This window comes from Protopterus annectens, chromosome 5.part1 (genome assembly GCF_019279795.1).
Source record: "Protopterus annectens isolate FY-2018-M chromosome 5.part1, PAN1.0, whole genome shotgun sequence".
NCBI lineage: Eukaryota > Metazoa > Chordata > Ceratodontiformes > Protopteridae > Protopterus > Protopterus annectens.
This window is the reverse complement of record NC_056736.1, coordinates 731,747,844-731,819,932: the sequence shown is the minus strand read 5'-3', so window position 1 is coordinate 731,819,932 and position 72,089 is coordinate 731,747,844.

The window sequence follows — 72,089 nt, the reverse complement described above, 5'->3', positions numbered from 1 at the left end:
AGGCCCTCCCTTCTAGAGCTGTGGAAAAAGGGAAAAGAAAAAGCAGTTATGAATACCAGTGTTTACCAGTCAGCTTAAGTATGTTCAGGTAATACATGCAAATCATACTTGCACATCACCAGGGTGATGTGTAAGGCATTCCATGATCCACGGATCAAGGGTATCACTCTTCTCCTACAGAGGTCATCATAGTGGTGACAACACTTTTCATCAGTGTGGGGGATACCAGTCACACTGGAAAGTACTCTTGCCAAACTATCCCAGGCTTCTGCTTTGTACTGGGTGCCAGTATAGCCTTCCTGCAGCAGGCATGGACCATGATTTCTAACCAAGAGCCCAATAAAAACCTTGTACTCCTGGACACCCCAATGCTGTGCTCTAAAGTGCACACCTTCACCTGCACCAGACATTGCTGCAGAAGTCAAACCTCAATGTTGAAAGTACAATTCCTAGTAATTCCCCTTTAAATACCATGTTTTCCTGCCAATTGCACCTAACAAGGGTGTATACTATCTGGATTTTGATGCACTTGAAAAGGTGTGTGCCACTTACTGTTGCACACACCAACATTTGCGCAATGATAAGCAGCGTGCACTTTTTTCAAATATATTGGCAAAAACAATCAACCAATACAATTCTATGGTATTTCCTTACCGTAACACTATTTGTATAAGCTGCAATGTCACACCATGGCAAGAAAAGCTTGCATTCCCTAGATTAGAACTCAGGACCATCTGTACACTAGTCCACCACTTAATGCAGGTTGCCACAAGGGAAGTGGCTTGATCAAAGTAGTTTTAGTAGTCATTGTTAATGTCATGGTATGAGCGAAGTGCAGGTACGCTTACTGGGTTTGCACAAAGTACAGCAATGTGCAGTAATATGAACTGAAAGCTTCCTGTTTCTATTTTTAGATGTCTTGGGTATATCTGATACATGGGTGGTCCCTCTGTACAAACGCCGTAAACAGTGGCACGCACCATGGTGCATTGCGCAAACGTGGGTTAAAACTTAAAAACAATTAAATAAATGGAGAAAAGATGGTATAAGATATGTGGGTTTCAGAGAGTCATTCAGCATGGATGGCTTTTTATGTAGGACTTAATACTCTTCTGCAGGTGCTTGATGGGGGGGACCATTGGTGCTTAGCTGGATTCATTATCAGTGTTCTTCTATGAAGTTACGTGGCCAATGCAACTGAGATGCACCACAAAGCCTCACTTAAGCATGATGCACATCATGAATATGTATTGCACCTTGCTGAACACAATTCATGGCCGTGTACACGGATATACTCTGTCTGAATATGCATTGCACCTTGCTGAACACAATTCACAGCCGTGTACACAGATATACTCTGTGTGAATGTGCATTGCACCTTGATGAACACAATTCACGGCCGTGTACACCAATATACTCTGTGTGAATGTGCATTGCACCTTGCTGAACACAATTCACGGCCGTGTACACGGATATACTCTGTGTGAATGTGCATTGCACCTTGCTGAACACAATTCACGGCCATGTACACGGATATACTCTGTGTGAATGTGCATTGCACCTTGCTGAACACAATTCACGGCCGTGTACACCGTTATACTCTGTGTGAATGTGCATTGCACCTTGCTGAACACAATTCACAGCCGTGTACACGGATATACTCTGTGTGAATGTGCATTGCACCTTGCTGAACACAATTCACAGCCGTGTACACGGATATACTCTGTGAATGTGCATTGCACCTTGCTGAACACATATCACGGCCATGTACACGGATATACTCTGTGTGAATGTGCATTGCACCTTGCTGAACACAATTCATGGCTGTGTACACGGATATACTCTGTGTGAATGTGTATTGCATCTTGCTGAACACAATTCACGGCAGTGTACACGGATATACTCTGTGTGAATGTGCATTGCACCTTGCTGAACACAATTCACAGCCGTGTACACGGATATACTCTGTGTGAATGTGCATTGCACCTTGCTGAACACAATTCACGGCCGTGTACACCGTTATACTCTGTGTGAATGTGCATTGCACCTTGCTGAACACAGTTCATGGCCGTGTACACGGATATACTCTGTGTGAATGTGCATTGCACCTTGCTGAACACAATTCACGGCCGTGTACATGGATATACTCTGTGTGAATGTGCATTACACCTGGCTGAACACAATTCACAGCCGTGTACACGGATATACTCTGTGTGAATGTGCATTGCACCTTGCTGAACACAATTTACGGCCGTGCACACGGATATAATCTGTGTGAATGTGCATTGCACCTTACTGAACACAATTCACGGCCGTGTACACAGATATACTCTGTGTGAATGTGCATTGCACCTTGCTGAACACAATTCACGGCTGTGTACACAGATATACTCTGTGTGAATGTGCATTGCACCTTGCTGAACACAATTCATGGCTGTGTACACGGATATACTCTGTGTAGGCTCTACTTGTTGCCTACACAGAGTTTATTGAATTATGGGGTAAATCTTTTTCCAGATAATCCATCATTTCAATTTCTATTTGTTTAACTTCTACCTTACTAGTCCCCTTTTGTACATTTTCCCTTTGTTTTCTTATTTCTTTATTGTGAAATTTCCATATCTGGGTGGCCTTTCATGTATTTATTTTCAAATATCTTTGTCGCTGCTTTTCATTGATTAATTTGGCTTTCTCCTTTGCATAAATGTTGCACCATAGAAGATGTATGGTAATCTCAGAGTTGGTATGTAGTTCAGGTGTGTGTATGGGGGTTGCCCCCCCCCCACATCATGAGTGATGGCTTACCCCCTGCAGAAAACTAGTTTAAAGGAGAAATGTGATGTTCAAGATTCAATCTTCTCCTTCAATTTCAACCTTTTTTTTAATATGTCCGAACTCTTTATAATATGGAGCCCATCATTTATATATTTATCTATTTCTTTCTTTATCTGTTAACTAGGGTGGGTGGTCTGGTCCAAGGGCCCTTTTCAGGTATGATTTATGCCATTTGGCAGAAGACACCCTCAAAACATAAATAAATTATATAATTCATTGTTCATTACACGGATGGATTAGAATGCAAGACCATTCATATAAAGTATGGATTTGTATAGATTTCATAGTTAGAGAACCTGTCTTTGACAGCTGAATACAGAAGGTAATGTATTTCCATACCAGCACTGGACATATTTATGAGAGAATTTGATCTGTAATTTGCATTGTTCATTCTTCTGGAAGCAGCTGCATTTGTAATCCTCTTGTAGGTGACTAACTGCAGGTGAAATTCAGAGTAAGAGACCAAATCCTAATATTTAAGGGTAAATGGTTCCTGCTAGTTTTAGTAATCTTTATGAAAGCTTTCTTGCTTATACAATTACTCCAAGGAATGGTCTTAGTAGCATGGGGTAGGGGAGGGGTTTTGCCTTCTCAAAGGGCAAGTATAATTGGAGTTTCTGTGATCAATAGGTTAGGAACAACAATTCACAGATAAGATTAGTAATAAAGGGGAGCTAGCAGTATTTGTAAGCCTGTTTCTTTTGAAAAGTGAGGTGCATTGGTACTCCCTGTTGTTGGTAAAATGGACAAACCTGCACATTTTATTGACTTTGATCTGTAGGAGTATGGTATTTTTTCAGTGGGTTTAGAGTGATTAAGGAAGGCGCTTTTTATGCTTGGCTGGGTAGTGACTCCTGTGGAACCGCTGACTTAATATGTATGAAGGTTGACAAGGTGGTAGAATTGTCTTAGCATAGTAAGCACAATGTTAATATACAGTTTTAGTGTGGTGATTGAAATCTAGTTTGTAATCTAACTAAATTCCCAGTTATCTTTATGAGATGACCTGAAGGATGGCTAGGACTTGGGGGTTCCTTATAGTGATGTTGCATACTTGTGCCAGTTTTTAATGGATGTCATGGAGCATTACTGCTACTTTGGTGCTGTTTTCTGCTTTTTTTTTACTGTATGCCCAGTTCCATTTTTTTAAACTTGTTAACGTCATTTTTCCATTTGGTTTATAGAAGTTGCTGAACACAGCTGCATAAGATCATCTATGTACTGGGTGGATTTTATACGTTCATAGGTTCATAGGAGGTTACTAGGCTAATGGCTCTAGGGCCTTTACAAGCCTGGCCATGTAAAAATCCCTGAGCACCTTAATTGTCCATAGTTAGATAGTCTTTGTTTGCAGTAATATTCTATGATCAGCACCGACTGCCCCTGTCCATGAGGGCCATAGGTGTCAGCCCTGGGGTGAATTTGTGGGTTACCCATCCAATTGTCAAGGTTGCACTTAAATGCAAACATTGGGTAGCTCTGCTTCACATGAAGTGGAAGCTTATTCCAGAGGAGCAGCAATCTCTGGGAGACATATCTGTCTCTCCCACATATGTTCTGTTAATGTCACAGGATAGGTTGAGATCCTTGGAGTGAGTGACGACTCTTGTCCCATTTGATTTGCGGATGTGCAGCATTTCCATTAAGGCAGGGTCAAAGACTGCTCTGTAGGCCAGGCACAGGTCATCTGTCTGCAGCCTGTATGATACAGAGTACAGTGGTAGGTCTTTCAGTCTTTCCATGTAGGTCATGTCTTGGAGGCCCTGAATTATCTTGGTTAGAAACCGCTGTGGTGTCTCCAGCTGTTGTAGGTGTCTGGTGAGGTACATACAGAAAGAAGGGAGAATTGCACTCAATCAGTGGTCTGATAAGGGTCACGTACAGAGGAGTTGTGACCTCCCTGGTCTTGGATGCAATGGCCTTATTTATGAGATGTGCTGAGTAGAAGGCTCTCCTTACCACTGTGGACATATGGTGATTGAAGTTTAGATTGCTATTAACCAGCATTCCCAAGACTCACACCACTGTGATTGAGCATAGAGGGGTGCTAGCTATATTGTAAATAGCAGGGGATACTTCTTTGCCAAAGAGGATAATGAGGTATTTCTTTTTGCATTTAGTTTCAGTCCAAGGCCTTGGCTCCAATCATTTGTCTGCCAGTCCCTAATTTGTTGACAGCATTTTGATTCTATGATTGTGCCCAGTTTACAGTCATCTGTAAACCTGGTAAGCCACAGACCATATACTTTTGCCCGAACTTCAGTAAAATAGAATCCAAACATATGTTTCAACTGTCCAGCTTTATACAGAATGTCCAGATTTTTGTCCCATATTTTTGGTCTGTTTCTCATAAAGTTGTAGTTTTCTGGCAAATCACTGGCAAATCATTGATGACTAAAGTCAGAAAATAATTGCAGAAATTTGATTTTCAGATTTCATATTCTTCAGAAAATGCATGCCAATACAAAACCAGTTATTCTATCAACTTTCTAAGTTTGCAAGAGATGTATTAAAAAGTGTCCCTATTTTTTGGCCTTTGTCCACCACATTATTTGTGTCTTTGTACATATTTCTTAGTCTAAGAGGTTGAGCAGTATGATTCCAAACAGTAGAGGGCACAGCATGGATCCTTGTGGTACACCCCTGGTAACTGGTCTATTGGTGGAGGTGGACTCCCCAACTTTGACAGTATACGTTCTATTGTTGAGCCAGTTTGCTACTCATCTGGTGACAAATGGGTTAATACCCAGCTGGAAGAGTTTCTCAATGATCCCTGAATGGGGAATTGTGTCAAATGAGTTGGCTAAATCAGGATAGGCAGTATGTACTGCTTCCCTTCATCCAAGGCTTTGGTGATTCTCAAAGAAGTCCACCAGGTTTAATAAGCAAGATCTACCATTGACAAAACCAAACTGGGTTGGGACAAGAGGGTGAAGGTTAGCTATATCCTGGTTGATGAGGTCCATGAGGCAGAGTCCCTCATTGACTCTCTTCAAGAGGAATCTTGATGAGTGGATGGGAGATCGTAGGTTTACCCCGGGTATCACTTCTGTGTCACTGTTAGACAGAGGCACAGTATATTAACCTTGAAAAAGGGCATAGCAAAATTAATTTAATATGGGTGGCGAAAGCCATACACACTCTGGCTAGGCTTATAAATGCCCTAGGGCAGATAACCTAGTATGAACCTATGGACCTATGATGATTCTTTCCATAGCCTGGCAGATAAGGCTGGCCAGGCTAATGGGTCTATAGTTCCAAGGGTCGGTTGATAGATCTCCTTTGTATAAAGGAATTACTGTTGCTGTTTTTCACTCTGCTGGCACAAAACCAGTGCTTGGGCTGTGGTTAAAGAAACAGCTTAGTGGTTCTGCTAGGTCTTATAGGTTTATAGGAGGTTACTAGGCTAGCAGCCATAGAGTCCCTTTGATGTTTCGGACATAGCTAAAGAATGCCTTATGATTGTCTTTAGCTAGGGATTCTAGTTTAGCCTCATAACTAGCTTTGAGGACTTTACAAGGTTTCTGATTTGCTTGTTTAAGCTGTATAGGGTAATCTTCCTTTGCTGAGTAAGCTCCTTCTTGCTCTTTGATATAAGTTTCTTTCTTTTGTTATGTAATTTATTTATACTTGCAGTCCACCAGGGTGGCTTGTTTAGAGGGCTTGGTTTTAGTCCTGTCAGCTACAGCCGAGCCAATATATTTACTTAAGTGACTATATAGGACATTTGTGTATTCTCTGCATAGAAATCATTGTTGCCTGTGTTAGCAGAGGCTTTCAAACTATTGATACCATTGCTTAGGAGGCGATAGTTTGCTTTGGAGAAATTTTTCATTTTTTTCACTTCTCTGGGGGTATCGGGTCTGATCCTTAATTCAAACAAGATAGATTTTTGGTCTGATTTAACTAGGGAGAGCAACAAATTGGGGGTAGTGCTGTAACCCCCCCCCCATGTTGGTGAGGGGTCTATATTAGATTTTCGAAAATTTTGTAGAGCGAATCAGTATAGGTTGACACTTAGGGATCAATCTATGAAATAATCAAAAATCTAAAAAAAAAAAAAAATAATAAAAACACAGAAACATAAAGTAAAGGGTGTAGGCAGGGAGGCAAGCCCCCCCTGCACCCCCCACACCCACCACTACTTAAATATACCAACTCTGAGATCATGCTACAGTGTCATCATCATCATCATCATCTTCTTTCGGCTGTTCCCGTTTAGGGGTCGCCACAGCAGATCACCTGTTTCCATTTCTTCCTGTCCTCTGCATCTTGCTCTGTCACACCAACCGCCTGCATGTTCTCTCTCACCACATCCATAAACCTTATCTTAGGCCTTCCTCTTTTCCTGCTATCTGGTAGCTTCATCCTTAACATCTTTTTCCCAATATACTCAGCATCCCTCCTCAGCACATGTCCAAACCAAAATAATCTTGCCTCTCTGGCTTTGTCTCCAAATCTTCCAACCTGGGCTGACCCTCTAACATACTTATTCCTAATCCTGTCCACCCCATCACACCCAGTGCAAATCTTAACATCTTTAACTCTGCCACATCCAACCTGCCTTTTTGTCAATGCCACTGTCTCCAACCCATATAACATAGCTGGTCTCACTACCCTCTTGTAGACCTTCCCTTTTACTCTTACTGGTACTCATCTGTCACAAATCACTCCTGACACTCTTCTCCACCCACTCCATCCTGCCTGTACTCTCTTCTTCACCTCTCTTCCACACTCACTGTTACTCTGAACTATTGATCCCAAGTATTTAAACTCATCCACATTCACCACCTCTGCTCCTTGCATCCTCACCATCCCTTTATCCTCCCTCTCATTCACACACATATATTCTGTCTTAGTCCTGCTGACCTTCATTCATGTTCTCTCTAGTGCATATCTCCATCTCTCCAGGGTCTCCTCCACCTGTTCCCTACTCTCACTACAGATCACAATGTCATCTGCAAACATCATAGTCCACGGGGACACCTGTCTGATCCCTTCTGTCAACCTGTCCATCACCATTGCAAATAAGAAAGGGCTCAGAGCTGATCCTTGATGTAATCTCACCTCCACCTTAAACGCATCCATCACTCCCACCACAGACCTCACCGCTGTCACACCACCCTCGTACATATCCTGTACCACTCTTACATACTTCTCTGACACTCCTGACTTCCTTATACAATACCATAACACCTCTCTAGGCACCCTGTCATATGCTTTCTGTAAGTCTACAAAAACACAGTGCAACTCCTTCTGACCTTCTCTGTACTTTTCCATCAACACTCTCACAGCAAACATCGCATCTGTAGTGCTGTTTCCCAGCATGAAACCATACTGCTGATCACTAATCATCATGTCCCTTCTTAACCTAGCTTCCACTACTCTTTCCCATAACTTCATGCTGTGACTGATCAATTCAATCCCTCTATAGTTACTGCAGCTCTGCACATCACCCTTATTCTTAAACATCGGTACCAAAACACTTTGTCTCCATTCCTCAGGCACCTCTCACTTTCCAAGATTTCATTAAAAAATCTAGTTAAAAACTCCACTGCCATTTCTCCTAAACACCTCCATGCTTCCACAGGTATGTCCTCTGGACCAACAGCCTTTCCATTCCTCATCCTCTTCATAACTATCCTTACTTCCTCCTTGCTAATCCACTGCACTTCATGATTCACTATCCGCACATCATCCAACCTTCTCTCCCTCTCATTCTCTTCATTCATCAGCCCCTCAAAGTACTCTTTCCATCTGCTCAACACACTCTCCTCACTTGTGACTACATTTCCCTCATTATCCTTTATCACCTTTACCTGCTGCACATCTTTCCTAGCGCGGTCCCTCTGTCTAGCCAGTTGGTACAGGTCCTTTTCTCCCTTCTTACTGTCCAACCTTTCATACAACTCTTCATATGCCTTATCCTTAGCCTTCACCACCTCTCTCTTTGCCATGCACCTCATCTCCTTATACTCTTGTCTACTTTCTTCATCTCTCTGACAATCCCACTTCTTCTTTGCCAACCGCTTTCTCTGTATACTCTCCTGTACTTCCTCATTCCACCACCATGTCTCCTTGTCATCCTTCCTCTGTCCAGATGTCATACCAAGCGCCTTTCTAGCCATCTCCCTTACTAGCTCTGCTGTAGTTACCCAGCTATTTGGTAACACTCGCTACAGTGTAGGAAATGAAAATCTTCCATTTCCGCACTGTATTGCACTGAAGTGCGATCTTGGAGTTGGTATATTTCAGTAGCAGGAGGGTGTGGGGAGTGCAGGGGAGGTTAGTAAGGGAGATGGCTAAAAAGGCGCTTGGTATGACATCTGGACAGAGAAAGGACGACAAGGAGACATGGTGGTGGAATGAGGAAGTACAGGAGAGTATACAGAGAAAGCGGTTGGTCTGTAGTGGATTTTTCTATGTCAGAAGTTTTGTTGTTTTGTCATACCCTAAAAAATTATCTATGGGGGACATAGATCATTTTTTAGGGTATGACAAAACAACAAAACGTCTGACATAGAAAAATCCACTACAGACCAACTCAGGGTTATGCTGCTTAATGCTAGGAGCCTAAACAGTAAACTGCACTCCCTGGAAGCACTCCTCACCTTAGAAGATGCTGACTTCTGTGCAGTCACTGTGATTTGGTTCAAGGCCACAGAGAGCATCCCAGCTGTGCAGAACTACAATGCCTTCCACATGTTCAGTCCCCAAAAGAAGCGTGAAAGAACCAAAGGTGGGGTGCATTCATTTTCATTAAATCTAAACACACCTCGTGACTAAAGAAACAGTACGACTTTCTTGAGCTACTAGAGGTCCAAACAGCTACAGGTAAAATACCCAACCACATCATAACTAGCTACAGGTCCCTTACCATGATCCAGGAGAAACATACCACCTACCTGGCCTTGTTAGAAATACTCACCATACAGCCAAACATCTTCGTCATGGGAGACTTCAGCTACCCATCCATTGACTGGGTGTCATACATGAGCACAAACACGATCACTCTGAGGTTCCTGGACTTTGGTAATTCAAATACGCTGGAACAGTTATTCTGAACCCCCCACCCCAAGCAGCTCAAATATCCTACACCTAGTACTCACCAACGGGTCTATATTAGATTTTTGAAAATTTCGTAGAGCGAATCACTATAGGTCGACACCTAGTGATCGATCTACGAAATAATCGAAAATCTAAAAAAAAAATAAAAACACAGAAACATAAAGTAAAGGCTTACAATATCTTAAAGCCTTGAGGAGACAGAAGGAGGTCATCTCTGACAAAGCATCGAGGTTTATCGACCATGTCTTCCAAGGCTGACAGATACTGGATCCCCTTGGAGCAACACTAGAAGCTAATCCAATTGTTGAAATCAATCATTTTTGTTTGTACTGTAGCACCATCCTAGGTGAAGACAGAATGCTGCTTAGGGCTAGGGGCATACCTTCCTGGCATATATAATCTGAGAGTTCTGTGATGGCAATGTTTGTGGGGAGTAAAATCATCAATCATACTGTTAAAATGCTTATCTCTCTTACCTCTGTATTCTTGACAGCTTTCCTCCTGTGCTGTTATCAGAACCTTTGTCAACTGAATAAATAAGAGTGGGGAGATCAGGCATCATGTATGGGTGCCCTTTATTTATTCATTTTACGCTTGTCCAAAGAAAACCTTTTCAGCCACAACATAGCTGGTTGGTTTTAGCAATGTTATGACATAAAACAGCATTTAAAACCAAAGTTGGGAATTGACTTACATAATTGAAGGAGCTACCTCCTCTCAACTTCTGAGTACCTTCTTGTAGGTTCCCTAACTTGTATACCCCTTCTCACATCTGTGCTGGTCAGTGCATATACATTTCTGGTAGAAATGTGTCATTATCTATCAGGACTCCTTCTGTCTGTCATGGATACACACACACACACACACACACACACACACACACACACACACACACACACACACACACACACACACACACACCTCTCTCCCCACCTGATTGTACTCACAGACAGACTCACACACATGCACAGACACACACACACACACACACACACACACACACACACACACACACACACACACACACACAAGCACACACTCACCATACCTCTCAACTGTACAGATTTTTGCAAAATGTCCAGATTTTTGCCTCAAATTTTAGTCTGTTCCTCATAAAAGTTGTGGTTTTCTGGCAAATCTCTAAGGATTGAAGTTACTAAATATTGACCTACGTTTGAGTTTCAGGGTTAATATCATTCAGAAAATACATGCTAACACAAAATCTGTTATTCTATCAACTTTCTAAGGTTATATGAGCAATATTTAAAATATGTCCCTATTTTTGGGCCTTTGGACCCCCCCCCCATTATTCTTGGCTTTGTCCAGATTTCTTGCAATAAGAGGCATGCAGTCCCTTACATGCATACACAGACACACAAACACATACACACACACACACACACACACACACACACACACACACACACACACATAAGGACAGACACACACACACACACACACACACACACACACACACAGGACATACACACACACACACACACACACATGGACAAACACACACACACACAAGGACAGACGCACACACACACACACACACACACACACACACACACACATGGACAGACACACACACACAGAAGGACAGACGCGCACACACACACACACACACACACACACACACACACACACACACACACACACACACACACATGGACAGACAGACACACACACACACACACACACACACACACACAAGGACAGACATACACATGGACACACACACACACACACACACACACACACACACACACACACACACACACACACACACACACACACACACACACACACACACACACATGCAGTCCCTTACATGCAGGCACACACATGCACATCCCCTAACACTACCTTACCAGTAAACTCCACAGCACTTATCTCTACCATGATAAATTAACACAGCCACGAGTGACCAGGGGTGGTCTTGCTGATGCCTTAGCCCAGGCAGTCCCGGGGGAGAGCACATGCCTCTCTACTAGACTGCCTCACCAGCACTACCAGGCTATAACTCATACCATACTTTTCGGCCACAGAACCTGGACCGAAACACAAAAGGTGGGGGTTTATCCATATTCATCAAGGATACCCACACCTCCAGGTTAGTGGCACAGCACAATGCCTCAGAGATCATCCATGTACAACTAACAACGGGCAAAACTGCAATTCAAATTGTAGCTTGCAACAGATCACCCACCATGACTCAGGACCCCCATTCTACATTTCTGGAGATACTGGAAAATATGAAGGTCCTACCAAATGCCCTAATATTGGGTGATTTCAATTACCCAAACATCAGATAGAAGATATTTTTAAGAAATTATTATGTAAGAACTGGTGGGTTGCATGAAACAGATATAATAAGAGTCTAGGAAGAATGTCAATGAAGCTGTTCTTTTGATCTGATCTCTGATTTTAAAGTTTTGTTTAGCAGTCTAGGTATGTTTAAGGGAATATTAAAGATTTTCCCTATTAAGTTTTTTTGTTTCGCTAGTTTGAAAAAGTATGAATTGCAGATAATATTTTATATTTGGTCCAGAATCAGAAGGGGTGATATATTAAGGTCATCCAGCATATGCCAATAGGGAATATTTAAAAGAGAGGAGAAAGGGGCAGCCCTGTCTGACCCGTTAACCATGTTGATTCTATCCTTTCTTCTTCTGACTCTCAGTTAGTTTGGGGAAAGTAAGATTTGAGAAAAGGATTTGTAATCTGATAGATTTAACTATGTTATCCTATGGGCCCATAGGTTTGTTTTGATCTCATGGAAGCTCAGGTGGGTAGCGTGTTATTTTTTGTAGCTGTATCATCACGTTCTTCCAACAGGGGTGTGTGTTTAACTTGACTAACCTGCGACTTTGTTTCTACTTAAGGAAGGGTAAGGTCCCTTTTTTTTTTTCGAAGTTTTTATAGTATAGTGCTTTTTTTTTTAAAGAAGCCCTGATCATTGATTCAAACATCAACTGGGAGAACGATTCAAGTACTAACTCCCTTGCCCAATGCTTCCTAGAATTTATAAACTCAAATGCCCTGGATCAACTGGTCAACACCCCCACCAGAAGTGACAACATATTGGACCTGGTCATCACCAACATGAGTGACTGGTGTTCTACACCAGACGTCAAACCCTCACTGGTTAACTCTGACCATAGACTAATCACTCTGGATATCCACATTCCGCCCCCACCCCCAATCAAGGAAACCACTGTGAAAAACTTTTCAAAAGCAAGCTTTACGTTACTCAAGACCGAGGTGAAAAGGTTCACAGCAACCATGCTAAAGAACAACGCTGTCCAAGCTGCTGAATCCCTTACAAAGGCACTCTATGAGCACCTGCAAGAATGCATGGATCGTGCTATCCCAAGCAAAACCAAGACACTCCTCCAAGAAAAGGAAACCAGTCTGGTGGACCCCTGCCATAAACAAGCTATACAATAGAAGGAGGAAACTTGTGCAAAAAAAGAGTAAAATCCCAAGCAGGAAAGACATTCCTGATCAGTATTAGCAAGAAATTGCGATCCCTCATAAAATCATCCAAGGCTAGCTTCGAAAGAAAAACTGCCAAGGACTCCAAAGATAACCACAAAGCATTCTTTAGCTATGTCAAGAACCTAAGTGGAAACTCTCAGATCTGCTCTGAGTTAGTGCAGAATGGCACAAAATACATTGAACCGACTGATATTGCCAACATTCTGGCAGACAGGTTTAGTGCAAACTTCACCCCCCCTCACACCCTAAAGGGCCCATAACCATACCAGAAGAATGTAGTGCCCCGGCAGTCACTGACACACAGGTTAAAACAACCCTATCCAAAGCCAAAAATACAGCTTCAATGGGACCAGACAGTGTCCCAGGCTGTGTCTTACATGAGCTCCAAAATGAACTAACCCCTCACCTAAACACACTGCTCAAACTCAGCCTCTCTACAGGCTATGTACCCATAAAGTGGTGCACAGAAACAGTTATCCCACTCCGCAAAGGTGGAGCCACAATGGACCCCGGGAACTATCACTCTATAAGCCTGACTAGCCTGGTTTGCAAGGCTATGGAGTGCATCATCATGGAATTCATTAACAGAGACATTGGGAACCTTCAAACATTGGACCCTACCCAGTTTGGCTTTGTTAAGGGCAGATCATGCCTCCTAAACCTGGTGGACTTCTTTGAGACAGTTACCAAGGCCAAGGCTGTAGACGAGGGAAAGGAGGTCCACACAGCCTACCTAGACCTCACAAAGGTCTTCAACACCATTCCCCATTGTGATATTATAGACAAGCTCACCAGCCTGAACATAAACCCCTATGTCACGAGATGGGTTGCCATTTGGCTCACAGATAGAACCCACATGGTGAGAGTTGCAGACTCTAGGTCCGATCCTAAACCAGTCACAAGTGGCGTCCCCCAGGCCTCAGTCCTGGGACCCCTCCTGTTCAGTATATACTTCTCAAAGGTACAGGCAAGCACAGCAGGACTATGGCTGACCACGTTCGCAGACAACTGCAAACTGGGGGCCATAACTGACTCTCCAGCTGATACAGACATCCTCCAGAAGGGTCTCACTGAGATGGATACCTAGTGTCAAAATCATGGCCTCAAGCTAAATGCCAAAAAGTGCATAGTCATCCCCTTTGGAAAAAACAAAGTACCCGCGAACTACCACATACGTGGTAGTCCCCTAAATACAGAAAATGTAATAAGGGATCTGGGGACCCAAGTAGATAGTAATCTCTCCTTTGATAATCATATTGCCAAAGTGGTTAGAAAATCCTTCTATGTGGCCCACCTAATCACAAAGGGGTTCATATCTAGAACAAAAGAGGTTATTGTGCCCCTCTACTCATCACTCATCAGACCCATCAGAGAGTACAATGCCCCATTTGGGATGTACCTTACAAGACACCTGCAACAGCTGGAAAGACCACAGAAGTACCTCACCAAGAGGATTACTGGCCTCAGACATATGCCCTATGCAGCCCGACTGAAGAAACTCCAGCTGTACTCAGTTGCATACCGCTTACTCAGAGGTGATCTCTGCTGACATACAAGGTCATGTCCGACCCAGAACTGATGGACATGCTCCACCTAAAATAAACAAATCCCCAGCAGCCACATGCTCTAGGGATCTAAACCTCACCACAACAATAAACAGGACATGCTGGAGGGATAGATTCCTGTTCCAGAGACTCCCCATGCTTTGGAACAGGATTCCAATCTACATTAGGCAGAGACCCTCACTAACACTCTTCAAGAGAAACCTTGATGACTGGATGGGAAACAGAAAATTTACCCCGGGGATCACTGCAGTGGCTCTACTGGTCAGGGAACTGATGGCTCTGCTGGGCCGAAGCACAGGGAACTAATCTAAGGGGGCGGTGAAAGCCAACACATTCTGGCTAGGCTTATAGATGCCCTCGGGCAGATAGCCTAGTACTTACCTATGAACCTATGAACTTATAACATGACCATGGGGGCAGCCCACCATGATGCTGCACATCTTCATGCAAAAGCACTGCGGAGGGTGTGTTTCTGAACTTGAAAAAATTACCACCAGGTGTAGGCCCTCAATGTCGGTTATGTTGTTGTTTGGATTCCTGTCAGTATTATATAGTCTCCAAACGAAACTGATGAAGCTGGCAGTGTCCAAGGTTGTATTCCCTCATCCTCTCCTCCATAATGACTTTAGTAATCATCAAATGTTACACCAGACATCTGTGTTAATAAAAGGTGTTACTCATTCGGAGTTGCTCTAACAATCTCTTAAAATCTTTGCCATTGAATTATTTCCTTAAAAATACTCTGACGACTGCCTGAATAGGTGGTTCTGTGTTGCAAAGTCAAGAAACGGGACAACCAGATGGTCAGCAGATCAGGGGAGGGGGTTAAATAAAACCCCCTTTTTGTGCAATTTTGCTGTTCCCGGCTCCACAAAGTCTGCTCTTCCCTTTTTCCGTTAGAACTGTTCTAAATCTCAAAGTAAGCACTCTATTTTCATTCTAAAGTCCTGCACTTGATCTTATAAGTAATCTTATAAGTAAACACTAACTAAAACACTACCCCCTCTTATACTCCTTATAAGTACTTGGCTCCCTATTCATCCTTTCTGATCAGTCAAAAAACTGTCCCTTATACTGTTCTGGCATGTCCAATAGACAGTTTCGGGTTTACTCTCCAGTCCAGCTGGTGAATCTGGGTATCTTGAGGCAATGTTACAACTGCCTTATGTACACAGACCACCCTCTCCTCCTCCCATCAAACTCAAATATATGTGAGAGATGCAACTATATAGCCAAACTGGAGGCTGAGCTCTCTCAACCCAGCACTGGCACAGTCAGTCAGGAGGATAAGGTAACCACGCACACCACTATTCCAGTCTCACATAGACCTCTCACATCAGCAAACCAAACACATAAACACACAAAAAAAATACTCGGAGGCTCTAAATAAAAATCTGATAAAGCAGCAGAGACCCCCAAGGCAGACATCCAAGCAATCACTATCCCGCAATAATACCCACGTATCACATATTTCACAAAGTCAGTGTGCCACACAGCCACAGCCCTTAAGGCTAAACAACACACCTAACACACTTGTAATAGGGGACTCTTTTGTCAGACACACTGATGTCCCTCTCACCAGACTGAACAAGGAGAAGGTCACTGTAAGCTGCCTGTTGGGTGCCAGAATTTGCCACATAGCACAAGCACTCAGGTCACTCCAAAGCAAGTACAAATATGACTTCGTCATTGTCCATACTGGTGTGAATGACCTGAGACGTACCTCCCTAGACTACATGAAAAGAGACATAGAGGAGCTCTCTGATCATGTAAACCAGACCGGTATGACCCTGACCTTGAGTATCATCTTGCCCTCACCAAGAATGATGCCACAGTATAAAGACAAAATTATCAATTTTAACAATTTGCTAAAGTATTGGTGTCATTCTAAGGGGTTCAGTGTCTGTCAGTCTGGAATGACATGCTTGACAAGCCACGTTGCTTCACTAGGGATGGCTTGCACCTGTCACCCCTGGGCTTTCGAATACTGGCCAAGGCTCTTGCCACCCCCATAGTGCCTTTTTTAGGCAAGGCTCAAAAGACAAACCCACCTCCATAGACAACACAAGAAAAAAAAAACTAAGGGTAATGCTGCTCAACACCAGAAGTCTAAACCTCAAGATGCATGCACTCGAGGCTCTCCTAAGTATGGAGAATATCGATATCTGTGCAGTGACAAGAGACCTGGTTCAAGGCCCCAGAGAGCACCCCAGCACTACCAGGTTATACCTCATACCATGCTTTTTGGCCCCAAAACTCTGACCGAACCAAAAAAGGAGGGGGAGTATCCATATTCATCAAAGATACCCATACCTCCAGGTTAGTGGCACTACATGAAGCATCGGAGACCATCCATGTACAGTTAACAGAGGGCAAAACTGCCTTTCAGTTTGTAGCCTGCTGCAGACCACCCTCCCAAACTCAGGAACCCCACTCAGCCTTCCTGAGAACACTGGATAATATGAAGGTCTCTCCAAACACAATAATATTGGGTGACTTCAACTACCCAAACATTGACTGGGAAAACTACTCAAGCCCCAACACCCTTGCCCAATGGTTCCTAGAATTTATAAACTCAAATGCTATGGAACAACTGGTCACCACTCCCACAAGAGGGGATAACATATTGTACCTGGTCATCACCAACATGGGGACTCTATGTTCCACACCAGAGGTATGTCCCTCATTGGTAAGATCAGACCATAAATTAATCTCACTGGACATCCATATCCCATCCCCAACCCCAGCCAAGGAAATCACGGTGAAAAATTTCTCAAAAGCAAATTTCACACTTCTCAAAACCGAGATGGAATCCTTCAAAGCCACCGGGCCAGTGGAAAATACTGCCCAAACAGCAGAATCCTTTACAAATGCATTGGATACCTACAGGAATGCATGGATCGTGCTATCCCAAACCAAGACTCACTCCTCCAAAGGCAGGAGACCAGTCTGGTGGACCCCAGCCATAAATAAGCTATACAACAGAAGGAGGAAACTACTACATGATAGAGCAAAATCCCAAAAAGGGAAGGCATCTCTGATCAGTACTAGCAAGAAACTACGATCCCTCATAAAATTATCTAAGGCCGGCTTCGAAAGAAAAATTGCACAAGACACTAAAGATAATCACAAGGCCTTCTTTAGTTATGTCAGGAATCTGGGGGGCAACTCCCAGATATGCTCTGAGTTAGTACAAAATGACAAAAAATACACCGATCCCACAGACATTGCCAACATCCTGGCAGACAGGTTCAGTGCAAACTCCCCCCTCTTCCCCCCAAAAGACCAAATGTCTATCCCAACAGAATGTAGTCTCTCTGACATCACAAATGCACATGTGAGAGCTGCCCTCTCCAAAGCAAAAAAACACAGCATCAATGGGACCAGATGGTGTCCCTGGCTGCGTCTTACACGAGCTCCAAGAAGAACTAAACCCTCACATAAAGTCATTGTTCAATCTCAGCCTTGCTACAGGACATGTACCCAAGGAATGGCGTACAGCAACAGTGGTCCTGCTCCACAAAGGTGGTGCCACAACGGACCCAGGAAACTATCGCCCTATAAGCCTGACTAGTCTGGTCAGCAAAGCTATGGAGCGTATCATCATGGAACTCATAAACAAGGACATTGGTCACCTCCAGACACTGGATCCCACCCAATTCGGCTTTGTTAAGGGCAGGTCTTGACTCTTGAACCTGGCCAACTTCTTTGAAACAGTTACCAAGGCCATAGATGAAGGGAAGGTAGTCCACACGGCCTACCTGGACCTCACAAAAGCCTTTGACACAATACCCCACTCGGGCATCATAAATAAGCTCACCAGCTTAAGTATCAACCCCTATGTCACAAGATGGGCTGCAAACTGGCTCAGGGATAGAACCCACATGGTCAGTATTGCAGGTGCCATGTCAAACTCCAAACCAGTTAAAAGTGGCGTCCCACAAGGCTCAGTCCTGGGACCTCTCTTGTTCAGTATATACTTCTCTGAGGTACAGGCTAATACGGGAGGTCTATGGCTGACCAAGTTCGCAGATGACTGCAAGCTGGGCACCATAATCGACTCTCCGGCTGACACAAGCATCCTCCAAAAGGGTCTCACAGAGACAGATAACTGGTGCCAAAGCCATGGCCTTAAGCTAAATGCCAAAAAGTGCATAGTCATCCCCTTTGGGAAAAACAAAGTGCCCACAAATTACCACATAAGTGGTAATCCATTAAGTACGGAAGAAGTAATTAGGGATTTGGGGACCCAAGTAAATAGAAACCTCTCTTGACAATCACATTGCCAGAGTGGTTAGAAAGACCTTCTGTATAGCCCACCTTATCACGAAAGGGTTCACATCTAGAACAAGAGAGGTCACTGTGCCCCTCTACTCATCACTCATCAGGCCCATAATTGAATACAATGCCCCATTTGGGATGTACCTTACCCGACACCTGCAGCAACTGGAGAGGCCCCAAAAGTACCTCACCAAGAGGATCAAGTGACTCAAACAGATGCCCTATGCAGTTCGGCTAAAGAAACTCTAGCTCTACTCAGTTGCTTACCGCCTACTCAGAGGTGATCTATGCCTGACGTATAAAGCCATGTCCAACCCAGAATTAATGGACACGCTCCACCTCAGGAAATCCAAATCCCTTAGAGCTACACGCTCCAGGGACTTAAACCTCAGCACAGAAATAAATAGGACATGCTGGAGGGACAGATTCATATCCCAGAGGCTGCCCTCACTCTTGAACAGAATCCCAGTCCATGTTAGGCAGAGCACCTCACTGACCCTCTTTAAGAGAAATCTTGACGAGTGGATGGGAGATCGTAAGTTCACCCCTGGGATCTCTTCTGTGTCCCTGCTAGACAGGGGCACAGTAAACTAACCTTAAAAGGGCTATCTTCTGTGACCTACTCTACAGAGGCACAGTAAACCGATCTAAAAAGGTGGCAAAAGCCAAACACACTCTGGCTAGGCTTGTAAATGCCCCAGGGCAAATAGCCTAGTATAAACCTATGAACCTATGAAATGAAAACATTAGTTTAAAGAACTGTGACTACAAGAACAAAGTTAGATATGTTGCTGTTGTTTACTGTACCTGATGCTGGCTTTGTGAATCCTTGTTTTATATTTTATTAAGCATGCAAGCCTTTATTAACTTCGAACTGGGAATGTTGGTGACCTATCATAATTAGGAATGGGAAATGCAACATTACTACTCTATCTAAGGCAGCTGTAAAGACTCCAGCCACACAGCTGTGAGAATGCATATTATATTTTGTTTTAAGTTCATTTTTCCCTCATACTTTCTGACCATCAAGTCTACTTACTAGCAACCACCTATTCTTTCTTTTATTTTCTAGGTGACCAACAATCACAGGGAGATCAATACCCCAGTACCCACCAATGGTCTTTTTTTTTTTTTTGTAATTGTCCTATCGCTCCACCTCCACAGCCCCAATATGCATGCGGCTGAAGCAGAATAGCTATGCCATTTCAAGGGTGCATGGGCAGTCCTGTGCAAAGACATCAAGTTGGTATAACCCAATACACTGCTTAACACATTGATGCACATACTGTGGTCATTAATGCTACTGCAGCTCCCCAAGCCCCCTCTAGAGGTCATAGTGGCCTTGACTGTTACCAACAACCCATGATGGGTAAACCAGTGTCAGCCAATCACTCCCATATTTTTCACTGGCTTCAGTAGTGCCCAGATAACTCGTCTGTCCCACATCAGGTGGGATTTAGGCAGGGCTTTACCCCCTCTATGCCCAGAGCCAGTATGGAGGACACTATTTAACACTAAGTTGATGGCCTTGAGTCGGAGCAGCTCCCCTGAATTCAGTATTGCATTGCTTCTTGGGGAACAGTGAAGTAGCTACTTTCAGAAATGTATGAACACAATGATTCACTATGTATTATATATAGTTGTTAGAGACATAAAATAGGTATGTGACCCCAGGTGCCAGATTCCCTTACTATATTCCTGCTGTTCCCATTTATGTCTCACGGATATGTTGTTGGTGTCAGTCCTCGAAGTGCTAATAATGCTTGTGTTCTTCTTAGTCAGCCAACAGCATAGTCCTTGTTACTGGACAGCCAACAGCTACATTCTCTCCGTTTCTTGACCTCCATACAGGCTTTGGTCCGATGTTGCTCTGGAAAAGTTTGCAGACATGCAAGAACTTACTGGGTTTTATGCAGGGCTCTCCCACTGGTTTTTCTCCTTTTTTTTTTCTTTAGTCCTTCAGACCTACAGTCAAATGGTGGTGTGTTTGTTGATGTAAGTGACAGCCACACAACTCTTTTGAGCTACTGAAGTGTCCAGCTAATTCATTTCTCTCCATGTGCTGCATGCATCTTTCTGGAATGATTCCTAACCAGTGCACAGTTTGACTCGGTTCCACATCCTAATGATGGATAGAGAAACAGAAACTTACTGTATTTTCATGTAATCATCAAGAGGGTATCGAAGTTTCAGTGTGTGGAACAAGTAAGTGCAAAATAGTTAAAAAAATCCAAGCTGACACTGTTAGTTATTTGAATAAGTTCTTCATTTCTTGCTTTACACGTTTGCATAGCTACATATTTGGCATCAGTGGTTTTGTGCATTTTTTCTTGGCTAAGTATGTATTTTCCCCATTACTATTTAAAACTGTTTAAACATTCATGGTTTTCTTTTTAGGAGAAACAAAATTGTTCATATCCGCTAGATAGTGCTGTTAACCCACCCACCAAGTTTTCCTGAATTAATGTTCTTTAGGCTGTTCTGTTAGGTAAATGTACTATGAGGTATAGCATTGCATCATTCATGACTAACTACAAAAGTCCTGATCTGGCAAGGAGCAAGTTTAGGGCCTGAGGTTTTCCATTTAGGAATTTTTCTTAATTTTGTTTCACTTTCTCTGGCAGTTTGGTTAAACTGCTTGTAATTAGACTGAATAATTTTTCTGCTTCAAGGCATCATTTTGAGGTTACCCCTTCCAAATATCCACCAAAGGGCATCTACTTATATCTGTTCCTATTGCTGGGTTAAAGCCAAACTTTAATTGACAGGGATCTGTTGTGGGAGACTCTGAGTGATTCTTTCTTGTACCATAGGATCCCTTTCTCTGTTCCTTTTCTGAGCATTTCACAGTTTGGGGATGCTGACATTTTATCTATGATGGGCACATCAAAGGCTCAACAGCAACATCAACCAGGGAAGCAGCAACTCCACATCTGCAGAGGTTTTTGAAGGGGGTCTGCAAATACCCTTTGTGTGTGTTCTGGTGCACTGTTGAATTATTCCATAGCCTTCTGTACTTCAGTCTTCTGCCTGCGGAAGAAAGATCACAAGTCATTGTTAGCAAAAATAAGCTGCGTTCTCACAGTCTCCATTACAAGTGTTTCAACACTTTTGGTGCAGAAGGCTGAGCCCCCCCCCCCAAGTTAGATTGATTGTCGATACTGCAGTGTAGAACAAAGGGAGTGCAGCACTCGTGAATGGGTCACCCTTAGGATGAGATGTCAAATCAAGGTCATATCCGCTTGAGCTGGTGGTAGCTCAGGTGGACATACAAAATGCCACAACACTTATCGAGAAGAGTAGAAAAAGTTGCCTGATACCCGGGCCAAATTTTCCCTAGTGGTATACTTACCATCTTGGGTCTCCCCTGAAAAAAGACCACTCACCTAGTGGAACTAACCTGGTTAACAAACACTAAATAAATTACATTACCTAGAAGTACAAGGTGATTTAATTTATACTTCTCTCCAGATTTTCACAAAATGTGCAGATTTTTGCCTTATATTTTTGTCTGTTTCTCATAAAATGTTTTGTGTTCTAGCAAATTAAGGTGGATTGAAGTCACTAAAGAATAACATACATTTGAGTTTCAGACTTCATATCCTTCAGAAAAATATATGCTAACATAAATCCTATTATATCAACTTCCTAAGTTGATAAGAGTAATATTTAAAATCTGTCCTTGTTTTGGGGCCTCTGTTCCTCCATGATATTAATCTTTTTCCAGATGTCTTGTGTTAAGAGGTTGAGAGGTATGATCATATTCTACTTACTTAAACAAAGCCAACAACAACAAATTGTTCATTTAATAAAAATAGTATTTTTGCAAACTCTGTCTCTCTCTCTCTCTCTCTCTGTCTTATTGCACAACTCTCTCTCTCTCTCTCTCGTTCTCCATATATATGTAGGTTCATAGGTAGGTACTAGGCTATCTGCCAGAACGCATTTATAAGGCTTGCCAGAATGTGTTGGCTTTTGCCGCCCCCTTAGATTAGCTCCCTGTGCCTCTGTCCAGCACAGCCACTGAAGTGATCCCCAGGGTAAACTTTCTGTTTCCCATCCACTCGTCAAGGTTTCTTTTGAAGAGTGTTAGTGAGGAGCTCTGCCTAATGTAGACTGGAATCTTGTTCCAAAGTTTGGGAAGTCTCTGGGACAGGAATCTATCCCTCCAGCACGTCCTATTTATTGTTGTGGTGAGGTTTAGATCCCTAGAGCATGTGGCTTGAAGGGATAAGGTTTTCTTTAGGTGGAGCATGTCCATCAATTCTGGGTTGAACATGGCCTTGTATGTCAGGCAGAGATCACCTCTGAATTGGCGGTATGCAACCGAGTACAGCTGGAGTTTCTTCAGTCGAGCTGCATAGGGCATCTGTTTGAGGCTAGTGATCTTCTTGGTGAGGTACTTCTGTGGTCTTTCCAGCTGTTGCAGGTGTCTTGTAAGGTACATCCCAAATGGGGCATTGTACTCTATGATGGGTCTGATAAGTGATGAGTAGAGGGGCACAATGACCTCTTTTTATCTGGATGCAAACCCTTTTGTGATTAGGTAGACCATGTAGAAGGATTTTCTAACCACTTTGTCAATGTGATTATCAAAGGTGAGATTACTATCTACTTGGGTCCCCAGATCCCTTATTATGTCTTCCGTATTTAGGGGACTACCACCTATGTGGTAGCTTGTGGGTACTTTGTTTTTTCCAAAGGGGATGACTATGCACTTTTTGGCATTTAGCTTGAGCCCATGATTTTAACACCGGGTATCCATCTCAGCGAGACCCTTTTGGAGGATGTCTGTGTCAGCCAGAGAGTCAATTATAGCCCCTAGTTTGCAGTCGTCTGCAAACTTGGTCAGCCGTAGTCCTCCTGTGCTTGCTTGTACCTCTGAGAAGTATATGGTGAACAGAAGGGATCCTAGGACTGAGCCCTGGAGAATGCCACTTGTAACCAGTTTAGAGTCGGACCTACCTCCTGCAACTCTCACCATGTGTGTTCTGTCCGTGAGCCAGTTGGCAACCCATCTTGTGACGTAAGGGTCTATGTTCAGGCTGGTGAGCTTGTCTATAATACCAGAATGGGGAATGGTGTCAAAGGCATTTGTGAGGTCTAGGTAGGCTGTGTGTACCACCTTTCCCTCATCTATAGCCTTGGTAACTGTCTCAAAGAAGTCCACCAAGTTTTGGAGGCATGCTCTGCCCTTAACAAAGCCTAACTGGGTAGGGTCCAGTGTTTGGAGGCTCCCAATGTCTCTGTTAATGAGTTCCATGATTATGTGCTCCGTAGCCTTGCAGACCAAGCTAGTCAGGCTTATAGGGCGATAGTTCCTGGGGTCTGTTGTGGCTCCACCTTTGTGGAGCAGAATAACCTTTGCTGTGCACCACTCGGATTCCAGCGTGTAGCTCGCGAGACATTTGCCTGCAAGCTACATCGCCGAAACCAAACGGCTGCATCAGCACTTTGCCGTAGTGCAAAGTGACTGAAAAGCATAGCCGCTGCAACTATAATCTATGGACGGGCAGCTGCAGCCTTACGGGCTGTGTAATGCAGCACAATAAATAAATAATTAAATAAATGCATTCCTTGCACGAGAAGAAGGAATGCGTTACACAGCCCGTACGGCTGCAGCTGCCCGTCCATAGATTATAGTTGCAGCGGCTATGCTTTTCAGTCACTTTGCACTATGGCAAAGTGCTGATGCAGCCATTTGGTTTCGGCGATGTAGCTCGCAGGCAAATGTCTCGCGAGCTACACGCTGGAATCCGCGCCACTCTATGGGTACATAGCCTGTGGAGAGGCTGAGTCTGAACATTGTGTTTAGGTGAGGGGTTAGTTCATCTTTGAGCTCGTGTAGGATGCAGCCTGGGACACCATCCAGTCCCATCGATGCTGTGTTTTTGGCTTTGGAGAGGGCTGTTTTAACCTGAGTGTCTATGATTTCAGGGAATCTACATTCTTCTGGTATGGTTATAGGCCCTTTTGGGGGGGAGGGGGGGTGAAGTTTGCGCTGAACCTGTCTGCCAGGATGTTGGCGATATCGGTCGGTTCAGTGTATTTTGTGCCATTCTGCACCAACTCTGAGCAGATCTGAGCTTGGCTACTTAGATTCTTGACATAGCTAAAGAATGCCTTGTGGTTATCTTTGGAGTCCTTGACAATTTTTCTTTCGAAGCTTGCCTTGGATGATTTTATGAGGGATCGTAGTTTCTTGCTGATACTGATCAGGGATGTCTTCCCTTCTTGGGATTTTACTCTTTTCTGTACTAGTTTCCTCCTTCTATTGTATAGCTTGTTTATGGCAGGAGTCCATCAGACTGGTTTCCTTTTCTTGGAGGAGTGAGTCTTGGTTTTGCTTGGGATGGCACGATTCATGCATTCTTGTAGATGCCCATAGAATGCATTAGTAAAGGATTTTGCAGTTTGGACAGCATTATCCTTCAGCATGAGAGCTTTGAAACTTTCCACCTCAGTTTTAAGTAATGTGATGTTTGCTTTTGAGAAGTTTTTCATGATGGTTTCCTTGTCCGGGGGAGGGGGCGGAATGTGGATAACCAAAGTGATTTGATTATGGTCAGATCTAACCAGCGAGGGGTTGACCTCCAGTGTGGAACACCGGTCGTCCATGTTGATGATGACCAGGTACAATATGTTGTTACCTCTGGTGGGAGTGTTGACCAGTTGAACCAGGGCATTTGAGTTTATAAATTCTAGGAAATGTTGGGCAAGGGAGTTAGTACTTAAGTAGTTCTCCCAGTTAATGCTTGGTAATTGAAAATCACCCAATATTAGGGTTTTTGGTAGGACCTTTATGTTTCCCAGTGATTCCAGAAATGCGTAAAGGGAGTCCTGGGACATGGTGGGTGATCTGTAGCAAGCTACAATTTGAAATGCAGTTTTGCCCATTGTTAATTGCACGTGGATGATCTCTGAAGCATTGTGCTGTGCCACTAATCTGGAGGTGTGGGTATCCTTAATGAATATGGATACGCCCCCGCCTTTTGTATTTCGGTTTGGGTTCTGTGGCCGAAATGTATGGTATGAGTCGTAGCCTGGTAGGGCTGGGGTGCTCTCTGGAGCCTTAAACTAGGTTTCTGTTACTGCACATATATCGATTTTCTCAATACTGAGGAGTGCCTTGAGTGCATGCATTTTGAGGTTTAAACTTCTGGCATTGAGTAGCATTACCCTCAGTTTTTTGTTACTTGTGCTATTTATGGTGGTGGGTTTGTCTTTTGAGCCTTGCCTAAAAAGGCACTATGGGGGTGGCAAGAGCCTTGGCCAGTATTCGAAAGCCTAAGGGTGACAGGTGCAAGCCGTCTCTAGTGAAGCAGCGTGGCTTGTCGAGCATGTCATCCCAGGCAGACAGACACTGGATCCCCTTTGAGTGACACCAGAAACTTAGTCAGTTGTTGAAATTGAGAATTTTTTCTTTATACCGTGGTATCATTCTTGGTGAGGGTAGGATGCTACTCAGGGTCAGGGTCATACTGGCCTGATCTATATGATCAGAGAGCTCTTCCATGTCTCTTTTCATGTAGTCCAGGGAGGTACGGCTTAGGTCATTCACACCAACATGGACAATGACAGAGTCATATCTGTACTTGTTCTGGAGTGACCTGAGTGCTTGTGTTATGTGGTGGATCCTGGCACCTGACAGTCAGATAACAGTAACCTTCTCCTTATTCAGCCTAGTGAGTGGGACGTCAGTGTGCCTGACTAGAGTCACCTATTGCTAGTATGTTGGGTATATTATTTTGCCTTAAGGGCTGTGATTGCATGACACACTGGTTTTTTATGTGTTTCATGGTTTGTGTTGGGGGGTGGAGTTTGCTTGGATGTTTGCTTTGGAGGTCTCTGCTGGTTTTGCAGATTTTTATTTAGAGCCTCCGAGTATGTTTTCATGTATTTATGTGTGTTTTTTGCCGGTGCTGGTTTAATGGGTCTATGTGAGACTGGTGGTGTGATGCAAGTATTTCCCTTCTCTTCTTGAGTGTCTCATCCAGTCTTCGGTTGAGAGAGCTTAGCCTCCAGTTTGGCTGTATAATTGCATCTCTTGCAGGTATTAGTGTTTGGTGGTAGGAGAAGAGGGTTGTCTGTGTACATGAAGCAGTTGTAACATTGCCTCAAAATGCCCAGATTCACCAGTTGGACTGGAGAGTACACCTGAAACTGGCCTTTGGACATGCCTGGATAGGTACAGTGAACCGTTTTACCGGATGGCTGGTAAGGTCGAATAGAGAGCCTTGTCCTTCTGTACAGTACAGGAGGGTTTAGTGCTAGGGTTTATAAGTGCTTGCAATTAGTTGTGAGCAAGTGCCAGGCTGAGAAATTAATGGCTTGAGTGCTTAAGTTGAAAGTTTGTCTAGTTCCAAGGGAAAATTTGAAGAGGAGACTTTGTGGAGCCGAAAATAGTTTTACCCTAGCTAACCGGTGCTGTCCGGTGTGCAAAACCGGGCAAATGCGGTATTTATAGCAGGGAAATGAAAGAGATAGAAATTAGCCCAAAATGGCCAATAAACTGTTAATTTATGGGCTGAAACCACTCCTCCAGGGACAGATAGGCTGCTCAAAGCTCCCCTCTCTCACAGGGGGTTGGGAGGGTGGCCTAATGGTTAAAGTGTTTGCCTTACAAACACAAGGTGCAGGGTTTGAGTCTCACAAGGGATAATTGGCTAAACTTAAAATGGCTCACAAGGGCAGTTAGCTTAGTACTAATCTATGAACCTATGAACCTATGAACAAAGAAACTTCCTTCTCTCCAAGTAAGGTATGGGCAAACACAGAGATTTGTAACACAGCCCTGAATTCAGCACTAACCTGAAAACTGGACTATACTAGCTTAGAAAGGCGGGAAACATATATTTTTTTGTTTCAGAAAATAAAGCAGATACAATCAAAAAACACTTTAAATGCACAGAAAAGAATATTTATTGTTATATATTGCAGATCAGAGTTGTAGTCAATGCCCCTAGTAATAAAGTAGGAAGAAACACAAATACAGTAAAAGCAGATGAATAAAGTGCAATTTTTTAATATATATAAAACAATAGAAAATGAACAAACTGGTTTAAACAAGTTACCCAATTAACCAGACAAAAATCTCAAAACTGAGCCCTGTTCCACCAGTCTTCAATCAGACAAGTTCTAACTGCACACTCCTGCTACTAGGGTGCAGGGGAACCTTCTCCAAAAAAAAGATGGCCTGGATCAGTGCTCCAGTTTTACAAACAAAGCTAGATTCAGCAGGCCTGAATCTGGTCTATGCTACAGCAACAAGGCACACTAATTTCAGAAAGAAACAGCTCAAATAAGCAAGCACAATAAGCCTGTGACCAGAAATTCCCAGCTCAGAAGGGCAGAATCCTGCCTCTCCTCCCACAAGAGTGCAGACCACAAATCCTCTTAATGTAGAATAACTGGCCTGAAGCCCAAGTGCTTAAGCCAGAACTAATACACTTTTAGAATAGCAGACACTGGGCCTTCAGTCAGCAATTCCCAGCTTAGAAGGATGTAAGCTACCTGTCCTGCTACAACAGTACAGACCACAAACCTTCTTAATGTAAAACAACCTGAAGTGCTTGAACCAAAAGACGTAGAATATGTATGGATGGAGTCTCCTGTTATTTGTCAAACATTTTTTTTTTTAATCAATTGTGAATCAGCTGGAAAATGTTGAGGATTCACTAGATGTCAAAAATTAGCATTGGGAGGACAGACTTATTTAACGTTTTTATTTATTTAACATTTATTTACCAGGCAAATTCAACTTGGAACGAAGACAATTTTCAGTGGAGGCCCAGGAAGAAATGCTCCAGATGCATGTCTTTGTACTTGCACTTGGTGCAAAACTGGCTTACAGGAGGGCTTAGGGAGTTTTTCCCTTTTCCTTACTGTTACGTATATATACCAATTCCAAGATTGTATAAGTAGTAAGGGATATAAGGAGCACAGCCCCTCAGATCAGGGCTACAAAATATTTTTTGCTGGTGTAATTTTTTATAGTGAACCATTGTGTTTTGATCCTTTTTTTTGCTGTCAACCATTTTAATAATATGAGTGTTGGGAAATTTATATGTGGGTCTACTATACATGATCGAAATTGCAGAAAGCCGAAACCCATATGGCCGAGACCATATGTTTGACTTCAGTAATTTCGGACATGTAAAATTAAAACAAATACACAACACTAACTCACTTTCTAAATGTTAGCAGGGGGGCTACCCACCTGCACCTCCCTGTAACTTTAATATATCAACTCTGAGATCGCACTACAGTGCGGAAATGGAAATATTTCCGTTCCGCACTGCACAGAGATGTCCGTTACACACGGTGGAGATTTCAAAAGTTGAACATATGGTCTCGGCCATATGGGTTTCGACTTTGTGGCATTTTGACCATGTGTAGGGAACCCATATATGTATGTATATATATATATATATATATATATATATATATATATATATTATTGGTACTTACGTATTATCGCAACCAGATTTTCACGGGGGAGAAAATCGCATACCTGCACACAAACAATTGCCTGAAGCACTTTAAACTGTTGATCATAGTCCTTACTAATGGGCAAAAAGTTAATATTACTTTCAGAAATGGCATACATTAAAATATTACATGACGTACCCACCTGGTAACAGATGTTGGCCTCTTCATACACAGGGATGTGTTAGGGACGTATTCTGCTGTTTTACAAGTCAGCAGTGAGATTCAGGGTTTTACACTTGTATTTGTATCGTGTCATATTTAAATGTATGGCATTTCTGAAAGTAATGTTAGCTTTTTGGCCATTAGTAAGGACTATGCTCAGCAGTTTGAACTGTTTCAGGCACTCATTTGTCTGCAGGTATGCGCTTTTCACTTGAGAAAGTGCTGGCAAAGGTGTGGAGTGGGGTCCGTCTATGAGAAAAATGGAAAAATTATATTTCTGCTCAACGGACATTTCACGAAGTGTTGGGAAAGTACAACGGGAATTTTAAGTATAACAGAAAGGGTAAGAAGGAGCATAACTTTCCAGATCCGCTTTCAAACATATAAAGGATCGCAGTTCCCCTGCTTTTGTGGTCAGTTTGGTACAGCAGAAGGTTCTATGCTGTCTGTCTTTTATAACAACGCGATGGATGACAAATGTTGTTCCTTCCGAGGTTGGTTGACAAACTCCTGTTTCTGTTTCTTCCTCCTGGTCCTGTTGCACAAGCAAAGTGATAAAAAGGTAATTAGGAGTTTATATACCCAGTTTTACTTAAACATGCAGTCCTTTCATGAAAACATTAGGAATTACGCAATGTTAGAAATCTGGTTGCGATAATACGTAAGTACCATATTATTTTATATATATATATATATATATATATATATATATATATATATATATAAAATATATATATATATTTATATATATATATATTTATATTTATGTATATATTAAGTCAGTGTTTGCTCAAGCTTAGGCATAAGGGGGTAAGGGAATACAAGTACTACATGTACTTAAATTAGACTCAGTGTTACAGATCTGGCAATACAGGACTAAAAAGAGTTCTACTTGCATAATCACTAGGTTCAGTCCCCTAGACTGATTTCATTGGTGCTTACTTCAAGCTGGCCACTTTTTTGGTTTTGTGCAGGGATATATGTAAGTTATAGTGATCCTAGCCATTTCCAGTAATGGAAACAATCTTCTAGAAATCTGTTTGAAATGGAAGCCAGGATTTTATACATTAGGCTTGTATTCTTTGTTACCACATCAGTGGTACAACATAGAACCTAGGGATTCAAATGGAGAGATGATAAAATCAGCAAGCAAAGGAGAGTTGTATTGCTGGAATTGAATTCATCCTCAGGTCTTGGTGAATACCTCCAAGAGGCGGACTCTGTTTATACAATATCTTACCAAGAAGACACTGATATTTAGACTGTATTTTATATAACATATATCAGGAACAGAAGTAGGTTATAAAAATAGAAAAGACAGTCGGGTACACAAGTCCTAGGATAAAAAAGTGCCCAATTCTGGTAAGGGCATTGGTGCCAGGACTGGAAAAAAAATTACAGTGTAGAATCCTCAAGACATGGAAACATTCCTACAATGGGGTTAGGCCAGGCTCAGGGGGGAGGATGCCTCCCCCCCCCGTTGTAGGAGGAAGTAATAATCCATAAAAAAAACCCCACAAAAGCTGACGGGTCAAAAAAGAGCCATAAAGATGATAGAGTGGATTACTGAGGATAAGAAAGAAATTATGTGTTGTTTCTATTATGCAAGATGCCCAGAATTTACAGATAGAAGATATACAAAAAGATTAGGAGAGAAACTAGAGGAAAGAAAAATAATTGCTCAGAAAAACTGTCAAAAGCTTCAAATGCAAATTTATGTTCATTAATACAACAGAGTCACGAAAAACATTATATAGATTATGAAACCTTGGGCCGTTTGGAAAAAGAAGTGACTGAGGAAGTATGAAAATATAAAGAACAAAATCTAGAGATACTTGAAAGGTTTAAAAAGGAAACATGGATGTGGGAAAGAAAGAGAGATCTGATATGGTGCAATACTTATGCAAAGAGAAATCCAAACTAATCAATACAAAAAAGCAGCTCTGAGGATATTTAAAGAGAAATACAGGCAAAGTCAACCAGATATGAGAAATTTTACAATACAAAAAAAAAGAAAACAAAGGGAGAAAAAGGTGAAAGTAGAAAAGAGAATTAGCAATGGAGATGTTAAAGAAGTAGAAACTGAAGATGTTATGTGATCCTATCTTGCCTACATTCTGACTGATGGGTTCGGAGCCGATCCACGCTTTATGCTCGCCCTCACTTTGGCTTATGCCAAAGAGCGAAGTCTCTTATTGGCTGAGCTTACTATATCCCAGGATGCACCACTACCAGTCCCCCAGATCTCGTTTGCCGCTAACTAGCGAAGATGTGGTCTCGAGCTGGCTTAGCTGAGTAGTAAATTTTACTTACTTTTTTCTATCAGAAAATTGCTTTTCCTGTCATAAAAAGCTGTTTTAACGGCTACTCTGTGCTTTGTGTAGTGATTGAAAGTTTTTTGTGGAAACTTGTTGAGTGATTGGGCGTTGTTTCTGATTTCAGGCCTCCTTTATCTGTAGGGCCTTTCCCGGTCAGTTAACCCCTCTCAAACTTTTGGGATTTCAGATCCCCTTGAGTTTCTTGTTGTTTGGATTGTTAAACCGGCAGTTCTAAACTGATTTTTGTAGAGTCAGTTAAGTAAACTTAAATTTGGATTGTGTATTCTTACTGTCAGAAAATTACTGCTTTTTTGGTCATAATGTCTCAAAATCCTAGGCCTTCGGGCTTCAAAAAATGCACCAAATGTAATTTTAAAATGTCAATCACAGATGACCACTCTCTCTGTGTTTATTGTTTGGGTGCAAAACATTTACAGGAGTCATGCAGCGTGTGTCACGCTTTTTCCTCTAGGGTCCTCCAGGAGAGGAAAAATAAGCTTATTCTTAAAGGCTTAATCAAACCCTCCTTGAAGAAGCTCTAGCATCCTCTCCTTCTCCAACCAAAGAAGAAGGCGTCGGCTCCGACCAGTCCGTCGGATCCGCCGCCAAAGACATAGGCAGGCTTCTCCTTGGCTCCAAGGACTTGGAGCCGAGGGCGAACAGTCTGCCTCGATGCCACCAGTCTCGACTCCTCGGGCTTCGGAGCCGATGGCTGGGGCATCGAGGCGGGTCACCTTCGGCTCCACTGGTTTCGAGCCGACTAAGGTTGCCCGCCAGACACTTCCTCCTCAGCCCGAAGTCCTCCTCGGCACCGATGGAAACTACTGTGGTATTCCTCGGCGCCGATAATCATCGAGTCGCCTCGGCCCGGTCCCCTAGTCCTTTGGGGCCGTTGGAGGCCTTCTCGAACCCGTTCAGTATCCTCTAAGTCCTCGAGGATGTCGGATTCGGATATAGACAGGGTGCTCCAAAGACTGTTCCAGTCCCCAGTCTTTCAAAATTTGTTTGGCTCCGACCCAGTTGGCTTTGGAGCCGATAGCCCATGCCCATCCCATGGCTGTTCCTCCTCCGACCGCTTCGGCTCCGTCGGAGCAGATGCTGTTGGAGCCGGTGGAGATCTTAGGGTCGGCTCCGACCCTTACTCCAACCCGGGCCTTCGGGTCCGAGTTTGGTACACGGACTTCTTCGGCTGGACCCGGGGGTGATGTTTCGGGACCTATGCTTTCGGTTCCGAGCCTCCCTCTCGGTGCTTCGGCTGCGGGATTGCCGTCTGCTATCATGGCTCCGGAGACTGGACACTCCCAGGATTCTGGGGGTCCGGCTTTCAGGGCTATGAGGAGTGCCTTGGCCAAGTCTTCGGCCATCTCTCCGGCTTTACCGGCACCTTCCCTGGGTGTGGAGACTGGGTCTTTGGCAGTTCCCCTGTCCGTAGGCAGCGGAGCCCCTGGGCCTGAGGTTACCCCCATTGGGGGTTCCCCTCCTCCTGAGGGTTCTTCGGAGTTGTCTTCGATGGAACCCCGAGGAAGAGATCGTGCAAGAGGAAGCACGTGGACTCCCCGAGTCTATTACATCGACACTGATCTTGATGATGCGGAGGGTCCCGAAGTCGCCCTCGGATGATGTCTCATTTGCAGACATCTTAGAGATCCTCAAACAACGAGGCGGCTGGATATCCAAACCCCCTCTGCTGATGAGTCAGTGCTCCTCAAGGCCTTTGGGGCTCAGCCCTCCACCTCCTGGGTGTCTCCGCCCTTGACGAGCTTCTGGATTTAGTTTGTCGAAGGCGTGGGAACATCCAGATACCGTGGAACCAGTCCTTTCTCGTCCTAATAAATTTTTGTCTGCCCCACCGAGAAGGAGTTCCTCACTAAAGGCGTGGCTGTAGATGCCATGGTGGTGGCATCTGCTACACAACAGGACGTGGCAGAGGCTTCAGGATCCGTCCATCCTCCTAATAAGGAGTCTAGGAGCATGGACAGACGGAAGCGCACCCTGACTTCAGCGGCCTTTACTTTAAGGTCTCTGAATTATTTGGCACATTTTACCAGGCTTCAGAGGGATCTGGTCAAGGAGCTGTCAGATTCCCTCTCGGGTAACCTACCTGAGCAGCTAGCCCAGTCGGTTAGCTCTCAGTTGGCTATCCTTACGTCAATTTCTAACTCGTCCATGAGGCTCATTTCCTATGCGGCCGAAGGCGGTAAGCGGCAGGCACAGGCGTGGCTCACGGAGACAAGCCTGGCTCCGCTTGTGTCAGTTCTTGGAGGCCTTCAAGTCTTCCTTCACGACGCTCCCTTTGATGGGTCCTCTTTGTTTGGACCCAAGGTTAAAGACACCCTTACCCGCTGTGAGCAAGAGGGAAAAACTTTATCTGCCGTAGGTGCCTGTTATTCCACTCCCTTTCGGCCTTATCCCAAGGCCAAAGGAGGGGGGAAGATGTGGTTCGGAAATCACGTAAGTTTTTCCTCAACAGCAGGAAGATTCCCCTTCCAGAGGCAGAGGACGGGGAAATTTTTCTGGGAGACGCCGTCCCAGAGGCGGCAGAGGGCCCTGCAATTCTGGAGACCGCGAGTCCTTTCGTGGCTCTTCAGCCTCCCACACATCATGAGGGATTGCCCGGCTGGGCTGCTCCGGAGCCAGTCGGGTGTCGTTTGCCAAGCACCTAAAAGCCTGGGAGTCAATCACTCAGGACAGATGGGTGCCGGATCATTGCCGGAGGTTACACCATCCCATTCACATACTCACCACCACCGTCCAAAAATCCCGGACCCACCACCCAGTCAAAGGGAAATTGCAGCCGCAGAAGCTTTAAAGCTGCTAGAAAAGGAGTCATCCAACCGGTCCCCACAGACCAGATCGGATCCGAAATTACTCCAGGTTCTTTTTAGTGCCAAAAGACAGGGGACCTGAGACCAATATTGGATCTCAGCAGACTGAACCAATCCGTCACGAAATCCAAATTCGAATGGTCACGTTACAATCCATTCTCCCATTGTTGGAGAAGGATATTTGGATGTGCTCCATAGACCTCAAGGGCGCCTATTATCACATACCGATACATCAGGCGTCCAGGAGGTATCTGCGCTTCAGCCTGGGAGTCAGTCATTACCAATTTTGTGCTCTGCCCTTTGGTCTCACCACAGCCCCAGGGTGTTCACCAAGTGTTTGGCAGTAGTGACGGCTCACCTGAGAAGTCTTGGATTCCAAGTGTTTCCCTATCTGGACGACTGGCTCCTGACTGCCACCACCAGGCATCTACTAATGGACAACCTCAAAGCCACCATCTCCCTGGGTGCTACCCTGGGGATTACATTCAATTGGTCAAAGTCTGTCTTGCTGCCCTCTCAGCGCATAAGGTTCATAGGAGCAGAGATAGACTCAAAATTGATGCGCGTTTTTCTTCCTGCCGAAAGGATCCAAACTTTACAGGGCCAAGTTCAAGCTCTGATCTCGAGATCCAAAGCCCCAGCCAGGATGGTTCTACAAGTTTTAGGTTCAATGTCTGCCACGGTTCTTTTAGTTCCTCTGGCAAGATTGCACATGAGGATTCTTCAGTGGCTATTGTCAACTCAATGGTCCTTTCAGGATCTTCCCTCAATCATCACATCATGATTACGGAAACATGCAAACGGGACCTTCGCTGGTGGCTTCAGACATCCAATCTAAATCAAGGAAGCCCTTTGTTATTCCCTCTCCAGTGGTTACCCTGACGACAGATGCCTCCCAGATAGGGTGGGGGGGGCATTGTCTGGGCAGGTTAGTTCAGGGCTCCTGGCTTCCAGACGAAGCTCTTCTCCACATCAATGTGTTGGAGATGAGGGCTGTACTTCTATCCCTACAGGCCTTACACAAGTTTCTTCCTCAGGGCATCATCGCCATCCACACAGACAACATGTCGGTGGTCTGGTATCTGAACAAACAAGGAGGGACCAGATCTTAGCCCCTTTGCAGAGAGGCCATGAAGGTGTGGGAATGGGCTGTAGCTACCAACCGCTTCTTGGTAGCGACCCACATTCCGGGGAAATCAAATATATTGGCAGACAAATTGAGCAGGACAATTCTCTCTCCTCACGAGTGGTCCCTAAACGAAACAGTAGCAGCTCAGGTTTTCAGGAGATGGGGAACGCCGTGCTGCGATCTATTTGCAACACCACTGAACACGAAGTGCAAAGGTTCTTCTCCTTGACCCCACATCAAGGGGAATCAGCTATGGATGCTCTAGCACAACCTTGGCCAACAGGGCTACTTTATGCCTTTCCTCCGATACCACTTCTCTCCAAAGTCATTCAAAAAGCTTCTCAATTGGGGTCCACAATGATACTGATTGCTCCATACTGGCCTCGTCAGGTATGGTTTCCCTACCTGAAGAAACATGTGGTGGACGATCCTTGGACGTTAGATCTAACTCCGGATCTGCTAATCCATCAGTCGGGACAACAGCATCAGTCCCTACGCCCTTGAAGTTGACAGCCTGGCTCCTCCACTTCCGACTTTAGTCAGAAGTCACACATTAGATCCGGAAGTTATTCACATTTTATCTTCAGCCCACAAACCCACCACTAACAAATTGTACCTCAGTAAGTGGAAGAGGTTTGCTATCTGGGCTCAACTCAGGGCTTAGACCCTATCACTGCTCGATTCGAAGTTTTGAAATTTTAACATCCCTGTTTAATCAAGGATCTTCTGTCTCTACTATTAAAGTACAACTGGCGGCTATCTCTAAATTCCACGAATCTATGGATCCTCCATTGATGAGCAGCAGATTATGCAAGACTTTTATTAAAGGTGCGGGCCTGTTAAGACCCCCAGTTTTTCATCCTGCCTCCGTGGGATCTTGATTTGGTGCTTCGTGCATTAACATCTTCCCCTTTCGAACCTGCTGCTACATGTGAGTTAAAATATCTGTCTTGGAAAACTGCCTTCTTAGTTGCAATTACTTCTGCAAGAAGAGTCTCAGAGCTTCAAGCCCTATCTATTAAATCCCCGTACTTGATTTTCCACAAGGATAGAGTATCACTTAGGCCTAATCCATCCTTTGTTCCAAAGGTCTGTTCTAATCTCTGTCTTCAACAATCTCTAGAGCTACCAGTTTTCTTCCCAAAATTCTCCAATGATGCAGAATACACTCTCCATAAATTGGATGTTCACAGGCAATTGCTTCTATTTAGACAGGACTCAACAATTTCGTAAGTCAGACCAATTGTTTGTGTCCTTCTCAGACAATAAATTGGGTAAAACCATTACAAAAGCTACTATCTCCAAATGGATTAGAGATTGTATAACTCAGGCTTATTCTTCTTCGAATAAGCAACTTACAACATCTATCAAAGCTCACTCTACCAGAGCTATGGCAACTTCTATAGCCTTTCATTCCAAACTTGCTATATCAGAGATTTGTGCTGCGGCTACTTGGTCAAATCCGCACACATTCATTTCCCACTATAAATTGGATGTGGCATCTAAAGGGCGAGCATCATTTGGTTCCACGGTACTCAGGAGTGTTTTCCAGTGAGCCACCCAGGATTCAGGTGCTAGGGACGCTGTCCCATCAGTCAGAATGTAGGCGAGATAGGATCACATAACATCTTTTAGTTATGTACTCACCATAACTTCAGATGTTTGGGATCCATCTCGCCTACATTCCTAATACCCACCTTCCTTCCCCCTGCCTTGGAGATCAGAAGAGATTGAACGGTTTTGAGTTCTACTGTTTTATCTTGTTTCATCTGACGATGTTATATAAGCAGGGCGTGCATGTGTGCATGTATGCGGACAAACTAGATCTGGGGGACTGGTAGTGGTGCATCCTGGGATATAGTAAGCTCAGCCAATAAGAGACTTCGCTCTTTGGCATAAGCGTGCCGAGTCGGAGCCGAGGGATCGGCTCCGAACCCATCAGTCAGAATGTAGGCGAGATGGATCCCAAACATCTGAAGTTATGGTGAGTACATAACTAAAAGTTATGGATTACCTGCAACGTGAAGGATTTAGTGCAGAAAATCCAACTATTGTAGCATCACTGAAGGATACAGCAGTGAGTTCCCAAATTAAGGAGAAACCAGTGGAATGAAAAGCATCTGGTCAATTGCCATATGAAGACACTTTGGAGTCTTCAGAAGGAAACCAGTATAAAAGTTCTGCTGGAGCTGCACAGCAAGAGAAGGAACAGGAAACTGTGGCAACTCTGACACAGTCAATGCTGTGGAGTGATAGGCCAGTGAGTTCCCATAAGAAAGACCAATGGATGACACAGGATGAAACTGAAGAGAATATGTCACAGGAAGATGTTCTGGAACTTTCTGTAGAAAGCTTGCAGGAAACAGAGAATAGAATATGCTATCAAATTAGAGGAAAATAAACTCAGGGAAGAGTTGCTCAATTTAGAACAGATGGATAGACATATTAAAATCTATAAAATAAATAGATTACAGAAAGTCAATAGGACCCAAAATGTTAGAAGTCTGATAAAACAAATAAACACAGTGATCAAAACAATGAACAGAACATTTTTAGAACTTCATAATAATACGTGAATGTGGAATCACCTAAAGTCTTAAAATTGTCTGGTTTGATAGTTTTGTTTTTTGGAAAATTGAATAGCAAATACATATTTGTATCTACATATTCAACATACATATGAACCCACAACAAGTGTAAATCATCTGTAAGTAAACAATGCCATATGGCGCCAAAAGGAAACAAACCAAAGTTCAATAAATAAATGTATAAATGCTCATAAAATATCCCTCTTCCCAATCCAGTTAATGACATTTATGTCCTTATATTGTGTGACCCCCTTCTGTTTTACCACTTGGCACTTCCCATATTATACGTCTACTCATTCCACAATAGCACAGGTGTGATTGTAGAAGAGTCTAGGTGGGCAGTACACAGGAAGATAAATCTGTTGGGCTGTTGTTGCCTAGTCATTTAGCGAACTCCATTTCTTTGTGACCTCAAGGATTTTAGCCCACCACCTCTGCATGTCAACGATTGCTTTGTTAAATTCTTACAAACTCCTGCTTACTATTTCACTAATGCTGTTCACCTGTCTTACCTTTTGTCACTCACTCTTCTGCCTTCATCTCTGTCAGCATCAGGATACTCTCTAGTGCACCCTGTCTTCATGTTATGTGGCCAAGTTATTTCAGTTTTGCTTTTACTGTCAGACATTTCAGTGAACAATCTGGGTTCATTTCCTTAAGTACTGAATGAGGCCCTTCTCAGTATGGAGAACATCGATGTCTGTGCTGTAACTGAAACCTGGTTCAAGGCTCCTGAGAGCACCCCGGCACTATTAGGTTTTACCTCATATCATGCGTTCCGGCCCCAAAACCCGGACCACACCACAAAAGGAGGGGGTGTATCCATATTCATAAAGGATACCCACACCTCCAGGTTGGTGGCAACGCATCTAAGCTTGGAAACCATCCAGGTGCAACTAACCATAGGCAAAACTGCTCTACAAATTGTAGCATGCTACAGGCCACCCTCTCAAACTCAGGAACCCCACACAGCCTTCCTGAAGACACTGGAGGGTATAAATGTATCTCCAAACACCATCATATTGGGTGACTTCAACTACCCGAATATAGACTGGGAACATTACTCAAGCCCTAACTTTCTAGCCCAACGGTTCCTGGAGTTCATAAATTCAAATGCCATGGAACAGCTAGTCACTGTTCCCACGAGAGGAGAAAATATACTAGATCTCATTGTCACAAACATGGGGACAAAATGCTCCACACCGAAGTATATCCCTCATTGGTGAGATCTGATCATAAACTAATCTCACTGGAAATCCACATCCCGCCCCACCCCAAACAAAAAGACCATAGTGAAGAACTTCTCTAAAGCAAACTTCACACTACTCAAGACTGGTGTGGTATCCTTCAAGGCCCCTGAGCCAGAGGAAACCACAACCCAAGCTATGGAAGCCCTTACAAATGCCTTCTATGAACACCTCCAGGACTGCATGGATCAGGCAATCCCAAATAAAACCAAGACTCTTTCCACAAAGGGCAAACGTCCAGTCTGGTGGACCCCAGCCATTAACAAACTTTACAATAAGAGGAGAAAGCTATTACATGATAGAACAAAATCCATAAAAGGAAGTCACCCTGATCATTATGAGTAAAAATTACGAGCACTCATAAAATCAACTAAGGCCAATTTTGAGAGAAAAATTGCCATGGATTCAAAGGACAATCATAAGGCCTTTTCAGCTATGTTAGGAACCTGGGTGGAAACTCCCAGATATGCTCAGAATTAGTCCAAAATGATACAAAAATCACTGAACCCACAGACATTGCCAACATACTGGCAGACAGGTTCAGTGCAAACTTCACCTCTCCCCTAAAGGAGAGATAACTATCCCAGCCGAGTGTAGCCTCCCGGACATCTCAAATGCGCAGGTGAAAGCTGCTCTCTAAAGCTAAAAACACAGCATCAATGGGACCGGATGGTGTCCCCGGCTGTGTGCTACACGAGCTAAATGAGGAATTAACCCCGCACATAAGGCAGCTGTTTAATCTCAGCCTTACCACAGGATACGTGCCCAAGAAGTGGCGTACGGCAACTGTGGTCCCACTCCACAAAGGCGGCACCTCTACAGACCCTGGTAATTACCACCCCATAAGCTTAACAAGTCTAGTCTGCAAAGCTATGGAGAGGATCATAGTGGAGCTCATAAACAAAGATATAGGGGACTTGCAGACATTGGACCCGACCCAGTTTGGCTTTGTCAAGGGAAGATCATGCCTTTTGAACTTGGTCGACTTCTTCGAAACAGTCACCAAGGCCATTGATGAGGGAAAGGCAGTCCATACAGCCTACCTTGACCTTGCAAAGGCTTTCGACACAATACCCCACTCGGGTATTGTAGAAAAACTTACCAGCTTAAATGTAAACCCATATGTCACAAGATGGGTTGCAAACTGGCTTAAGGACAGAACCCACAGGGTTAGAGTTGCTGGCACTGTGTCAGACTCCAAGCCGGTCACAAGTGGTGTCCCACAGGGATCGGTCCTTGGGCCCCCTATTGTTTGGCATCTACTTCTCAGAAGTACAGGCCAGCATGGGAGGACTTTGGCTGACAAAGTTTGCAGATGACTGCAAACTGGGCGCCATAGTGGAAAGTGCATCGGACACGGATATCCTTCAGAAGGGACTCACGGAAACAGATAGCTGGTGCCAGAGCCATGGCCTGAAGTTAAACGCCAAAAAATGTATAGTCATACCCTTCGGGAAAAACAAGGTAACCCCAAGCTACCATATAGGTGGCAATCCACTAAGCACAGAAGAGGTTATCAGGGACCTGGGGACCCAGGTTGACAGTGGCCTTTCTTTTGACACTCACATTGCTAAAGTGGTTAGAAAGACCTTCTACATTGCCACCTGATCATGAAGGGATTCACATCCAGATCTAGTGAGGTCATTGTTCCCCTGTACTCTTCACTTATCAGACCAATGATCGAGTACAATGCCCCATTCGGGATGTATCTCACCCGACATCTGCAGCAATTGGAGAGACCCCAAAAGTTCCTCACCAAAAGGATAAAGGGACTCCAAAATCTGTCATATGCTGCCAGATTGAAGAAACTCCAGCTCTACTCAGTCGCATACCGTCTGCTCAGAGGTGACATGTGCCTGACATACAAGGCCATGTCCAACCCGGAATTAATGGACATGCTCCACCTCAAAAATCCAAATCCACCAAAACCACTAGAGCAAGCGACTTAAACCTTAGCACGGATATAAATAGGGCGTGCTGGAGGGATAGATTTATCACTCAGAGACTCCCTATGCTGTGGAATAAAATCCCGGTCCATGTGAGGCAGAGCACCTCGCTGACTCTGTTCAAGAGAAATCTAGACCTGTGGATGGGAGATCGTAGGTTTACCCCAGGAATCATCTCTGTGTCACTGCTGGACAGAGGCACAACAAACTAATGGGCACAGTATTTTTTCATATAAGGGGTGGCGTAAGCCACAAAAATTTGGGCTAGGCTTATAAATGCCTTAGGGCAGATAGCCTAGTATAAACCTATGAACCTATGAACCTATGAATGATGCAATACCCTTGCAGTCTGTGAAATTCTCAAAAGTTTTCTTTAAAACCACTGTTCAAAAGCATCAGTTTTCTGGCACACAACCTTAGTTATAAGCCAGATCTTGCAGTCATATTATTGGGGAAACCATATAGCTTTGACTATATGAATATTTGTTAACAATGTGATGTCTTTGATTTTTAGTATTTTGTTCAGATACAAATTTGCCACAGCTTTCCTCCCAAGAAGCATGAGTCTTTTAATTTCATATCTGCAATCGCCATCTCCTTGACCTCACAGAAGAAAAAATTTATCACAGCTTTCACTTCTTCACCAACTACATAATCTTAATTTTTGTGTTGCATAGTAAATCAAGTTCTGTGCTGTTTCCTTTTACCTTAATCAGTAGACTGTTCAGCTGTCCTCCTTTTCAGCCACCAGAGTTGGATCATCTGCATATCTGAGGGGCTTCTGCTATGAAACATACACAAGCACTCAGCCTACAAGTGCTCAGTTTACAAGCACAAAACAAGGATAATACTGAACTAAATATAAAAAACTGAAAACAATGGGGGAAATTTAATAAAGCCTACATTGTCTTATTTACGGTGTAGGCAACATGGCAAGCTGCTTACATGAAAGGAAGCAGTTTTGCGATCCAGTAAACAGATCTGGGTGGTGCACATGCACGCACCAACATGGAAGTATCCATGGCATGCAGATCACTTCATAAGCAGGTGAATTTCGTGCAAATGAGGGAGACAGAGCAATCCAGCAGGCAGAGACGCAGTACTGCAGACCCTGTGTTGGTGTCAATAGTGTACATGGAAACATTCTGTGTACAAGATTTTAAACAGACAACAGGGGCTGTAAAAAGTGTAGATAGATGGACAGAAATAGCATAGCAGACGCAGATATCTGCAAAACTAGCCACCATGTGTCTAAAAACGTAAGGAAAAAGTTAAAATAATTTTATTTATTTTTAATGGTCTGATTATGTTTGCACAGTGTGCCACAGTGCACAAACATACAGTTATGAAAAAATAAAAATAAAAAAAACAGTGGAAAAATAGAAGTTCATAGTATGTGACAGAAATGTAGTATAGGACCCTGCATGGAGTATCCACAATGGTAGAATGGTGCCATTGCTAATGAGGTAGTGCCTGGAACTGTGTAGTTTCCAGGTTGTGTGTGTGGATCCCTATGCAAATGAGGTGGGGTTACTGATTAGCACAAATGGTATCGGTGTCCACATATCCTTTCCGTGTAGGCACAGAACCATGTTGGTGTCCACAGGAGAGGTAGCTGACATCAACAGGGTGTGTGTCTGAGGACTTGTAAGCTCATTAGAGCTCAGCTGCGCCTGTTTGCCTGGCGTGCTGCTGTACTCAGCAGGAGGGTGTGTACACTGGCTGCTAAGATTTGTTTACCTTGGGACATGTGTTTCAGTGTGCTTGCATGGTGCGCCACCATGCTGTGTGTACCCTTACGGGTGCACAATGACTGCTGAACTTTGTTTACCTTCAGGGTGCATGTTTCAGCATATTTGTACAGCATGCCGCAGTGCTGAGTGTATACAAAACCCAATGATGTATTAATTACTGATTCGCTTAAACTAGAGCCATTAAATGTACTTAATGATATACTTGGCAGGAGGAACGCATCATAGGTAGCCAATCACACATCCTACACCTACAGCAGAGCCCATTAAAGGTTGCATATACTCTACAATCTGATTTTTCCCCCAAACTCTGCACCAGTGGAGTACAGACTTGGAGATTTTAACTGAAGGAATGCTAGGGGCTGCTGCAGGTCTGCTACATCTGTATGTGCTAGATGCTGAGGTAAATGCTGCTGCTGCTGATAGTAGGCCTAGACAGAGAAGAAGAAGAGTGTTCAGGCCTAGAGTAACTTTCTAGGAGCTACATGAGCTGAAGATTGTAGTGAGCTATGGGGTGGACAGGGACAAACTACAACAACTCACTGAGCTCTGCCACCCTCAAATCAGAGCTAGAGCCAACAGAGGGGAACCCGCCCCAGTGGACACAAAGGTTCATAGATTCACGGGTTCATAGGGTGGTACTAGGCTATTGGCCCTAGGGCCTATACAACCCTAACCATAACAATTCCCTGGTTATTTCTTCCCAAAGTATTTACTTACCTGGACCCCTGTCTAGCAGGGCAACTGACGTGATCCCCGGGGTGAATTTCCTATCTCCCATCCAATTATTAAGGTTCCTTTTGAAGAGGGCCAAGGAGGTGCTCTGCTTGACATGTATGGGCATTCCTTTCCAGAGTCTGGGGAGTCTCTGGGTCAGGAACCTATCCCTCCAGCATGTTTTGTTCATTGTGATGACAAGGTTTAGATTCCTGAAGCATGTGTCTCTGAGGGATTGGGATTTCTTTAAGTGTAGCATGTCCGGCAGCTCTAGGTTTGACTTGGCCTTGTATGTTAAGCAGAGATTGCCTCTGAGTAGACGATATGCAAAGGACTATAGTGGAGTTTTTTTAGTTGGTCAGCATAGGGCATCTGCTTTAGGCCTGTGATTCTTTTAGTGAGGTATTTCTGCGGCCTTTCCAGTTGTTGCAGATGTCTTGAGGGGTACATACCAAATGGGGCATTGTATTTTATAGTGGGTCTAATGAGGGATGAGTACAGTGGGACAATGACTTCCTTTTTTCTGGATGAAAAGCCCTTAGTGATGAGGTGTGCCACATAGAAGGTTTTCCTGACTGTTGTGGCGATGTGGTTATCGAAGGTGAGACCACTGTCCACCTGTGTCCCTAAGTTTCTTATCACACTTTCGGTGTTTAGTGTACTCCCACCTATGTGGTAATTCATGGGTACATGTTTTTTCCCAAAGGGGATAACTATCCATTTCTTGGCATTGAGCTTGAGCCCATGGCTCTGGCACCAAGTATCTGTTTCTGTAAGGCCCTTTTGTAGAATATCCACATCATCTGGGGATTCAATAATGCCTTCCAGTTTGCAGTCATCTTTGAACTTTGTTAGCCAGAGTCCCATAGTGTTGGCCTGTACTTCAGAGAAGTAGATGCCAAACAAGATCGGTCCCAGGACTGAACCCTGAGGTACTCCACTTGTCACTTGTCTGGAGCTGGATTTGGAATCGGCTACTTTTACAGTGTGGGTTCTGTCAGTAAGCCAGTTGACAACTCATCGAGTGATGTAGGGATTAATGCCCAGATTAGTATGTTTATCTATGATTCCAGAGTGGGGGATGGTGTTGAAGGCCTTGGTGTGGTCCAGATAGGCTGTGTGGACCACCTTACCCTTGTCCATGGCTCTGGAGACTGATTCAAAGAAGTCAGGTTCAGGAGACAAGATCGGCCCTTCACGAACTCAAACTGCTTGGGCTCCAGTGTTTGAAGGTTGCCAATGTTTTTGTTTATAAGTTCCATGATAATATGTTCCATGGCCTTGCAGATAGGCTCGTCAGACTGATAGGGCATTAGTTGCCAGGATCCAAGGTGGATCCCCCCCTTGTGGAGTGGGATAACTGTAGCTGTGCACCACTCAGTGGGCATGAAGCTTGAGGTAAGGCTATGATTAAACATGACACTTAGGTGAGGTGCCAGTTCATTTTGTAGTTCATGTAGTACACAGCCTGGGATGTTGTCTGGTCCCATGGATGCAGTATTCTTTGCTTTGGAGAGTGCGTTTTTTACCTGTGTGGCCATGATTACCGGAATTTGGCAATCTTTCATTTCCGGTATTGAGATGGGCCCTTTAGGGGGTGAAGTTTGCACTGAATCGATTTGCCAGGATATTGGCAATATCTTTGGGATCAGTATATTTAATGCCATTCTATTGTAGTTCAGAGCAGACCTGAGCATTGCCATTTAGATTCTTGACATAGCTATAGAATGCCTTGCTGTTGTCTTTGGAATCTTTGGCAATTTTATTTTCGTAACTAGCTTTGGAGGATTTTATGAGGGATCTCAGCTTCTTACTGAGGCTGGTAAGGGAGTTTTTTGCATCCTGGGATTTTCTTCTTTTCTGCAACAGTTTCTTCCTTTTGTTGTAAAGTTTGTTTATGGCAATGGACCACCAGATTGGCTTCCTTTTTTTGGAGGAGAGCATCTTGGTTCTATTGGGGATGGCACAATTCATGCACGAGTAGATGTACTCGTACAGTACCTTAGTGTAGGATAAAGCAGTCGAACTTTCAGTTCCCATCTGCATGGGTGTCATGAAGTTTATCACTTCTGACTTGAGTATCATGAAGTTGGCCCCTTTATTATGGCAGTTTCCTTACTGAGGGGTGGGGTGGGATGGGATGTGGATGTCAAGGGTGATTAGCTTATGGTCAGACCTGACCAACGAGGGGGTGACCATACATGTGGCTCATCAATTTCCCATGTTGATAATGACTAGGTCTAGGATATTGGAGCCCCTGGTGGGACTGCTGATTAGTTGATCCAGAGCATTGGAGTTTATGAATTCCAAGAACCGTTGGGAAAAGGTGTTGGTACATGAGTAGTTTTCCCGGTTAATGGCAGGGTAGTTGAAATCACCCAGTATTTGGGTGTTTGGTTGTATCTTAATATTTTCCAGTATGTTTAGAAAGGTGTAGTGAGAATCTTGGGGCATGGTGGGGAATCTGTAGCAAGCTACAATTTGGATTGCAGTCTTGCCTAGTGTTAGTTGCCCCTGGAGAATTTCAGATGCATTGTGTTGGGCAACTAGCCTGGTGTTGTGAATATCCTTTCGTGAATACGGACACTCCTCCACCTTTAGTGTTTTGGTCCTAGTTTGGTGGCCAAAACGTGTGGTAAGAGTTGTAGCCTGGTATTGCAGGGGTGCTCTCTGGAGCCTTGAACCATGTCTCAGTTACTGCACAGATATCGATGTTCTCAGTTTTTAGGAGTGCCTCTAGAGAGTGCATTTTGAGGTTAAGACTTCTAGCATTGTGTAGCATTACCTTCAGATTTTGCATGCTTGTACCTGCTATGGTGGTGGTTTTGTCCTTTCAACTTTGCCTAAAAAAGGTACTATAGGGGTGGCAAGAGTCTTAGCCAGTAACCTGAATCCCAGGGGCGACAGGTGCAGACCATCTCTGGCAAAGCATCATGGTCTGTCGATCATGTCGCCCCAGGCAGACAGATACCGGATCCCCTTTGAATGACACCAGAAGCTTAGCCAATTGTTGGAAGTCAATCATTTTGTCCTTATACTGTGGTATCATTCTGGGCGAAGGCAGGATGCTACTCAGGGCTAGGGTCAATACCTGCCTGGGCCACATGATCCGAGAGCTCTTCCATGTCTCTTTTCATGTAGTCCAGGGAGGTATGTCTCAAGTCATTCACTCCAACATGGACAATGACAGAGTCATATTTGTACTTATGGTGGAGTGACTTGAGTGCATGCGTTATGTGGCAGATCCTGGCATCCGACAGACAGCTGACTGTAATTTTCTCCTTGTACAGCCTGGTGAGTAGGACATCAGTGTGCCTGACTATAGAGTCACCTATGACTAAAGTGTTGGGTGCATTGTCTTGCCTTAGGGGCTGTTGTTGGGTGGCACACTGGTGTTGTGAGCTATGTGACACTTTGGTTGTGACTGGTGTTTGTTTGCGTTTCAGCTTCGAAGGTCCTTGTTGCCTGTGAGATTACTGTTAAGGGCCTCCACATATCTGGGTTTAGTGTTGCTACGTGTGGGTGTTGGTGGTGTGGGTTTAGAAGGGCTATGTGTTGCTTGAGGTGTAGTGCAGGTGTTAGCCTTCTCCTCTTGACTGTCTAGCACAATCCTGGGTGGAGAGAGCTTTGTTTCCAGCTTGGCTATGTAAGTGCATCTATTGCAGGTTGTAGTGTTGGGTGGTAGGAGGAGAGGGTTGTCTGTGTACATGAGGCAATTGCTGCATTGTCCCAGTATGCCTAGATTCACCATGTGGACAGGAGAAATCACTGGAAGCTGACCCTTCGACATGCCTAGTTTGGTGCTTTTTTTTTTTTTGTAAAGTACAAGAGCTGTTTTCCCTTACCTTAGCAAAGTACTTTGCAATTATAGGCTGTTTAGTGCCTACGATTAATTTCTCCTTCCTAACAAGGAGAGTTGAGTGCTTGTATCAGTTTAAAACTTCCTAGTGCTTTCCAGCAGGTTTTAAAGCAAGTGCTAGTAACAGGGATGCTTACAGGTAAGATGAAAGTGATGAGGTTCATAGGTAGGTACTAGGCTATTGGCCCTAGAGCCTATACAAGCCCAGCCAAAAAGGTACCCTGGCTTTTGCCACCCAAAAAAATTATTTTCCTGTGCCACTGTCGAGCAGAGCCACAGAAGTGATCCCTAGGGTGAATTTCCTATTTCACATCCAATCATCAAGATTTTTCTTGAAGAGTACTAATGAGGAGCTTTGTTTGATATAGATAGGTAGTTTATTCTAGAGTATGGGAAGTTTCTGGGACAGGAATCAATCCCTCCGGCATGTTCTGTTTATTGTGGTGACAAGGTTTAGGTCCCTAGAGTGTGTAGCTCAGAGGGATTGGGACTTCTTTAAGTGGAGCATGTGTAGCTTTAAGGATACTAGCCTTAAAGCTACACATACCGTGGAGGTATGTGTAGCTTTAAGAATACTAGCCACAGGTACTTGGGATTGGGACTTCTTTAAGTGGAGCATGTGTAGCTTTTGGAGGTATGTGTAGCTTTAAGGATACTAGTCACAGGTACTTTCCATAGACCAACTGGGGACATGATGGGGGTCTTGCAGGCATCAGCATCCAGGTTACTCCACTAGTTCCAGGATACAATGCTACCACATGCCAGTGAGCACATTTATTTTCCCCTCACTCCTGAGCTGAGGGCCAGCAATATGCAATACTTCTACTGTGTAGCATACTACCCTGAGGTACTGGGTACCATAGACTGCACCCATGTACACATCAAGGCACCACTCTGTGAGAAGGGTAGAATCTATATCAACCGCAAGGGGTATCACTCCATCAACTGGCAGGTTGTGTGCAATGCCCAGGGCATTATCATGAATGTTTGTGCTGGCAGCCCTGACAGTTATCACAACTCCCATATCTGGCATGCATCACAGCTGTACCAGATGTTTGCTAGAGGGGACATCCCGCATGGCCATTTACTGGGGATGCTGGCTATATATTGGAACCGCGGATGATGACACCCATCAGAAATGCACACCCACCCTTGGAATAATGTCATAATGAGGCACACGCACAACCTAGGAGCATCATAGAGTGTGTGTTTGGGCTGCTAAAGTCATGGTTCTGGTGCATCGATATATCTGGCGAAGCCCTGCAGTACTCTCCAGCCACATGTGCATAGATGTTCACAGCATGTGCGATGCTACACAATATGATCCTGCGGAAACAGCTGCAGCAGGATCAGCAAAGGGAAGCAACACTCAGCACCCCACTACTGCCTAGGTCCCCACAGCAGAACTCAGAGGAGGAACCCCCTGAGGATGTCCCTGTAGACAGATGTAGGTGTGCTCAGTATGCCCTGGTCTTGGCCAAGAGACAATGCATAGCACATACACTGGCAACCTAGTGCCCTAGGGTCTGACATCTTACTCCGACTTGCATACATATAGTAAAAATGATGCCAGCCAGCTCACACAACCTGTATCTAACCATGTATTGCCTGTGTACTGCATGCATCAGACAGACTCAGCCCTGCACTACAGGTCTGTCAACTTCTGCATTCGCAAGGTAAATCACTCATCTATACACCCTTGTAAGGAGTACTAGAATATGGTAGCATATGTATGGACCTGCTGCATGTATGCAAGGGAATACAGGGGGCTACTGGGCTACATGTTGACATCTAACAGCCACATGAGACAACAGGTGCTCAGTACAATAGTATGTGCTCCATAATATTCATTAGGCCACATGACTGGAATATCCATACATTAGTCAAGGAGATGGTAAACAATGAGGTCGCAGGACAGTCTCACAACTGTCTATGCCAGCAGATCATGGGCTGCTCATCCCCCAACCCCATCACATCAGTGTTCCCATACAACTGCTGTAACAGTACATCAGCAATGATATATCAGCAGACCAGCCAACCTCAGGGCTGTGACATAGAACCTGGGCACACGTTGGATGTAACACATAGCCCAGGGATGATAATGTATGTCTGTATGCTGTTGATTGTGTGATGAATGACACATCTCTGGTGGCCTGTGTGGCTCAGTGAGCTAGAGACGTTAGCATGGGTGATGAGTTTGATGGTTTAAATCTGGCAGCATCCACATCTTTTGCATGTGAGGTAGTCATATAGTGGTATTCCCACAGACTGTCTTACCCCTCAATCTGTTACTGCAAGAAAGCTGGACAAAGTCTGAGAGAATGGGGCAAAAGGCCATAACTATAGATAGACAGTACACATGTTCTGATTAACCTAGACGTTGGCTAGTATAACAGCAGGTTGCATAACAACAGAATATCTGCAGGATGTAAAGCCTGTCACTCAAATGTGTCTGTAGGTACTACTATTCAGTGACTACATTATACAGTAAGTTACCGGAACACCACAAATGTATGAGGAACAGATCAGACATAAGGAGCAAAATGCTGAACTTTCTGCAAAAACGTACAGTGAGATGTATGCAGACTGTCACCCTGTGTGTGGTGTTACATTATGTTCCCCAGTCACATATTAAGTACAGCAGGCAGCTGGGGAATGCAGTAGGCAAGTTCAGGGAAGTGCTGTACTGTGGAAACAGGTACAGCTGCCAATGTCTGTAGCACACAAAATCCCAGACTGGAGTACAGGTAGCTTTGGCCTGGAGTCACTTTGTAAGTACTAACAGTGCCACTGGCATACTCCTACACTTTGCTAATTTGAGCACAATTTTGTTGCCTCTCCATCACAAAGACCTGCTATGTGGAAATATGTCTGTACATACAGGCAGCTACTTATACATTCTGTCTGTCCCTATCCCCCACTCACTTGAGTAGTGTATCTAGCAGTATGTACCCCAAATACATATAATACTGATATATATATATATATATATATATATATATATATATATATATATATATATATATATAAATATATTACAATGATACATAGATTCTACATATATCTATATAACACATATACATAATGTACAGACACGGTGACATATATAGAGGGGTTTACCTTGTATAACCAAAATTAAATTTACCCGAATCTCTAATCGCCAAGACGACTTCACCTAAACCTCTAATCACCGAAGCTATGAATCACCGCACTTTTTTATAGGAAAATGAACCACTTGACCACCAGGGCAAAATATCAAACTAAACCTGCCCAAGTAGGGGGCTTTTTTCTCACACCCACCATGTGGTGGGATGAGCTCCCCACATCCCCCCAACTAAATATACCAACTCAGAGATTGCACTACACTGGGAAAAGGTCAAAATTCACCCTGGTGGCCAAGTGGGTCATTTCCCTATGAAAACATGTGGTGCTTCGTAGCTTCGGTGATTAAAGGTTTAGGTGAAGTCGTCTTGGCAATTAGAGATTCGGGTAAGTGTAATTTTGGTTATACAAGGTAGACCCATATAGAGACATCCCTATTATACACATTTAAATATATACACGTGGGGATGTATGAATTCCCCATATATCCTATGAAAGCTGTGGTTATCTGCACTTCTGCAGCAATGCAATTGCCCAGAGGAACCAAACCAAGGCCACAACAGTACATATTCCACTCACCCTCAGACCTCTGTGCCTGTGGAATGTCACCTATGTAGATAGACACAGGTGAGCAGGTGTTGTAATGTATAATGGTTCCAACACATGCCTTTGACAGGGAAAAGTGTCCCTGGCCACATGTTTGCCTATATAACTGCGACAAGCCACATATGGCCATACTGGTGACTGTACACACATAACAGGGATATTAACAGGTACCCTACTTCTAGGACAATAGATGCAATAACAGTATCAAGCAACATCACTCTGCAGGTCTCACATGCTGTCCAACACAAGCCTACTTCGTGCACTCCTCAAGTACAGTGCCTGCAATCACATATTCAACAGATGCAACAATCTGTGACACATATAATAAGTACTGTGAGCTATATTGTGTAACAGAAGATAGGTAGGAGTTCTAATCTCACAACAGCCAACTCAGAGAGAGAGAGTGTGTGTGTGTGTGTGTGTGTGTGTGTGTGTGTGTGTGTGTGTGTGTGTGTGTGTGTGTGTGTGTGTGTGTGTGTGTAAATATATCTCCTTGGAGCACAATGGACGTGCCCTCATGGGCTATCCCCTTGCAATGGTTATGCAGATTTTGGCCCTGTAACTAGCTGCTGCCCACTAAATTGCCCTTCTCTACACAGCCTGCTGATGTCATCCACCTTAAGAGCACTGGCTGACAGTCCAATATCAGATAAACTCCATGGCGCATGTGATAAGTACTGTGAGCTATACTGTGTATCAATAGATAGGTAGGGGCTCTAATCTCACAGTAACCAACTCAGTGTATGCATGTATAAGTAAATATATCCCCTTGCAGTACAATTGAATGCCATTATAGGCTATCCCCATGCAATGATTTTGCATGCTTTGGTCCTGTAAATAGCTGCTGCCCTCTAAATTACCCTCCTCTACGCAGTCTGCTGATGTCATCCACCATAAGAAAACTGGTCCACAGTCTAATAGCAGCTAAACTCTGTGGTGCATGTGATGAGTACTGTGAGCTATAGTGTATAACAGTAGATAGGTAGGGGTTCTAATCTCACAGTGGCCAAATCAGTGTATGTTTGTATATCCATATCCATACCAGAAACCTATGATAACCTTTGTAACATACACATTGGTAGGGTTTTGCATTATTTTACTGGTTGTGGGTGATGTGGCCTCCCAAATGAATACCACAGCATGACCTGTTTATATCAACAAGCATTATGTGTCCTACACAGATAGTACTAGTAGACATGAGGTGTGGTGTGTGCATCTGGCATTGTCCTCTGTAGTGTGTACCACTACTTAGGTATGTGTTCCACTGAACATGCAGCCAACATGCAATGTGTGTGTCATGGCATGTCCTGTATGTAGTGACTGGAAGTGCTGCTAGCCTGAATGTGGCCATGTGTGCATGTCAGACTGAGACAGCATTATGCATCATGTCAAAGAGCAATAAGAGATGTGCACATCACTAGCATGATGGCCATACAGCCATCACAATTGGAGACATCACTACCCCTTGTCACAGGAATAGCACACATTGCCCAAGTCCACAGTAGACACAGCCACACCCCCCAGTGTTGAGATAGCATCCACCCAGCAAATCATACAGATGACATGCATGTGCAGAAGTGCACTGAGGTGCTCTGTGTACTGTACCAGTATGGAGGGTCTGTCTTAAAGGTGCATTACAACTGCTACACAAATGTCACCATCAAGTATGTACTATTAACGTCACATAGTGGCTTAATGTCCTTATAGTGACTAATCCATCTATTATGCTTCCTAGAAATAGGTAGCATATACAATCAAGTGGGGTCACACTTTGTCCTGTATGCACAGCACACATCACATATGAGTACGGTGAATGGCACAGGTGGCACTGACACACATTGCAGATGAACAGTGGTGAACACATACTGATGATGTGGTAGGACCCTGTGAGGGGTCATACTGTCATCTGCATATGCCAAAACAGTTTGGAAAGCATGTTAACAAATGGCCATTGTAGTCAGATAGTGGCATGCTGAGGGAGGAGTATATGGAGGGTATGGGTATGTCACCTACCGGTGACTGTGACCGCAGATATGGTGCCATACCACTGTATAGACATGTTGATGTGTGGCACATGAGCTGTACACCTGTGTGGTTGGGTCTGTATGGCTACCTGTCACCCCTACATATGTACATCACATGTAGGGACTTCCCGTCCTACTAACCAGGGACATAGGTATCCCCGATGGAAAGGTTAGTACATATACATTTGATTGGGGTTTATGGCCATTTGTATGTCACCAGGCATGTATTTATAATACTGTCATACAAGACACCAACATAACACAGTGACTGTATGAGTTCTCACTAGTAGCAGGCAGCAGCCAACACTGTTAGCCACAGTCAGTCAGTATCCACGTGAACTGGGGAGACATGCAGTCCAAGGAGTGGACAACCTGTGACTGCACTCTGTTGAGTCCTACTGCTTACAGAACAGCTATTGGAGTCAGCTGTCCCTATGTTATGTATGTCTGCCATCAATGGGCCATGCAGTGACCCCACAATGACAGTATAGTGGATGCCTAAGTGGGTGCTTTGTACATGTTGAATAAATGGGCAGTAGAATGAGATGGTTTGGCTCAGTCTGGGTGTTGTACACCCTGATGTACCCCCACCCATGTCCCTGCTGACTGCCATGACAGGATTTATGGCAATAGCATGGCAGCAGGGCATGCTGCCCAATGTGTATGCCATGTACAGACTGGTATGTCAGCTGGTGTACCTGCAAGCATCTGAGAGTCAAACCCTGGGAACATAATATTCGGGCACAGGATATTTGTAGATGTGTCATCTCCATCACCACACCTTGTAGATATATATTCAGGGAGCCCAGGTGACAAATGTCAAGGGTAACAGACCTTATCACAAAGTATGTATGCATGATTACAAGAACTGACCTCATTGTCCCTGTTAGATTGTTGCAGACATATGCACCTAGGGAGCCATGCATGTATACTGCCGTACCTTGCTGACATCATATTTCTGCTGTGCTGCCATGCCATCCTGTGCCACTGTATTGCTGCCATGTGTCCGTATTTTATTCTCTCAGACTCCTGGAAAAGAAACATACACAGGTCTGTGAGATGCACATCATCCTGTAATACTACCACAAGTACATCATACAACATAAGGTACACAAATTTTGGTGCGTAGTCATGACACATGCCAGCATACATCTGTTGTGTGCCACAACAAGTGCCATGGCAAAACAACATTGCATTGCACACATACATGTCAAGTAATGTAGTCAACCTGTGCATCAGACACATAGCTTCATTTTTCTGCATTGATGGCAAGGGTGACAGGGATGTGGCACATGTATCATCACATGCACTGGGTGTGATGTGGGGGTGCTGAAGGCCTAGGCTGTGCCTAACAGTTGACAGTATGTGTCTGAGTCAGGAAGGGATGGGAGGTTAGATGGGCCATGGAGAGGTGCCGTGTGCATCTGTAGGTGACCTGCATTTGATTTGACAGTGGTGTTTGAGAGTGTGTGTGTGTGTGTGTGTGTGTGTGTGTGTGTGTGTGTGTGTGTGTGTGCGCGCGCATGTGTGTGTACAGTAATGCCCAGTCCTAGCCCTACACATGTGTATGTTGGACAGCTGTGGACCATACATGGTACAGTGGACAGGTCACTGTCTCCAGCCACAAACATGAGAACTGGCTCTGTCAGGAGTTGCACTGGCACCACCATGCCCAAGATCAGATGTGGTGCTAGTACCTGATGGTGACTGCTGTCTGCTGGGTCCGTGTCTCCTGTGGGACTGCCCAGGAACACGTGCCCATGACCTGCCATGTTGTGGTGTGGTCAGCACACTTCCCTCTGTAGTGCTGTATGTACTGCCACTATGGGAGTGTAACTGCACACGGCCACATCGACTGTCAGCACTTGGTTTTGCTGACCTATGTCCATGGGTCTGACACCCAACTCCGGCCAGACATTCCAGCACAGACAATGTGCGGCCCAAGACAGACACTGTCTCAGCCCACTGTCTGTCCACTACATCAGTGAACCAATCCAGGGTGTCCCCAGTGCAGTGGAGGCAGTCACAGATGTATGGTGTGATGGATGCCTGGGAGCTGTCGTGTGTCGTAGGTTTTCCAGGAATTCCTCCAGGGCTGAGAGTAGTTGTACCACTGCAGGACCTCCACCAGTGGAGACATGATCCCTGGCAATATCAGCTGCCCTTCATCATGCAGCATTCACCATATTTGTGGCTCTGTGTTGCACCTGCTCATAGGCCCTGTCCTGTTGGCCAATCTGATTGACATCCTGCACAAGGTCTGCCCACAATGCTGTCCATTGTTCACGATTATGCCTCCCCATGGACAACAACATCTAATGATGCTGCCTTAGTGCATCCACTATTACCTTATTCTCTGTATCAGAGAAGGGGGTATATCATTTGTGATACATAATTCCTGAAAGACAACAAAAGGGGAACACATTACAGGACCAGATACGTGGACATCCACTATGTACTGATTCAGCATGCTCATAATGGCCTGCACTACCCACTACTCCCTCACACATCATACCTCACAGTGTAGCAACATACTACATGTGTGGATCCTAGTAAGATAGTAGCTCTACAGGGGTATGTCCCTGTGTGCTGTGACAGATTCTGCTGTATGTTCCTACACCCAGCACTGCAGTGTACTGTCATGTGTTCACTATGGGAAGCCTCCCACTCCTATGTCATACTGCCACTGCCAGACAAATAGCAGTGTGCTATTACAATCACTATATAGGGACAGTCCAGCAACACAAGTGTGCCACAATGACAGAAAACAATGCAAACCTGCTGTAGAATATGTTTCCTGTAGGCATCATACCTCTCAACTATACAGATGTTTGCAGAATGTAAAGATGTTTGTGTTCATACTTTTGGTTATTTTCACAGAACATTGTGAATTTCTGATAAAAGGTTCTTCCAATTATTGATGGTTGATGTCAGAAAATAAAGACAGACATTTGAGTTTAAGACATCATACCCTTCAGAATGCAGTTATGCTACTGTAATATCTTATTCTATTTACTTTCTTACTTTGTACAAGCAATAGTTACAGTGTCCCTAATTTTGGACCTTTGTCCCTCCATTAATTATGGCTTTGTTCAGATTTCTTGCTGTAACAGGTTGACAGCTATCTTAGGCATAGCTCTCAACCAGACAGGGACAAACATCAACAGAATCATGGACTTAGCCAGAGAACATCAGGGACAATCAGGGACCCTTTTAAAATGTTAGAACTATTTATGTGAGACATTGACAGAATGAGAGGAGATGAATTAGTGTATATCATCTGATGTTATAGGAGTATACATCCTTACTTATTGTCAGTACTGTATGAATTATGTGTAATTCACTAGCTTTCCTATAACAGCCAACCATTGTAGGAGGGATTAAGAGGGACAGAGCTATGATGTGAGTGGAAATCAGGGGACATTTGAGAAGCATGCCTGTAGGGGTAAGATAGCTGAGTATCAATGGCATGTCATTACCATAGATCTAAGACCAGCTTACTGCTGTAATCCCTATTCTGCATACCTCTACCCTTCCATCTGCATCCTGTTATATGGAGAAATCAATTACATACCTGGTGCAGTGTAGTACTCCTTTGCTGAACTTTGCTTCCAATAATCTTCTGAAAATACTCCCTCTGTGTGAGATAAGTCTCATACAGACTTGTTCCCCATAACTAGCTGCTTGCCTTTTGATCATTAGCAGGTACTTGCATCTGCACCAGTCTGTGGCTCTAAGTGGCAATCACTATTTTGATGACAACACCTGTTTTAATTAAGATCTGTGTGGTGTAGCGGGTTAATGCAATATGCTGCAGGTATGATGGACTTGGGTTCGAAACATGACAGAGGTGTTTATTTTGTACATTTGACTTACAATGCTGAAAACACATATACTCATTATAGCTCTATTTAGTTGAGCTAAGGGAAGCTGCATGACCCAGTGTGACACACAGCTCTGCGCTAAAAAATAAACAAAAGAAAAAAGGGGAGATAGAAAAGTGGTGAAATGGGGGCAAGCAGGAAAAAAGATAGTGAAAGGCAGTTAGGGATGTGCAGGGTGTAGGAAAGAATCATAACTATCCATTTCTTGTACAGCAACAGCTGTGCACTTTGACAGATTTTGTAGATGAATTTGGACTTTCAAACCCCAGAGAGAGGGGTGATGACAATATAACGGCATTGTCAAGCCAATTGCACCAAATTGCTTGTGTCTTGTGGACATGTGTGCGAAATGGAGTGCTATGTATGGGGCGATATTTTTTTTGGGACAGGTGCCCATTTTTTTTATTAAAGTGAGAATGAAATATTGGGGAAGGGACATAGGTACATGTGGGCAGGTAAGTTGGGTAGGAGAGGATGCATTTGCAGACAGACAAGACAGACAGGACAGCAGATGGAGCAGAGTGTGACACATGAGCCGGGCGAACACCTTGGATGGGGAGGGTGTTGTGGAATCCAAGTCACACGTTCCTCCAGATGACAGCAGCATGACTCATGTCTCCACCCATGGGACTGTTGACACTGCTTCTTCACTGCCCTGTGGGTGGCTGTGCAGGAGGCTAGGTGCCAGGGTGAGGCTGCCCCACCAGGTTGGCCAGCATGCAGTCAATCTGACCCAGGTGGCATTCATAGCTTTGATGAACAATCCTGTAGACCATGACTGGCAGTTGATCCTAGGTGACAATGGCCTCTCTGCCACCACTCCCAGGGGGAGGCTGGGCCCCATCCCCTGAGGCAGTCCCACCCAATGCCACAGGTGGTGCAGGGCAGTGGAGGGGGCACCACTGGTCTGGGTCCCAGAAGTGCCAGGACTCGGTGCCACTGTTAGTTGAGGCTAGGTAGTTGGATCAGCTGGAACCAGCCTACCTTGATGGGCTGTGGTAATGGAGGTATAGAAATAAGTATAGGTTAATTGTGAACAAATCATTGTTAGTGATAACAGCATGGCAGAACATTGGAAATAACCCAAGTACATATCAATTTATATTTTATGTTAAACACAACAATAAATAACGGAGCAGTCAGTATGTTAATAGCATGCCAGAAGCAGTTACAGCATAGCAAAATAGGTAATTTAACAAGATATGTTAATATGCAACCATTATAATACATAATAATAAAGCACATGTCCCAAAATACAGTATGTTAATAGTAAACCATAACCAATAAATAACAATAATAAATAAATGAAGATAAGGGGTGGGGAGAGAGAGAGATAAAAGTCCATTAGTAACATTGCTGGTTATTTCCTTGACAGCAGTACTACTATCTAGTCTACGGGTCTGTATTTTCTTTATGTGTACAGTGATTACATGTCTCCTATAGCTGATGTAGGACGTGCATACCTCTGAAGCTATTTGCATGAAACACTATGGGCCAAGCAGTAACGACTGCAGGTACACAACTGCACAGAACACTTGCACATCAGGTGGACCTATATAACTACCAAGGTGTTCTGTGGGCTGATTTGGTGATACTTTGCAATCTAGGTAATCATCTCCACGGTAATCCTGTGACAGACGGATTACCCACTATTCATTACATAACACAAAATCGTGACACTTGAGAGACCTGTATGTGTACAGCACAGACACTAAACAGCTGTCATGTCTTGGATGGCAGGCATGGGACTAGAACCCAATAGCAGTGATTGCAGGGGACATCGGCAGAGAATGCATTAATTGACTGCAGCAACTTTTAACAGACACTCCTGGCATACAGCCATACAGGGATTACACATTTTATTTCTGACTGAACATTGCTAACAAACACATTCTTGCTAAAAATTTTAACAGTCTGTGACATCTAAACACACAATTATCTACTCATAATATAGGCTACCTCATCCACTTACCTTTAGTTCCTGTGGATAGAGAAATTGTGAGCATTACGTGACTGCTACTGTAATATTTATTGCTACATACCACTGATTTCGGACCCTGGACTGTGTATAGAAAAATATACTATATGCAGAGTATTTAACAAAGTGAGATACTTAGTCACTGCTGAGTATTTACTGATATTTGCCTAGAGCTCACGTGGAACCAAAACATGACCTGGTAGTAGTACTACTACAGTGTTATACTAGACTGCAGTGACAGTAGAATGCACATGCATGAAATACAAGCATAACGCAGATGGTAGGTAAGCTATATCTCGGTATCATATCTGTGAAGTCAACAAACAATATCACCTCATGGAGTGGGCTACCTCACCCATATAAGTTTATTACATGATGTCTGTGGATGACAGAGCATTATGTGACCAATACTGGCTTAGAGACAGCCTTGAGCAATACTTAGTTAACCGATACAATTTGCAGCCATTAGATTTGCATTCTACAACTATTGCAGTGTTATACTTGACTGCAGCTCCTTACCTTACAGCCTCATTGCATACAGTTCTACTGCAATGGGTACACCAACACAATCCCGATATACACCATTTTCCTTGGTGTTATTGGTATTGTTTCATGTTTTATTGCACTACAGTTGGCATTATTCATTTACTGCAATGCAGCTCTAATTCCACATTTATTGCACTACAGACTTTATTGTATATACTTTAATGCAGTTATTAACATTGTTTCATGTTTTATGCGCTACAGTTGGCATTATTCATGTATTGCAATACAGCTCTAATTCCACATTTATTACACTACATACTTTATTGTATACACTGTAATGCAGTTATTGGTATTGTTTCATATTTTATTGCACTGCAGTTGGCATTATTTATTTATTGCACTACAGCTCTTAGTCCGCATTTATTGCACTACAAACTTTACTGTATATACTTTCTTGCAGTTATTGCTTTACTTTTTCTTGCTTATTTCACTACAGTTAGCATAACACATCCATACTCACCACACTCATGGTGCAATCTGGCCAAGTGCCTGGCATGCAACTCGACATTGTGAGCCCTCTCAGCTGCAGCTGTTGGGAGAGAAGCACACTATAATGCATACCAGTTTTGCAGACATTCAGATTACATATTGGTAAAACAGAGGAAAAGTGCTTACATACTTGTGGGGCATTCCCTGACCTCACTTCTTGGACCCAGGTGTCCAAGAGTCCCCTTTTCCATCGTTTCAGATCATTATGGTGGTGACAACACTGCTCACCTGTGCAAGGGATACCAGCAACACTGGTGAGTTCTCTGGCAAACTGATTCCAGGCCTCTGCCTTACACATCAAGCCCTGGAAACTGCTCTGCAGCAGCCTATCATCATGGTTTTTCATGAGGAGCCCAACCATCACCCTTGACTCCAGAATAACCCAACACTGAGTCCAAAAGCCACACTTGCAACAACACCACCAGTCATAGTATACCTTCAGTTGACAGAACTCCAATGGATTTTGCTATATCCCCACCAATTGAGCTTAATATAGGCTGTTTTTCTGCCCTTACACATCATTGGCAACATTCAAAAAAGCACCGTATCACTTAGCAACATGCAAACCAGCCAAGCAGACTCAAGCAGCACACAAACATTGGCAGCCATTAGCATGTTTATGCAGTGCTTAGCAGGTCTAAGCACAGCTGAGCAGAGCTTAGCAGTGAGCAGCGGGGCCATATTTTAAAATTGTCTGCATAATATGTATATCAAAATTAAATACATATTTTCCCTTCTATGTATTCAAATCCTGGACGTCCTGCACATGAAGCCATAACTCTACCCATTTAGCAATGTGGATATTAAGAACTCTGGTATACCTTTACATATACCACTGAGCTACCTATAAATAGTGCTGAGCACCACGCTGCGCTGCGCAAACATGCTTAGACACGCTTAAACACACCTTTAAATAAATAATTCATTACATCCAGTTTCTATTTTTAGATGTCTGGCAGGTGTCTGCTACCTTATCTGTCAGCGCACCTTAGCATTGCTGCACTCTGTGCAGCACCATTTAAACATGCTTTTAAAAAAAAATAAAACAGAAGGACATTGAAGGAAGTCTTATACTCATCTACACCCATGGTTATCACTAAACCTCTCGCTACACTGATTCAGTAACCATGTTTCTCATCTCTCCCTCAGCAACATGTCATCATTAATATGCATGGTGCGCTGCCGAGGGGAAACCATGACCACAAACATGGACATAATCTGTGTAGGCCCTACATGGTACCTACACAGATTGTATTAAATTATGGGGAATTTTTTTTATTATGTATGGAGGGATTAAGCCCCCTTACACCCCCAGACATACAGTATATAGCAACACTGGGGAAAAGAGAAAGCAAAGCAGTAAAAATCTGTGTGAAGCAAGCTGTTTTTTTCCACTCTTGTATGACAAAGCATGTTATTTTAGAAATGTCAAGAAGTGAGCACATACAGGGAAGCCTCTGCAGGTGTTATTATCTCTCCTAGTAACTTTGACTCCAGCAACTTATTCACCTGACCCAACATTTCATATGAAATATTCAGCTTATGAAGTAAATAACTAAGGTGGTGATATACATAACTTTGTCAAGCTTCTTTGATGATCTTGTGCTAGTCAGTAATTATATATTTGAATTTAACTATTTCTTCTTGTTCTGTATACATATTCCTCAGGAGACAAATATGGTGATCTGATATCCCATTTCTCTAGTAAGTGCTTGTAACAGTTTATTACGCACACAAAGTCCTAGAATAGTCACTAAAGTAGAAATGTTTTTTTCATAAAACTCCTTTGCTTTCTATATAATTCACCAAATGTTGACAAGTTGATCTCTGGTGCCTCTGCCCCTCCTAAAACCAGGGTGTACATCTATCAGTTTTGGTCCATGCATTCCTTGAGTATAGCTGGCAGAACCTGAAAATTACCTTAGTAGCATGTGATATGCAACTGTTCAATAATCTGAGAAGTCTTTACCATACCTCTCAACCTCTTAGATAAGAAATTTGGACAAAGCCTATAATTATGGGGAAGCAAAGGCCCAAGAATGGGGCTAGTTTTTAAATGTTGCTCATATAAACTTAGACAGTTGCTAAAATAACAGGATTTATTTTAGCATACATTTTTATAGTTGATGGATTCTGGGATATAATAAAATATTTTGTCCCATGGGACTGAAGATAGTTTTCTGATATGGAATGGTTTATAAGGATAGCGTCAGGGTAGGCAAGAGTGTCTGTTGCTATTTTCAAGTGGTTGATTTTAGTATGTGCAAATATTTTTTTTATAGTTTGAATTGAGATAGACTGGAAACTAAACTGACCTGGCTGAGTCTGTGGGATTGTGAGTAGATTTTTGCCTTGCATAAGGAGAGAACAGTTTGTATAAAATGAGAATTGAACAGGAAAGTGATGCTGTCTTTGCTGTTTGTTGTGGATGATGGTGTGGTCTATTGGCTGTGATAAAGGAGTTTATTAATGGAGACCCTAGTGCTTCAGATTGTTCTGATATTTGTAAATCAAATGAAGAATGTCTAGTGCTGTGCAGTGATTTATATACATCATAGTAGGTATGTATTTGCAATGGTATTCATAGTTACAGCAAGTTCTAAGATAGAAGCATGTAGAAAGAATAGCTTGAAGAAGAACTTGGAAAAGCAGATGGCTAAAGATGAAGAGGCTCAAGGGAGATTGGTAGGAGGTAAGAAGGGATAGTATGGCTAGGCATGTTAGGTATAGTATATTTACCTGCAGGATAGTGGGACATTGGAGGGGCTGCTGAGAATGCTTCAGTATTGCTGCTTCTTTCAGCATTGCTGATGTGAAGAAGGGCAGTGTGGTACTTTTTTCTGCAGTTTAAGTGGATTTGCTATATTGTTATAATTGGATATCATAGAGGAGTGTGGCTTGGGAGATTAGGCACCCATTGCAGAAGGTTTGCCCCCACTATGTATAAATATAATTGATTCAGGGGTGTGTGGAAAAGGGGGTAGGGTAGGGGAGCAGAGTGCATCTAAGCAGAGTGAGTGGCACACAGAGTGGGCACAGCCCACCCCAGTTACTAGAGGTGAGCCAAAAAAAAAAAACAATCAGTAAGGATTACAAATAGGTAAGTAGTTACAGGTTTGTGCTTTAAAAATAAAGTTGGATAGTAGATTCCCAAGCTACAGCTAAGGGAGGTCCAGAGAGTGAAGCATTACTACTTAGTTTCTTAGCTTTGTCAAAGGAGAGAGGAATTTAAAATATTTCCTACGCGGCATATGAAAATGACTTGAGGAGGATATTTTATGAATGGAGTGAATTTTTAGGCAGTGCTTTGCTGCTGCCTAGTGGTCAAAACAGGGAAATGCATCTAAAAATGGAGGGTTAGGAGCTAGTTATCTGTCCTTGCGGGTGTGCACACCTTTTACATTTGGGAAGAAGATTTGACCAGTAAAAGTATAATTAGTCTCTCTGTTTCAAAGCAATAATGCAAGCTCACACCTACACTGCTTTGGTGAGATTTTCAATCTTTTTACTTGGTTACAGGTCCTTTGAAGTGTCTTGGAGAGAACAGATAGCAAAGGGTTTTACAGACCCACTGGAGGGAGGGCAGGTACCCACATTGCTTGGAACCGTACAGAGACTGTTTTAGTGAGATTTTCAGTCCTTTTACTTGATTACAGGTCCTTTGAAGTGTCTTGTAGAGAATGGACAGCAAAGGATTTTACAGACCCACTGAAGGGAGGAGGTGTATCCTCAATGCTTGGAACCATATTGAGTCAAATTTCTCTTTTAATTTAGAAATGCCAGCAAAGATGAGAAAAATGACAAGCGCTAGAACAATTCCAAATATCCAGCTCCAGAATTCCAAACACATGGCTTGTATACAGCAAAACAGTTAGGTATCCAATCTTCCTTGCCAAACTGCTGCAACAAAAGGCTTGTTTTCTTTGTGCAGGAAAAGCCACAGATTCCCAGTTGTAAAAGTAATTCCCCTGATTGCCAGCTCTGTTTCCAAAGTTTCCTTTCTCTTGTCACTTTCTATGTCTTGGGCTCAAGAAACTAGCAATGTTGTTGCTGGCAGTCCATTCCCCAACACCTTTCCCTTTCACTCTGTCTCTCTCTCTCTCTCTATCTCTCTCTCTCTCTCTCTCATGGGTATAGAACACGAACAGAGTCAAGAGTTACAGAGAGAATCTTTTAGATGACACTTAAAGGTATTATGGTGAGGTATCAGTCTAATGGATATGGGAGTGCTGTTCCAGCACTTGGCTGCACATTCAGAATACAGGCAAAGTCCACTTGGCCTTTGAGCATTATAGACAGACATAATTTGTTTGTCAAAAGAATGCAGGTCATGGTGAGGATGACAGTGCTGTAAAAGGGAAGTGATAGCTGGAGAAGTACAGGGATTATAGATTATTTTGTGCATTAACAGCAACTGAGTAAAAGTATGCTGATGGGGAAGTTTAAGCATTTTAGGGTTTTGAGTGAAGAGCAGTGATGCGATTTTTGAGGCTGACCACATGCAAATTTAACTACTTTATTGTAACACCGATCAAGTTTATTCTTAAGAGCTGATTGGAGAATTTTCAAAACATGAGAAACATAGAGAAGGGAAGGTAAGAGATATGTGGTAGCAAGAGTCAAAATCAGAATGTGGAGGGTAGAAGCAGAAAATAAAGGGTCATAATCATTGGGGGGTCATAATCTCCTTGAAGCAAACTATGGAATTCAAGAATTCCACCATCCAGTTCAACAAAGGAAAGTGTACTGGTCAAATTACTAAACCAGTCTGGCTTCAACCACCTGTTAAAGAAGGACCTAACAAATTGAGGATCCCAAACACTTTACTCTTCAAATGAGGGCAGATATGAGACTTGGAGGTAAGAGCAACCTTAACAACAGTGACAATGGTGTGGTGTAGCTCACAATGAGAGATGTGGGTAACACACAAATCAAGATATGGAATTTTAGGATACTTCACTTTGGTAAGATTATATGACTAAACAGTCAAAACATGAGGAATATGCCCAACCACAGCCAACACCAAAAAATATCTAGACACAAATAAAAGGGCTAGAAAAGGTCCTGAAAACTCCTTTTATTTTCAAATTTAATGCCAAAAATGTATGCTTTTTCATCTCATAAGATAATAGACCATCAAATAAACATAAAGCCTCATTCCCATCTCCTTTTATAAGACAGCATTAATTGCCAGTCAAGATTTTAACAATTAGTAAATCACTCAATTAATTATTCCCAAGACATCACATTATAAAATATACTAAAATACATCAATGTCAAACAATACCTCAAAATCAAATTACACACATTTTTCAACATATTAAAACTATATTATCAAAGAATAACATTCCTTGTTTAAAAAATATTTATTACAATAAAAAACATACTGTGATCATATGATGCCCTCTAAGGAGAAGATGGACAACTACATACAACCGCATAATAAAATCACTCAAAATACACTCCAACTAGGAATTTGTAAACTGACATCAAATAAAGGGAAAAAAGCTCTTCCATTATAAATTAATCTATAATTTCCTTAAAGCTTTTCTGCCCTAAGCTTTAACACTGAGGCCAGGGAAAAATTATCATTGAACCCTGGGGGCCTACTAGCCTCCAGCACTATCTTCAAGTAGGCTTCCCTGTATTCCAATTTGTCTTCCCATGGACCCCCCCCCCTCACATCCTTAGGGACCACTTCTATTACAAGAAATATAAACTTGGCTTTTTTACAAATTAAGGTGTGCTTGTATAGGGCATTTTGTTCATTATGATTTTTAACATCATAAAGATGTTCATAAACCCTTTTCCTTAATTGACTCTCCATCTTGCCTACATAAAAGGCTTCACAAGCATCTCAGTGGGCAACAGACACAAGTCCCCTAGAGTTATAATTGGAGAAAACCTTCCCTACCAGATGTTTTTGTCTACCCTTAACATAAAATCCTTCACCATGACTTATATATGTGCAATGTGAACATGATCCATTTATAAGTCCCTGTCTTTCTCAAAATATTAACTCTGGGGAACTCTGTGTTCAAGAAGGTTTTTAATATTCTGTCTCTTTCTAAATATAACTTTAAGGGGCTTCCTCACCAAATTCTCCAAATTTGGAAACTTGGAAAATGTTTTCCATTCCTTTTCTACTAACCCCCCTAATGACATGAGCATCACAACTAAAACTGGTAATGAAGGCCCAAATGGTATCCTTTGTCAGCATTCTCTTGATAGGGTCTTCCCCCGCTTCATTCCATTTCCTTCCCCAAAATAAGGGAATACTTATCCACCCTACCTTCCCTCACTTCATCTTTCATCTTGAGTATCAGATCCAATGGGTAGCCCCTCTCTAGAAACATTTCCTCCAATATCCCATATTCTCTTTTAAAATCATCATCCTCAGAGGTCATTCTGCTGACTTGAACAAATTGCCTTTTTACAATCCCCTTCTTTTAAAAGAAGGGGTGAGCACTAGGAAAACAAATGTAGGAATTGGAGAAAGTCTCCTTCCTATAAACAGTGGACTTTAAATGTCCCTGACATTTATGTATGGATATATCCAAGTGAACTTTTACGTAAACTTTAGAAAATTCAGTAGTGGTGGATATATATTCAATGAATTCTCTAAGCTTATCCAAACTTTTACCCACAAAAGACAGATGTCACCCAGATATCTCCTATACATCTTCCAACATGTGATGTATTGGGAATGGATAACAAATGTCTGTTCCCAAATTGATAAAATAATATTTGCATAAGTGGGGGCACAACTGGCCCCATAGCAACATCCTTAACCTGCTGGAAGAATTCTCCTTAGAAATACAAAAAAATATTCTTTAATACCAACTCAGCTAACTCTAAACATACATAGACATCATTGTCATAGAATCCATCATTCATTCGAAGGGCTTACTTCAACCATTGAATCCCCACATCATGCGGGATAACAGAAAATAAATATGTCATGTCTATAGTGACAAAAATCAGATGCTCAGAAAAAAATTCCAACTTAACATTTTGGAGGAAATCCCAAGAGTCTTTAAAAATGTTTCCTTCCCCCAGCCAGACACTTTTTAACTTTCAGTCCAAGAATTTGACCAAGGAGGTGGTTTTGGAACCCTCCACTGCCACAACTGGCCTAAGGAGAGGGTCATCAGGATTTTTGTGTACCTTGGAAATTCCAAACATGGAAGGTACCCTAGGTTTATCATTTTCCACATGATCTACTACCCGTTCATCAAATAATTCCTTTAATTCTAAATCTATTTTCTTATAGGCAATATTTATTTCATTGATGGAAACCCTACTATATTTGGAATCATCCTGCAGTATCGCCATCATTTTAGCCTCATAAAGGATTTTGTCCATCATGACTATTCCCCTTCCCTTATCGGTTCCATAACCCTTAGATTTTGATTTGCCCTTATGTCATTTAACACTTTTATCTCAACCTGGATTAAATTGTTCTTAAACCTATTATTACTGACTCCTTTTCTAATTTCCCTCTCCAATGCAGATTCCAGATTCCATAACTGGGGATGTAAAGGGGGATTTAACAATTCTGGAGGTGCCTCTAAACCTCTTCCCCCAAACATATTCTCCAAATTCAGTTTCCAGACAAACATCTTCATATCCAAAATTACCTTACATAAATCACTTTTCCTTTTAGGGATAAATTTAAATCCCTTCAAAAATAACCTAAAAATGTTCTCTATTTACTTCCACATTACTGTAATTAAAAATGTTGAATCCTCCCAAACTAAATTTACATTTGGCCTTCAATATCAGTAACTCATCAAGGTGCATAATATTTACCTCCCCATCCCCTCTGAATCCCCGCCTCCTTGATGGTAGGGGCTTTGATAAAAATGCGTAGAATTGTTTTTTAGTCTCTCAGACCTCCGAGGAAGGGGAGATTTTAAGGGGTCCTCTAGATCAACAGGCCCATCAACCCCACTTATTCCCTGGTGATTACCACTCTCTCATCACCACCCTGACCAAACTGAACATTTCTTACAGGTGCTTTGAATGTCCCTCTTCCATTTTGGGGGGAGTTATTACCTGTCTTGCAGGGTGGATAACTTTTCCCTCTTGGTATTCCCTAATATCCCTATCCAACATTTTATACTTTCTGTTCAACACCTCCTTACATCTCTCATCAATCCGATGTGTTATGTCATAATATTTAGCCTTTTTGTAATCCACAGTAAACATTAAATCATTGTTTGAACTAGAATTCAAAACTTCAGTACATTGATGTACGTTAACTATCTCTCATTCATTGTTTTTAATGATGGTCTTTAAAATATCTAAACCACAGTGATCAAAAATAGAAATAACTCTTTATAAAATTCAGAACCAAATTGCATATTATTTGGGTACTTATATACCCTTAATCCCTTAGGAACAATGCCAAGATGTATACACTCTTTCAGATATGTTATCCAAATCCAAAGTTTTGTATTTCATCATAGCATCATGCAGTTTAACCAAGCTATTCTGATATGTATCAGAAGTCTTTAAAACTCTAGAATTACTGGGTCGCTTGTTAAATACAGGTTTCTGAAACAGCAATGCAGTTAAATTAGCCTTATCTTAGTTTTCACATGCATTTTGTGCACCACCTCCTTGGCAATCATCTCTGTTACCTAAAGGGTGGAAAACACTCGGAGTATTGGTAAAATTGTCTCACCCACGCTGTGTTAATACGCCAGAAACCAAATGTCCTCCAGCCCCATGATTGTTAACATCCACTGAAGCAGAACACCTGAATCCAGTATGTGACATCACTTCTTGATTGCAAGGTATGGACACGGAAGTCAAAAGAGCAGCCAAACCTTGCCCAATAGGAGTTAACAGGTCCATCAATTGTATCAACTGACCTGTGATCTTTCAAAATTCACCCACCTCTCTGAGTCTCCCTCCATCAGGATGAGCCATGGGGGAATTGTTTTGCCCTTTGTTTATCTTCATACAACCATGAAATAGTCAAAACATGAGGAATATGCTCAACCACGGCCAACACCAAAAAATATCTAGGCACAAATTGTTTTAGGCACAAATAAAAGTGCATGGTAATATAAACAGTGGAGTTTGATATTGAGAGGATTTTTATCTAGGCACAAACAAAAGGGCTAAAAAAGGTCCTGAAAACTCCGTTTAGTTTCAAAATTAACACTCCAAAATCTATGAGTTTTCGTCTCTTAAGAAAAAAAGACTTCATCAGATAAACATAAAGCCTCATTCCTATCTCCTTTTATAATACAACATTAATTGCCAATCAACATTTTAACAATTAATAAATCACTCAACTAACTATTCCCAAGACATCACATTATAAAATACACTAACATACATCAATGTCAAACAATACCTCAAAATCAAATTACACACATTTTTCAACATATAAAAACTACATTATCAAAGAATAACATTCATTGTTTAAAAATATTTTTACAATAAAAAACATACTGCTCTCATATGGCGCCATCTAAAGAGAAGATAGACAACTACGTACAACCGCATCATAAAATCACTCAAAATATACCCCAACTAGGAATATGTAAACTGACATCAAATAGAGGGAAAAAAGCTCTTCCATTATAAACTAATCTATAATTTCCTTAAAGATTAAATGACTACCTGAGGAGTTGAGAGGCTATCAGGAGGCATGTGGGAGAACTGAACCCCTGTGGGATAAAATTAGGATGAGCATACTGACAGAAATGGAAAAAGGTCAGTGCATAAAGAGCAGAGCCAATAGAAGAAAGTCCCAAATGTGGTTTATTAAAGATGTAAAGCAAGCAGTGCTGGGAAAGAAGAAGAGGAATGAAAGAGAGAATTTCAGGAAGCTAGAAGGAAAGCATTTAAAGTAGAACATAACATAAAACTGCATACAGAAAAGTGTCACATGTTCAATGATTGCAGTACAGAGGCTGTTCAAAGATGAAACTGAATGCAGTCAGAATACTGATGTCAGCCATTTTAAACAAATTCATTGTATTATTATTATTATTATTATTATCATTATTATTATTATTATGAAATAGGAGGGTATCAGAGTGGTATGGTAAAATGAAAAAAGAAGGGGGAACCCTAATAGGCGACAGGATAATCATAAAGACAGCAGTGCATTTGTTGATGAAATTGAGGGTAGACAAAAGTCCTAAAGCATCTAGCAGAAATATTTGTACCACTCTCAGAATGTTTTAAGTCATTCCACAGTGCTGAGGTGTCAGAAGACTGGAAATGTTTACTGTGACTTTCTACAAAACTCTTAAATGAAACATTATCAGTTTAACTAAAAACTGATCAGTCTTACCAGAATAGCAGGTAAAGCTTGGAAGAAAATACTGAGGGAAACTGGTAACGTTCCTGGAGGCCAAAATACTAACATGGATTCAGAGCCAACATACCCAGTAAATCTATTTTTGTTCAGTTCTGGTGACATTAGAGGTGGACAGGGGATATCCAGTGAATGTGATGTACCTTAGCATTAGCAAAACCTTTAGCCGTGTCCCCCATCAATGGGTAACTGCCAAAAACATGACAATGGGGACAGGGAAAGGTAGTCAATGGATCAGGTAATGGTAAATGGAAGAAAGATATCGTGGTGGTGGTGCGGGTACTATCAGAAAACAGAGAAGCAGGTACTGGAGTCTTGCAGGGATCAGTTTGGATATTCATGTCAGGTACAGCTAGAAGGGGGTTGAGCTCAATCACCCTATTTATGAATTATACTAAAACTGGTGGGGATATCAAACAGGGGGGGAACCTTACAGCAGAATTCAGAACAATACTCAGGATGTCTGAGAAATGGCAGGTGAGATTCAGCGTTACAATGTCTTACATCAAGGAACCTAAAATTTCAAAATGGAGTACCAGATAAGCAATGACATATTACTGGCATGAAGAGAAACCCATTGGGACTCCTCATCACTGTAGAACTGAATTATCAAGCCCAGATTGAGAAAATATTGTGAAACTGAACAAAATGCTACGATGCATCCAGAAGAAGAATCAGTTCAAGAAGTAAGAGAAATAATTTTACCATTCTGCAGGACTGGCCCCTGTTAGAATAATGTGCAGAATTATGTTGACTTTTCAAGGAAAAGGAGATAAAATTAATCAAAAGATTGCAAAAGACTTGCAAGGAGGCTGGGACAGAAAATACAAAG